This window comes from Meriones unguiculatus (genome assembly GCF_030254825.1).
Source record: "Meriones unguiculatus strain TT.TT164.6M chromosome 13 unlocalized genomic scaffold, Bangor_MerUng_6.1 Chr13_unordered_Scaffold_34, whole genome shotgun sequence".
NCBI lineage: Eukaryota > Metazoa > Chordata > Mammalia > Rodentia > Muridae > Meriones > Meriones unguiculatus.
The window spans coordinates 6269680-6341768 of NW_026843646.1; the positions used below are offsets into that span (position 1 = coordinate 6269680).

At 38.6% G+C, this 72089-nt stretch overlaps 1 pseudogene; it reads right to left on the reverse strand.

The window, feature by feature from the left end:
- Positions 1 to 16220: 16220 nt before the first annotated feature.
- Positions 16221 to 49891, reverse strand: LOC132650909 (zinc finger protein 120-like; annotated as a pseudogene).
- Positions 49892 to 72089: the final 22198 nt, after the last annotated feature.

Sequence of the window (72089 nt, forward strand, 5' to 3'; positions counted from 1 at the left end):
ACAGAGATTATAAATCATTCTTAAAGACTATAACAAGAAGCCAGGTGTGGTGTCGCATGCCTGTGGCTGTCAGTGGGGCAAGCAGAGGCTGGTGTGAGTTCCAGGCCATCTGGGTTTGCAAAATGAGTTCAGGACATGCAAGTCCACAAGAGAAACCCTGTCTCCAAAAGCAAGGGTTTTGCACCCCTGCCAGCTCTTCACACTCACTTGTATAGACATGTCCTAAGTCATAAAGTATGACTTCAAAAAGGCCATAAGAAAGTCCTGCCAAGCACAGTGCACCCACCTTTAACCCCAGCACTCGGGAGGCAGAGGCAGGTAGATGTCTGTGAGTATGTCTGTGAGTTTGAGGCCAGCCTGGTATACAAAAAGGCCTGGACAGCCAGGGATACACAGAGAAACCCTGTCTCAAAAACCCAAATTAATAATAATAATAAGATTGAAATAAAAAAAATCAGAGCCAGGCCTGCTGGCACATTGCCAGATTCCTTTCACAAGGAAGGCACACAGTAGTTTATGGGAAAAATAGCAGATGGAAGAAAGATTTGAAACTTCATTTTATTTCATTTTTAAAATCTCAATTACATGAATTCTTAGTGGATTTGAGAGACCAAAGACTTAAAAATCAGTGGGTATTGTTTTAAAGTTTAAAGCGGAAGCATGAACAAAGGCTAGTTAGTAGGAAACATGTCCAGCCTCCTTTGGGAAGAGCTAGCATTAATGCCCTGAGGGGAAGAATTCGCCTTACTGCATTCTTTCCTGCCCACTAATTATACAGTTACTAGGAAACCAGCCCATAGGACCAGGCCAGAACTGTTTGTAGTCTTGCTGCCCAAAGTGGATCAATCATTTCAAAAGTCAATTTCCCTTCCCCAATCATGTAATGCCAAAGCATGTAAGTCCCTGCTTGCGGTTTTGCTCCATAAAAACCTTGCTTCCCTAGATCTCAGTGCTACATTACTCTTCTGTGTCCAAAGGAAGTTTGTGTCCCATGTCCAAACACGTATACAATTTTAAAAACCTCATGTATTTACAGCAGAGTGTATCCCTGGTCTTTTGGGGTTCCCAAAACTGGCATAACAATTTCACGCAGAATAAAATCATTAGTAATTTATAAACATCTCCGAGTGACAATAAACACTTGTAACCACAGAAAACAACCCAAAACCTACCCAATCCCCCTTAAGAAAAATAGGACATCATTCTCATTGATTTCTTCTAGCTGACATTTTGGACATGCAGAAATCCTTTTGGGGGCCCAAAGAAAATTGGAAAAATGTTTAATTAAGCAAGCAATTTTTGTGGTCCAATCTTTGAATGTTGAGAAAATAATAAAAGTCCTGTTTAGAACAGTCTAAAACGCTGGACCAATTAAGATTTATAGCTTTCTTCAAAGCTCTCTTGGGAACATGTCATGATGAGAAACAGCAATTGAAGCAGTTGAGGCAGGAACAAGCAGAATTCTGGAACATGCAAGATACTGAAACAGGTGTCAATGTCTCAGCATGCTGGAAGGAGGATTCTGTCAGGTTTGGTCCAGCATCTCCAGTATTCATTCCTTTTGTTCTGCAAACATATAATTTCTCACAAGGATTATACAGTTCTAAAGGTATAAATGTAAGAGATGTTCAGAATGAAATTAAACTGCAAAGCAATTTTATCAATGCCAATTAAAAGAATGGCATAATAAATATTGAGGATATTATAGGCAAGGATTTATTGGCCATGTATTGTTGAAGTTCTGGCTAGAGACATTTTTCATGTCTCCGTCAGTTTTAGAGTTTTTCCCATGTGAAGGGATTATCAATTTATATTACCTGTTCTGTTTGATATTCTTGATTTCTCTCTTCTTGTGTGTGGCCAAGGTTTCAGGTGGTCTTCCTCTGTGATATATGATTTTTATTAGTTTTCAAGGAACGCATAATTTCTCTTCTCCTGTATGAACATATGAAAAACCTCTTCCCCAGTGTGTAACACATTCCCTACTGTCCATTGTGAAGTTAGGGTATTTTTGAAATGTATAGGCTGAAATAATTCAGCAGTTTTTTCTATAACCCAGTGTCTTTGTGCAGCTGTTTTTTGTTGTTCATTAACATTGAAGAAATTTAAGGTCAATAAAGCATTATGTAATCTATCTCTGGGAGGGTTTAATACCCCTCTCTGTTGGTTAAGCATTTCCCTTAAAGTATGATTCGATTTTTCAATGACTGCTTGACCGGCAGGATTGTGAGGTAAATCTGTTACATGTTTTATCTTATAATATGTAAAAAAAAATCTTTCCATTTTATTAGAGACATATGCTGTAGCATTATCAGTCTTAATTTGTGTAGGCATAACCATAATTTCCATCATTTCTAATAAATGTGTAATAACAGAATCAGCCTTCTCAGAACTTATGGGTTTTGCTCATTGGAACGCTGAATATGTGTCGATAGTATAGTGCACATATTTCAGTTTACCAAACTCTATAAAATAAAACACGTGTTTGCCAAATTTCATTTCTTTGGTTGCCATTAGGGTTACTTCCTGCAGTTAGTGGAGTTTAGTTATATAATGAACAAGAGGGACATTTTCACACAATTTCTTTGGCTTGTTGCCAAGTGATAGAAAACTCTCTTTTGAAACCTTTGCTGTTAACATGGTGTTTAAATGAAATTCTGAGGCCTCTAACACACTTCCTATCAATAGTTGATCAATTTCATCATTGTCTTGTGCTAGAGGGCCTTGTGGACCCATATCACATCTGATCTATGTTATATACAGTGGATTATTACTATTTCTGATTACTCGTTTTAATTGAAGAAACAGTGAAGTTAAGTCCAAATTATCCTGAATTAGATCAGCAGTTTCCATATGCAAAAAAACTCTTTCTGCATATTGAGAGTCAGTGGCTATATTAAGAGATTCTTGAAAATATGATAACACCAAAAGAATTGTATATAATTTTGATTTTTGAACTGAATCATAAGGATTCAGTTTTTAAGGTTTTATTTTGTTTGTGTGCCAAAAATATCCATTCTAAGACAGTCCTCCCTTTGCATAAGAATTCCTGTGGGAGAATGAGTGGAAAGCAAGGTAACCAAAATACAGGCCCTCTTTGAATCAATATGGTCTATATATGCATTTTGTAATTTCCTTTCTACCAGAGCCAATTCATTTTCATCTTCAGTTGACAACGTTCTTGGACTTTTAAAGTCCTTATTATCCTGTAAGGTTTGAAGTAAGTTGCTTAGCTCTTGAGTAGCTAAACCAAAGGTAGGCTATAGCCAGTTAATATTCCACAGCACTTTTGAAAATCATTAAGAGTTTTTAATTGGGTTCTTCTAATTTGTACTTTTTGTGGTCGAGTTTTCTGTAGACCTATTTTGTATCCTAGGTAATTAATAGAATCTCCTCTTTGTAATCTTTCGGGAGCAATCTCTAAACCCCAACAAGGCAAAGTTCTATTTATATCATCAAAAATATTTTCTAATGTTTTTGTATCTGAATCAGCTAATAAGTTAGCATCTATATAGTTGTAAATTATGGATTGAGGAAACTGCTTATGAATTATCTCCAACAGGTCTTGTACAAAATATTGGCATAAAATAGAACTGTTCAACATCCCCTGTGGTAAGACCCTCAAGTGATATCTCTTTATTGGACAGCTTCTATTCAAATGGATCCTGAGAAAGCAAACCTTTTCCTATCATGCTCATGTAATGGAATTGTGAAAAAGCAATCCTTTAAATCAATCACCATAATAGGCCATTCCTTAGGTAACAAGGATGGCAATGGAATTCTGGATCATTAACGATCTCATTGGCTGAATAATTTTGTTTACATCTCTGAGATATGTTAACATCCTCCATTTGCCAGATTTCTTTTTGATGACAAATACAGGAGAATTCCAAGGGCTGCTGGACTCCTCTATATGTTGAGCCTCCAGCTATTCCAACACTAACTGTTCTAGTGCCAGTAATTTTTCTTTACTCATAGACCATTGTTCAATCCAAATAAGTTGGTTTGCCAACCACCTTAGTGGTAAGGCTGTGGAAATTTTATTAGCAGTGGCTTTCCAACATGAAGTTGAAAAGATGGCCTCTGCTCTATTTTGTTTATGAACAGCCTGGACAGTCTGAAACTGTTTTTGATAACATTTTAAAATATTTTTAGCTTCTTTATCAGGAATATTACCTGTTTTACTGGCTTGTCTCAGAACTTGGGGGGATGTTAATCTGGGGCTTCAATTGTTGTAACAGATCTCTTGTCCATTAGTTTATGGCTATCTCAGCCACATATGGTCTTAGTTTTCTTATTTGACCTTCTGGTCCTGTACATTTAAGCCATCTAACACTTTGTTTCACTTTAGATAAAGTTTCAACTCCTTGGAATTGAATATCCACCTCTTGAAGTGGCCAATTTGGGGGCCAGGATTTAGAACTAATAATTGTGACATCAGTCCCAGTATCTACCATGCCTTCAATTTCAATATTATTTAAAATTATCTTTAACTTTGGCTTTTGATCATTTATAAAGGCTTGCAAATATATATGTTTTTTGTTCTCTTCCTGTTTTTTTAATTTATATATAGAATCTGCTTTGTCCTTGCTGTCCAAGTTTTTAATGTTTATTCCCAGAGCAGTGGCATTTAACTTCCTTGTGGAAGAGTATCCCTGTCCTGTATTGGGGCCTGAGAAAGGCCCCCTCAGGCATTTTTTATAAAGGATTACCCCATTTATCTGTGCTCTACATTCACTAATCCAATGTCAACCCTTGCCACATCTTCTGCATATTCTAGGACATATAGGCTCCCTTTTTGAATTATTTTGTTTTTCCTGGTAACTCCATTTGATGAGCAACCTTGCTCATCAAAATTAAGACATTTCCCAATGTTTTTAGGGGTAGCTTCTCCTATCAAGGTCAAATTGAGGTCTGATGTCAATCCTATTTATAACACATTCGTCTATTTGTGCACACCTTGCTTTTAATGGCCGTATTACCTCTTTACATTCAAAATCTTTGCATTTTCAAAAGCTAAAGGTTCTATTAGTGCTTTTCTAGCTAGTGGATCTGATATACTTGTATCCCCAGCTTTGCAAAACATTAGTGAATGTTTTATTTGGAGCTTGTATGACCTGAGAGACTGGCTCAAGCCTTTTTCCTGATTCCTCAACCTGGTCCCAGGAATTTAAGGCTGCTAGGTGACATAATGCTAAGTTTTCTTCATTATATACAGCTTGTATCTCTGTGTCAGCCTATTGGCCATCCCCAAGCAGCTGTTCCTTAGAAACACCAACAGCCCTGGCTCTATTTTTGTATGCTATCTCTCTAGCCTCTTCTCTTCTCCATAATAGCCATTGTAAATATGGCTCAGGGTCTTCTATTGGCTTTGACATATCCTCCCAGTCCTTTGGGATTACTCTACTGATTGGCCAGGAAGTCAGCATTTCTTTTACAAATGGTGAATGCATTCCAAAATTGGTGACACTTTCTTTAAATTTTCTCAGGTCTAGCACTTCCACAGGGTGCCATTCAGCCTTATGGTAATCCTGTGGGTGATCATCTTCTGCTGGTCTCTGTTGTACATTGACTGGATAAACTAACATATGTTTTCTAACCACCTTTTTTTGGCTTTCTTTATTATTATCTTTTGTGTCTGCCTGATTATTTTATTTACTTAGTATTATAGACTCTTCTTTTAAGGTCTGTACCCATATTTCACACCTATCTCTCTGTTGTTTGTTTTGTTCAATAATCTTTTGAATTTCTTGTTTTATGCCTCCCTTCTAACTTTTAATTTTTCTTTATAGTGTTCTAGTTGTTTGTGTTTTCCAGTATCTTTTCTAAAACCTCTGTCCTATTTTCCTGTTGTTTCTTATGTTCTGTAAGTTTTTGTATCTCTAATTTTATTTCCTGTTTCCAACCTTTGTTATTTCTTTATATTGTTCTACTTGTTCTTTGTGTTGTTCCAGTAACTTTTCTAAAGCCTTTGCCTTTGAGAAGACATAAAAGGGTAAATCAATTATTAAAGTTAAATTGAGGAATATGAATGTAACCATAGTCATAATTTCTAAACTTTCCTTTATTTCTGTCTTAAAACCATAGAAGAGATTATCAGCCAAGCTCCGAGAAGTCTGTTTTAATGTTTCTCTCATCCTGTTACACTGTAGGGGCAACCAATTTTTTTCAGTCTCAGGTCTGCCCACAGTAGGCTGCCTTTTGCTCTGACTCTTGTTTAAGAGTCTCTCTTAAAGAGACAGTAATTTATCTGTGAGTTTTTAGGTTTAAATTTTGGGATGTATCACTGGGAGCTTATTCCTCTCCCCTACCAAATTATATTAAAGTAAGATTTAAAGGGTCTGGATACTTAGATTAGTTGGATGCCATTTCTTGTAGGTTATTAATATTAACTATTGATAAATCTTTTAGTTAAGCAGTGGTTATTCCTAAACAGCTGTATAAGCAAATCACCACACAGAGACTAGGATTTATTTAATTAACCTAGAGCACAATGCTGGCCAACAGTTACTCCATCCTAAACCTCTAAGCCTACAGTGTTTCCTACCATTCAGATTCACACATCATACTTGCTTTTTGTGATATCTTAGTTCCAGCTCATTTCCACATGTGGTGCCAAGACCTCTCCTGCAGATTCTCCTCTTCTCCTCTTCTGCCTCCTTCCTCTTCCTCCCACTCTGGAACAGGATGTATCACCCTATCCTCTCTATTTCTCATTATTGTGGCTGGTTGTTTTAATTGACAATATTGAGAACAAATGGTGGCATGTTTATGCAAACTTGAAACTGGTGATGTTTATAAAAAGTATCACAATGCAGTATCTGGATTGAAACCAGACAATGGAGGAGAGAAATCAGCTTTTGAATGAACAAGGTTAAATTGTTTACATTCCAACAAAAGAATATTATACCAATACAATCTCTTGTATCATATTAAAACAACATGGTCTAAAACTAGACCTTAATAATGACAAAAAAATAGTAAACAGCCTGTATATGCAAGGAAACTGAACTCTACTCAATGACAGCTGGATCATGGAAGAAATAAACTAATTAGACTTTCTAGAATTTAACACAAATGAAGGCACAACTTTCCCAAACTAATGAGACATAATGAAGGTAATTGTAAGAGGAAAGTTCATAGAACTAAGTGCCTTCATAAAGAAATCTGAGGCATCTCAAATCAACATAACAACACATGTGAAAGACCTAGTCAAAAGGAAGCAGACATACACAAGAGGAGTAAATGGCTAGAAATAATCAAACTTTAGCAGAAATCAATAAACTAGAAACAAAGAAAACAATTCAAACAAGAAACAAAAGCAAGAGCTAGTTCTTGGAGAAAATGACAAAGATAGACAAACTTTTAGCCTAACTAACTAAAACACAGGGAGACACTATACAAATCAGCACAATCAGAAAATAAAGGGGGGTATAATTACAGACACTGAGGAAATTTTAAAAAATCATTAGGTTTTACCTTAAAAGTCTATATGTCACAAAATTTGAAAATCTAAATGAAATGGAATATTTTCTTGCTAGATTTCACTTATCAAAGTTGAATCTGGATCAGGTAACTAAATTAATAGACCTATATGCCTTAATGAAACAGAAGCAGTCATCAAAAGTCTCCCTGCCAAACATCCCAGGGACTGATGGTTACAGCACAGAATTCTACCAGACCTTCAAAGAAGAGCTAATTCCAATACTCTTCAAACTATTTCACAAAACAGAAAAAGAAGGAACATTACCAAACTCTTTCTATGAAGCCACATTCACCTTGATACCTAAACCTCACAAAAGCTAACTAAAAGGCAGAGATACACTAAGGAAGATTATTTCAGACCAATCTCTCTTATGAATATTGAAACAAAAATACTCAATAAAATACTTGCAAAATGAATCCAAGAAAACATAAAAAATCTCATTTACCATGACCAAGTGGCTTCATCCTAGGCATGCAGGGGAGATACAATATATAGAAAACCATCAGTGTAATCCACCACATAAACAAACTGAAAAAGAAAAACCACATGCTCATCTCAATAGATGCTGAAAAGCATTTAATAAAATCCAAGCTCCATTAATGTTTAAAGTCTTAGAGATATCAGAGATAAAAGGCACATGCCTAAACACAGTAAAGATACATCAAACTAAATGGAAAGCAATTTAAACCAGTCCCACTGAAATCAGAGACAAGTCAAGTTTGCTCACTCTCTCCTTTCTCGTCAATATAATACTGGAAGTTCTAGCTATAGCAATAAAACAACTAGAGAAAATCCAGGGGATACAAAGCAGAAAGGAAGAAGTCAAAGTATCACTATTCACAGATGATATGATAGTATACATGAGTGACCCTAAAAATTCTACCAGAGAACTATTACAGATGATAAACACCTTCAGCAAAGTGGCTGAAAACAAAGTTGCTAAAAAATATCTGAAGCCCTTTTGTATAGAAAAGAAAAGAGGACTGAGAAAAAAATTAGGAAAAAAACAACCTTGCAATAGCCACAAATAACATAAAGTGCACTGGTGTCACTCTAACCAAGCAAGTGAAAATCTGTATAAAAAACCTTCAAGTGTTTGAAGAAAGAAATTGAAGAAGATATCATAAGATGGAAAGATCTCCCATACTCATGGATCAGTAGGAATAACTGCAAAATGACCACTCTACCAAAAGAAATGTAGAGATTCAATGCAATTCCCATCAAAATACCAACACAATTCTTTACAGACCTTGAAAGAACAATTCTCAACATCACATAAAAACACAAAAAAGCCAGAATAGTTAAAATAATCCAGTGGTCAGGCCACCCTCAAGGCCATTACTGTCAGAACTGCCCTGAAGTGCAGCTGTGGTTCACGATGGCCCTCTACATCAAAATGTCACTGGCACCGCAGAAGAACAAAAGTTTTCGTTTAAATACATATTTCAGTCCAGTTACTGAGGAAAACTGTTAAGTATAGCTGTAAAGGCTTGGGTGGATGGATCTACTTTTTCAGATATGGCTGTTGTGAAATCTCAACACAAAGAGAAATATTTTAAATCCAAATTTGCATCCAAATAAACACAGTCAGTGTCAAATACATAATTTAAAATATCTTCTGAATAATGTCTTTATATATTGACCATACATTGGATTATATTTTGGTAATATCGAGATATTGAGTTAAATAAAATGTACCCGGATCTTCTCTGAAAAAAAAACAAAAAACAAAAAACAACAACAACAAAACAAAAACTTCTGGAGGTATCTCCATCCTGGATCTCAAGCTGTACTACAGAGAAACAGTAAAAAAGGTGTGGTATTGGCATAGAAACATACTGGTGGATCAGTGGAATTGAATCAAAGACCCAGAAATAAACCCACACAACTACAAAACCTGATTTTTGACAATGAAGCCAAAACCATTCAATGGAAAAAAGAACATCTTCAACCAGTGGTGCTTGTCTAACTGGATGTCCACACATAGAAAGATACAAATAGATTCATACTTATCACCCTGCACCAAAGTAAATTCCTTGTGGATCAAATACCTCAACATAAAACTAACATTCTTAATCTGTTATTTAAAAAAAATGAGGAAGAGGCTTGAACACATTTGCACAGGAGACAACTTCCTGAACAGAACACCAGCAGCACAGGCTCTAAGATCAACAATGAATAAATGGGATCTCATAAAACTTAAAAGCTTCTCTAAAGCAAAGGACACTGTCAGGAGAACAAAAGGATGGTTTACAGACTGGGAAAGGATCTTCACCAACTCTGCATCTGATAGAAAGCTAATACCAGAATATATAAAGAACCCAACAAATCAAATAATCCAATTTAATATAGGGTTCAAGGCTAAACAGAAATTCTCAACAGAGGAATATTGAATGGTGTAGAAACACTTAAAAAAGCTCAACATCCTTAAAAATCTGAGAAATAAAAATCAAAACAACTCTCAGACTCCACCTCACACTCATCAGAATGGCTAAGATCAAAAACTCAAGGGACAACACATGCTGGAGAAGATGTGCAGAAAGGAGAACCCTCCTCTATTGCTGGTGAGAATCTAAACTTGTACAGCTGATTTGGAAATCAGTCTGGTGCTTTCTCAGAAAACTTGGAATACTGCTACCCCAAGACTCAGCTAAACAACTCCTAGGAATATATCAGAAAGTTGCTCAACCATACAAGGACATTTGCTCAAATATGACAATAACAGCTTTATTCATAATAGCCAGAATCTGGAATCAAACTAGATGTCCCTCAGTGGGGGAATGGATACAGAAATTGTGGTAGATTTACACAGGGAAATATTACTGAGCTATTAAAAACAAGAAAATCATGAAATTTGCAGACAAATGGATGGAACTAAAAAAAGATCACCCTGAGTGATGTATTCCAGAAGCAGAAATACATGTTTGGTATATATTCACTTATAAGTGGACATTACCCATACAATATAGATTGGACATACTAAAGTCTACAGACTTTTTAAAGCTAAAGTACAAGGAGGAACATAGGGAAGATCCTTAATTCTCATTCAGGAAAGAAAACAGAATAGACGCCAGAACCCATAGAAGAGAGAGAACAAGATGGGAGCCTTCCACGGATGTACACTAAGTGACTCCACTCAACAGGTGATTGAAGCAGATGCAGAGACCCACAGCAAAATTTTGTATAAAGCACAAAAAGCCTTATTGAAGAAGTGGGAGATAGAAGAACCTAAAGGGGACAGAAGTCACACAATGAGACCAACAAATCCAAAAATTCTGGATCCTGGGGCCCTGCAGAGACTGATGCATCAACCAAAGAGCATGAGAGGACTTAGACCCCTTGCTAAGATGTAGCACATAGACAGCTCAGTCTCCATATGGGATCCCTAGTAAGGGGAGAAGAGACAGTCTCTGAACACGGCTGCCTGCTTCTTGATACTTCTCCCTGGTGGGACCACCTAGTCAACCCACAGATGAATAAGTTACACGGAGTCTTAAAGGAACCTGATAGGATATGGTCTGATAGGACCTTCCCTATCAGAGGACTACAGGAGAAGGAGAGGAGAGGAGGAGGGAGGGATGGTGGGACCTAGAGGAGATGAGGGAGGGGGGCTACAATTGGGATACAAAGTGAATAAATTGTAAAAATTAATAATAAACAAGGGTGACAAAATAAAGCATAAATAAGACACAAATGACTGAGAAACACACAAAAAAATACTCACCATCTTTAAACATAGATCTAGGTAGAAAAAAAGAACTTAGGCAACCAATACCTCAAATTTCAAATAATGTAGGTTTAGTGTCCTTCTTGGCACTATAGTAAAAGAGAATGTGATAAGATACACACATTATCATTGGAAATCTTTCTTCATGGACTGAACATGGAATGACTTGTAGGAGTTGAGATGTTGATTTACTTTCTCCCCACAGATCAGCAGGAATGTATCCCTTGCTGAATTCAAGAGTACCCAAACCTTGAGAGAAACCAGTGCCTGGCCATGGCAGTGACCTTCCTGTCCTTTGAGGATCCTCTGAGCTTGATCCTGGCCTGCATGTCTCTGTGCTTATCTGTCAGCACAGCTGTCGTTTTGGGGATCTTTCTCAAGCATCATTACTCACCCATCATTAAGTCCAATAATTGTACTATAATAAAATACATTAGTGTCTTCAAATGAAATTATTTACTTCTACTTTATTAAGTTTATGTAAAATGTATATTTAACCATAAATATAAGAGCCCTTCATTTAAGCAATGTTATATAAATACACTCTATTTTAGAATAGAAACTACTTCTGAAAACATATTTTAGTAAGTTATGCATGTTACTTTTTAATTTGTGGACAATATAAATATTCAAATTTTAATTACATAATAGTAATTGTGATAAATAATACAGGTATTATATATATTTTTCCCTTAGTATTTTATTTTTCTGGAGGAAACAGGAATTAAGTGGACAGTTGACATCTTCTGTTGGACAGGCAAAAATATGGATCTCTGGCAAAGGGTGCTTGCAAAATTCTACATCCACAGCGGAAATCAGTGTGCAGAATTCTCAAAATGATAAAACTAAATCTACCATATAAGCCACTAATAACTTTCCTTGAAATACAAACAATGGACTTACCCTACTCGATCAAAAATATTTTTTCAACCATGCTTGTTGCTATTCTACTCAAAATAAGTACAAATTGGGAACACATAAACATTCTTCAACTGATAGATAACTGAAATGGTATGTACATAAATAAGTAGAAATATAAACGATGATATTGTTTTAGGTAACTCAGATCCAGAAAACAGAAATCACATGCCCTGTCTACTCTAAACCATGTAGCTCTAGATCTTTAGTTGTGAATATTCAACAAACCATGGAAGAAAAGAGAGAGTGTGGTGAAAGACTGGGGACCATCCCCAGAAGTTGATAGTTTCCAGAGAGGAGGGAAAAATAAGGCAAGGCAGAAATGAATCAGGCATGGTTGTCCAAAGAAACTTAGAGTCTTGACTGACTGGCATTCAGAGTACTTCCTTATTTAGACAGATTTCAATAATAAAAGATAGATTCACATTGTTCTAAAGCATAGATGATATCCTTTTTGTTCCCAGACAGGAGTTTTAACTGTCTCTTGGTCATAAATTTAGTCATCATTGATAAACCTTATCTTTCTACTATCATTTTTCTTCATCAATCCCATAACCTGACATTTTTTTTTAGAATCTGGAGGCATATTTGCCACAGCCTTAAAGCCCAATCTCAGGTTGGACACATTCTCAGATTCAATGGCAAAGAAAGAAAATCTTCAAGCCAGCTTTTGCATATTGCTTTGTCCCAAGAAGTATATTATCAAATTTTAATGGACAGCCTTAAGAAAAACCATTTACACCAAAGCAGCAACAGTTATTATTAAATTCCTGGCATAATGCATTGTCTATACCTCATGTCTTTGTAGAATTTACTTATGTGCTAAATCTAAGTATTCTTTCATTATTTTGGTCATACTACACCACAGTGATACTGTGAAAGCTGATATTTGTAGGAAAAGGAGGTCATAATACCTCACTTTAAAAATCATTTTTATAAAACATTCTTTGTCCATCATTATATACCCTAGTGTAATGTGAAGATGTCTCCAGCCATTCATTTACATCTTTATCTAATCACTGAGAACATACGATATGGAACTCCTAATCTTATTTGCCAAGTAATCATCTGAGGATACAGAAGTACAAGGTATCTAATCTCAAATACTATCAACTCTCCTAGCTGTAGAAACTTTGTTTGCCTTTTTAAGAGTATGTTGTTCTGGTTATTTTCTTCTTGAGGAAGCCCAAGGGTAGATTTTGCAAGACTATCTTGGAGCTGAAGTCTCATAAGGAGTTTTCTGCCATTTTTATGTGAGTTAAAACTTCCATGAGGAAGATATTCATGTAGGGCCAGATAATTGATATTCCCCCTAAAAATGAGAGTAGCAGTATGCTCAGGATTTTTCTGGAGAAGCTTAGAATCAGTACTCCAGGGTGAAGGCATAAATGATTCATTAAAAAATTTCCCATTTCTCCAATGGCCCCACGTTGTACATGTATTGAAAGTCCTCTAAGCATGTAGCAAGTGGAGATCAAGACCAAGCCTGAAAGATAGCATGAGCTGCATATTGTAACATGCAGCTCAGCTGTGCTGGATCTTTGTCAAATAGTTGTGCTGACTTCATGGCTTTAACTGTATATGAACTTTGATGAGGTTTTAATCCATTCGGAGGTGACTTTCAGTGAAAATAAGCTCCTATTTCTGTTTCTACATATATACATCTAGTTTGGTCAGCACCATTTATGAAGATTTTATTTATTTTTCTAATGTGTATTTCTTGCTTTCCAGTGTGTATTTCTATTTTTTGTTATAGTACTAGTGCATTTACATAATCAAATATTACTCAGACATTTAAAAAATCAAATCATGAAACGTGAAGGTAAATACAGCTTTGCAGGTAACTGAGAGTGAGAGAACCTAGACCCCAAAAGACAAATAGGGTATGTATTTGCTTTTACATATATATTAGTTGCAAGATGTATGATATGCAAGCAACTGGACATAATACTGCAGGGGATACATACAGATTAAGAACTGGGGTTAGGGGAGGCAGAGATTTCTCCATAGGAAAGGGAAATAAAATACTTGGTACAAATGGAAGATGGGCTAAAAAGATAGAATTCAAGGAGATTGGGAAAGGAAGAGGGCAATGAAAAGGTAACATGAGGAAAGACAGGTAAAATTAAGGGTCATTTGGTTGGTACAGTGGAAACCTAATGCAATAGAAACTTTCTAAAATATATACATATAAGAAGCCAATATAAATGAAATCACCACACGAGAAGAAAGTCCCAACTGGAAATCTCTTGTCACTAAATTAAGCATCCAGTACTGGTAATGGGTTATATTTAACTGAGGTATTGGCCAAAGTAGTGTGATTGTAATGCCAAAAGAATACAGGCTTTTGCCAAGACTATAGGCAGCTTTCCACAAATTGACTGCAATGCCCTATTGCTGAAGACAACACTTACACTTACATTGAACATAAATAAATAGAGCTTGTGCCTACATAGAACCTTCACAGTTACATTCTAGCAACTTTGATATGGGAAGTACTCTGCAACTACAAGAAGAGAAATATAAACACTAACCCAGCTACCAAATTTTTGAACTGTAACAATGTTCTACCTGTAAGACATATTAGTGCAAGAGTTGTAGGCATAAATACTAATCTATAGTTTGACTTAAGGCCCACTTCACATGATGGAATCCACACCTGACACTAGTTTATTGCTCAAGAAAAAGAAATTACACAGCCCATAGTTCGTGGGGGAAAGCAAATACTGCATTCTACTAAAAGTAATAAAATGACCATTGACACCATTCTGCTATACTCATAGACCAGTATCTTGTTCAGCCATCAAAAATGTCATCCTGCATCTGATGGAGACAAATTCAGAGACCCATAGGGACAATAGACAGTCAGTGAGAGACCTCAGAATATGCTCTTCAGGCTCTTCAGTAATTCAGCCAGAAGAGTGTAAGAGCCAGAAAGGATAGAGGATATCAAAGAACAAAGCACTATAAATTAAGAAGACTGAAGAATAGATAAACTGTGAGAGACTGAGGCAGCATGCACAAGGCCTTTAATGTTTTGTCCCTAGCCCTATCTCTAATTGATAAGTGCTTGCAAATGAAAATGTAGTTTTCTCCAAGGGACACTCATTTTATCCAAGGGACTACTCTTAATTGTATTTTTAAGAGTACATTCCAAAAGGTAGATGGCCAAAAATTTCCCTCACTGGCAAGAGAGGAGGAGGAGGAGCAGGAGGAAGAGGAGGAGGACGAGGAGGAGGAGGAGGAGGAGGAGGAGGAGGAGGAGGAGAAGAAGAAGAAGAAGAAGAAGAAGAAGAAGAAGAAGAAGAAGAAGAAGAAGAAGAAGAAGACAACAATTGTGTCAAAAGAAATGTTAAATAGCCATGCACAAAAGATCCAGAAAATCTAAAAGGTGAAAAAAAGTAATTTATGAATAATAGAAATAGAAAAAGAAGAAAAAACTCACATCAAAATCCTAGAAAATATTTTCAGCAAAATAATAGAAGAAGGTATCCTTAACCTAATGAATAAGGGACAGCCTATAAAAGTACAAAATATATATAGAACAACAATTAAAGTGTACCAAAAAGAAATTGTGCTCAGCACATAAAATCAAAACATTAAATGTAAAGAAAAGTATATTAAACAAAGAAGGGCTATGAAAAGTTACAAGCTGAAAATACTAAGTTGCATATAAATTCAGGCTCTTTTGAATAACTCCTGATCTCTCAAGAGAAATTCTAAACCTAGAATGGCTGAGGCAGATTATATATAATCTTTAAGGGACCCTTATTCTTATATCCAGTAAACTTTCAATAATAAATGAGGAATAAAGATATATTGCATAATAAAACCAAATATGAGCAGTATCTCTGTAAAACTTCACTACAGAAGCCAATCAATGAAATACTCCAATGTAAAGTGTTAACTGTACCCAAGACAACACAAAAAATGAATAATCCCAAGCATTAAATCAGAAGGCAAAATCCCCACACCATAACTACAAAATAAAGGGAAATAATAAACATTGCTCATTGAAATCTCTCAACTTGGATGTTCAATTCTCCAATAGAAAGACAGGAACTAACAGAATGGACTAGACAGCAATGTTCATTCTTCTGCTGCATCTACAGAACACTCTTTATCATCCAGGATGGACAGCATCTCTATGTAAAAAGATGAAAGGAGACAGTAGAAGAAAGTGGACCAAAAAAAGAAGTTTAGGGGAACTTTATTTTATACAGTTCACACAAACAAATATTAAAATTCTTGAGTCAATTTAAAAGAGAATATGTACTGTACACACTGAATGAGGAATTCCACCATTATCCATATGAAACAGATGACTAGGGCTGGTCCAGCACACATCTACACTCATGTTTACTGAAGCAAAGCTTACCATGCGTTAAGATAGAATGGACTTGATTGTCCTGAACCACATGAGTCCAAAATATAATATTATTCATTTTTTTATTCATGGAAAACATTTACTTTTGTTTTTTGAGATTTTTAATATAATCACATTATTTCTCGTTTCTCTGTCCTCCCTAAAAAAATCTCTCATATATCCCTCTTTTGGCTCTTTCGATTTCAAGTCTTGGGTTGACAATAACAGCTATTACATGTATCATGCATGTGTGTGTGTGTGTGTGTGTGTGTGTGTGTGTATGCAAGAGTGAGAGAGAACATTTAACATTTCAAGAAAGGCAATCATTTTACTTTGAAATTGTGGATGAACTCAAACTGTATTATCAAAAGTTATGACCTGAGCTAGACACAGAAATGAAACATTGTCTGACTTCAGTCCTAACTGGGCTAAAAGCAGTCAGTGCTCTGAAATAAGAATTGAATAGTCAGTATTAGAGCCTGAACATCAGGGTGTAGTGTAATGACTTGTCAAAGAACACATTTCAGTGACAAGAGGAATAATATAAAGAAATACCTCTGGGTGCATGCATAAGAGCTATTAATAATAGCTTACATTTTTTACTTGAGAAATATTCTGTGTATATTTTTTAAATCTCAATAACCAAAATGTTATAATTACTGTGTAAGAGATATTAATTTATTTATATATTATGTATTCTTCCATCAATTTTTCTTCCATTTTTACCCTCCTGAGTTTTGAGTAATCATTCTTTGCTCTTTTGAAAACTCAAGCCACTTTTTCATAAACTATTTTTACACACTTAACATACCAAAATTTGAATTGTACAATATTTTACGATATTATAATACTAGGAATATATGACAAACCACTGAATTTTATCAAGGGTATTTATTATATATAGTATTACAGGAAAAAGGAAAATGAGTAGAGATGAAATACTATTCTTTCTAGTTGTTTTTAAGAGACAGTTGCCTGAGTCCAGCCATCTCAGGAAAAAAAAACCTCATTTTTTTATTATTACAATTTATTTACTTTGTTTTCTGGCTGTAAGCCCCTCCCTCATCTTCCACCAGTTACAACCTACCTCCTTCTTCTACCCCTATGCCCCTCTTCTAGTCCACTGATAGGGAACATCCTACTTCCCTACTATCTTATCCTAGCCTATCTTATCATGTCTTAACAAGAATGGCTGCACCTCCTTCCTCTGTGACCTGGCAAGGCTGCACAGTCCACGAGTAGGTGATCAAGGAGCCTGCAACTAAGTTCATCTCAGAGACAGCCACTGTTACCCTTAATAGGGAACTCACAGGGAAACTGAGATACTTATGAGCTACATCTGAGCAGGGGTTCTAGGTGTTCTTCATGCATGGTCCTTGGTTGGAATAGGACCCACTGGGCCCATATGTTTTGGCTCAGTTGGCCTCCTCTTACATCCAGATCTTCCTACCTCCTGAATCTTCCATATTAATCCATGCTTTCTGCCCAAAATTTGGCTATGAGTCTAACCATCTGCTTCAATACCCTGCTATGTAGATTCTTTCAGAGGCCCTCTGTGTTAGTTTCCTGCCCTGTTCCCTATTTTCCCCCATTACCGATGTCTATCCCATTTGCCCTTCGGAATGAGGATTAAGCATCTTCCTTAGGGATCTTCCTGTTGTTTAGATCCTTTAGGACTATAGATTTTAGTATTTTTAATCCTATATTATATGGCTAATATCCACCTATAAGTGAGTATATACCATGAGTGTCTTTCTGCTTCTGGATACCTCACTCAGAGTGATATTTTCTAGTTACATCCATTTGCCTGCTGATTTCCTTGTTTTTAATTGCTGAATAGTATTGCATTGTATAAATGTGCCACAATTTCTGTGTTTATTCCTCGGTTTGGGGACATCTAAGTTGTTTCCAGATTCTGGCTATTGTCAATAGACCTGTTATGAGCATAGTTGAGCAAATGTCCTTGTTGTATGGTTGATAATCTTCTTAATATATGCCCAGGGTCGATATAACTGAATATTCTAGTAGCACTATTCATAATTTTCTGAGAAAGCACCAGATTGATTTCCAAAGTGGTTGTATAAGTTTATATTCCCACCAGCAATGGAGGAGGGTTCACTTTTCTCCACATCCAGTCCAGCTTGTGTTGCAGATGATGTGATAGTACACATGAATAACAGTAAAAATTCAACCAGGGAACTCCTACAGCTGATAAACAACTTCAGCAAAATGACTGGATACAAAATTAAATTTTAAAATAAGTGAAGCCCTCCTGTATACAAAAGACAAATGGGCTCAGAAGGAAGTTAGGTAAACAAAACCCCTTCACAAAAGCCACAAATAACATAAAGTACCTTGGTGTGACTCTAATCAAGCAAGTGAATGACTTGTATGAAAAAAAAAGAACTTCAAGGAAGATATCAGAAGATCTCCCATACTCCAGGATTGGTAGGATTAACATAGGAAAAATGGCCACTCTACCAAAAGAAATCTAAAGACTCAATGCAATTCCAATCAAAATACCAGCATAAGTCAATACAGACCTTGAAAGAACAATTCTCAGTTTCATATGGAAAAACAAAAAACCCAGAATTGATTTTAAAAAATGCCTGTACAATAAAAGGTTTTCTGGAGGTATCTTCATCTGAGATCTCAGTTAGTACTATAGCACAACAGTAATAAAAATGGCATGGTACTGGCACCTGTACTTTAAATCTTAAAGGGGTATGCATCTACTCATTAATCATTTTTATTAAATCATATCAAGAAGCTGAGGGGAAAAACAAATATAGGGGAATCAACTGCTGTTTCAGTTTTAGACCCAGTTTGAGGGTGCCCAGACAGCCAATGCTACCTTGGGCTATTGTTTTGGCTCATCAACCTTAAAATATCCATGGCTTTACTATTACTAGTGTACTTTTCTTAACTTTAAATTGTTCTCTAAGATTTTTTACATCAGAGCCATTAGCCAAAACATCTTCCCTGACCTTGTTAAACAATCTATTTTTCCAAATTGTTTCTAAGTATAATGGTCATTACTAACACTCTACATCTATGGCTCCTTTCAAGGGCAGTGGGTAATTCATTAATCTGCTCCAGTAAACATGTGGAAAGAGATCAAGCATTGTTAATTATAAATGTCAGTGATATTGCCCAGTGAAGAGCTAGAAGCCTTCTTAAAGTTTTCATACAACATATGTTATAAGGATTATGGACATCATAAGGGCAACAAGCAGAGATATGCTACATAAGAACACAAAGTCCTTTGGAAAATCAGTTCTTGGGATTATGCTTCTCCAAGACAAACTCATCATAAGTATGCTAACAGGGGAGCAACATTCCATGAGATCTACAGCTGTTTTGCTGTTGCTACTGCATGGCTCTTGACAGTGGCAGGAAGCCAAAATAGTTTGCCTATAGATGGGTAAGGGGGGGAATGAGGTTAGCTCAGACCCTGGGAAGGAGAATTTAGGGTATTGCATGGGCTATACTAGCCTGGAAGACCAGATAACATGGAAGGAGTGAAGGATTGCTGGGAGAAAATGGCAGGTAGTTTTGATTTGATATGTTAACAACAAACCTCTGCTATTAGTTCCAGGTTCAAATCCTACTTATATGGTAACATAAACTTCAGAGAGAGAAGCATGTTCTCCATTGGATAATGATTATCAAGTGAGCCCACAGGGAAGAAAAGTGGCAAAGACAAATATTTTGTTTTTCTTTTCTTTCTATATATCTTCTTTCATTTCTTTGAGGAAGGGTGGTTACTCAAACTGACTCAAATTTTTGCTCTTTTGTTTTGTTTTTTCTTAATATTTATTATTTTATTAATTTTTTCTATTTTTCAGAATATATTCCTTATATATGCTGATAGAAGGTCCCACCCTCCCTCCATCTTCCCTCATCCCCTTTCCCTAGTCCACTCAAAAGGGGAGTTCCTCTCCTCTGCCATCCATCCATACGTTATTGGAACATTACTCAGCTATTAAAAACAGAGAAATAAAATTTCTGCTTTTATTTCTTTTCCATAGGCAAGTGTACTCAGCTCGGAAGATTTTATACCATGAAGCTTGCCTGCAACCTTACCGTGAAATAAACACTAGGTATAACTCATTTTAAAGGGTCCTACTCTAAGACACTGTTTGATTGACCATCTCACATCCAGAAACATGTGAACTTTGAAATGCTATGATGTCTGAAACATTTTATCACAGGCATTTCAGAGAATGTGGTTCTCTTGCTGCCTGGAGGGCTGTTTCCCACCAGCCCAGGAAGGCATGAGGGGTAGAAGATGAGGTTTAAAGCTTGGAAAGCCCACAAGCCTAACAGTGGTCAGCCACTCTGAGAACCATCTCAGAAAGTAAGTTCAACTTTAATTCCAGAAAACAGAAAACAGAGGCTTATATCCCTTGGGGAGTGACTGGGATGCTCCAAGCATAGGTGTAGATAATTGTTTAATACTAGGCAATTCAAGGATGCTTGATTTGCATTAAACAGCACATTCCTAGTATATGAATAAGAACAAGAACACAGAACCAAATTATCCTATATTTGAAGGGAGGGGAGAGTTATCAGGGATCTGTGTCAAAGGCCATCTATCAAATTTGATTGGTGGTGTCGATGTTTAATGACACTCTCCAGATGAAGTCAGGCAGAGAAAACTCACCCTTGACATGGTTACACATCTAGGCCAGAAGCAGGGTCATACAAGGAAGAGAAAGCCTCCTCCCTCATATCTCAAAATTCAGTGTGGGTTGTGATACTTTTCAATAGTACCGCTGGAACAATAGGTATGTGTACACAAAGAAACTTCTACAGGCTACCACTCTTATGATACTCTCAGAGATCTTCCTGGCTGGTGTTAGTTCACCATTCCCTACATATTCATCCACTGGACTAAAAGTTTCTTGTGTAAAGTGAGGCAATTGAAAACAGTAAACGTTGAGAATCAGGATTATCAGTAAGTCTCCCCTAAAAACCTTATTATATAATACTGGTGCATGTAATTGATATTCACCATTCATTGTATTCTTTTTAAAAATAAGTTTATTTACTTTAAATTCCAATCGTAGTTCCCCTCCCTTCTCTCCCCCAGTACTACCCTCCATTCCTATTCCCCCTATTCCCTTTCCCCTCTTGAAAAGGGAGGTCATTTCCATTGAGCTAGTTTTACAGTTCTGTTGGATCTCAGTGGATCAAAGTACACAAAGGCCTTTCCACATTGCTTATACTCACAGAATTCCTCTCCAGTAAAGATACTTTCTGTACATTAGGATTTCTTTCATGAGTGTGGAGATTATTCTGAAGTCCAAAAGTTTTTTTTCACATTGGTTGCAGTTAGACATCTTTCCAGTATGTGTTCCTTTATGTATTAGGAGATGTTATGTGCAAAGGCTTTACCACATAGTTGTATTCATATGGTTTCCCTCCAGAATGTGTTGTTGTCTTAGGAGATGACTGTTACTTGCAAAGGCTTTATCACAGTAATTACCCTCACAAGGTTTCTCTCCACTGTGTGTTTTTTCATGTTTTCGGTGACTACTCTGTTGTGCAAGGGCTTTATCATGTTGAGTATATTTATAAGGTTTCTTTCCAGTATGTGTTGTATTATGCCGTTTGAGATTATTCTTTTCTGCAAAGGCTTTACCACACTGGTCACATTCATAATGTTTCTCCCTAGTGTGTGTTCTTTTATGGCTTAAGAGAGTACTGTTTTGTGAAAAGGCTTTACCACACTGGTTACATTCATGAGGCTTCTCTCCAATATGTGTTCTTCTATGGCTTTTGAGATGACTGTTTTGTGCAAAGGTTTACCACATTGATTACATTTGTAAGACTTCTCTACAGTGTGTGTTCTTTTATGCCATACGAGTTCAGTGGTATAGAGGAAGGCTTTACCACATAGAGTGCATTTAGAAAGTTTCTCTCCAGTATGACTTCTTTCATGCCTGCAAAGATAATTAGCACATGTGAAAGATTTACCACAGTCATTATACTAATAAATATATTTATCTATATGAATAATTTCATAATTTTATCTAATGGTAAAGAAGCATCAAATTTTAAATTTTTATCACTTTATTTATATTCATGTCTTTTCCCTTCATTATGGGTATTTTTGAAGATCCTTGTGATGGTAAGAGCATTTGTTACGTGGTTCACTTTTATAATATTATTTTTCACAAGAGGTTTTTTGTATATACGAAGAGTATTGTAATAATTCAGAGCTTTACCACAGCAATTCCATTCACAATTTTTTGTACTGTATGAATGACACTTCCTTTGCAAAGTGAGCCAGGACACGCAGAAGAAGTTCCAAATTCCTAGTATTCATAGGTATTTTCAGTTGTATGCGTTTGCTGATCAATTCTCAGTGAAGTTGCAAAACCAATTAACAGTAACCATTTATAGCATTCAGAAAATCTACTCAAAGTGGGGACTACTACAAAATTAATTGTTCTTGGAGAAAGGCAGGTCCACTGCTTCTTTCAATATCCCTATGTTCATGTTTCTTAGAAACATTGTGACATATGACAATTTAAATTACAAGAATAAGAAAAGATTCTCCATTGAATTAACACAGTTGGTTTTTTGTTCATCATAGACATGTCATACAGCAATTAAGGTTTCTCCACAACAATATTCTTGACTCTCATAAGCTCCTCCTTTCACTAAACATTACAATGTTCTGCATGAATATGAGTAACACTGGTTATACTATGAAATATTTGTGTATTAGAACGTTTTGGACACATACTAATCACCTATTGTATACCTCTTACAATATCTGAGTAGATAGAATGAGACTAAACAGATTGGCAATTCAACTCAGTAGCTGTAATGTCCATATGATTCAAATGGTATTTTCAGTTACAACATTATTTTATTTTCTTCTATCCTAGGGGAGTGCCTTGCAAACACAAATCAGATACCTGAGATTGAAGTACATGGAATTGTGAGATTTTAATGATTATCATTACACCTAAATCAGTGCTGTTTTTACACTGTTGCTTTTCTTTAAAACTTCCAGGACACAGCCAGGTGTACTGGTCCATGCCTTTAATCCCTGCACTTGTGGAGACAGAAGTAGGCAGATCTGTGTGATTTTGAGGTCAGGCTGGTCTAACAAGCAATTCTATGTCAAGCCATAGCTACATAAAAAAAACTATTTAAGAAACAGAAAATAAAAACCTGCCAACAAACAAACAAAAAAGCAAACAGAAAATAAAAACCAGCCAACAAACAAACAAACAAAAAACAAACTTTCAGGACACAGTAAAATTTATTAAGATTCATATCTGTATCAGCATGCAAATAAATTTACCTTTTATTACTTGTAGAACTTTGAAAATATTCTTCAACAGTGTGCTCTTCCCAATTGTAGCCTAAAATATAGTACCAGGAAATATATATTGTTGGAAATATCATATTATTATTAAGGCAAAACTTAAATCACTATCTTCTGTGACCCTTAGAAACATACCTGATTTATTCACCTCATTCCTCCTCATTTTCAATTGAAATTATAGAAGAGGATCAATAACAAAGTAAGAATTGTCTCCTTATTTTTAAAAGAAAATTTGCTGTCTTACCTATAGCAGTAAGGTTTTTACAAGTCTCCAGCATCACATCTTTGTAGAGTTGCTTCTGGGAAGGTTCCAGAAAAACCCACTCTTCTTGGCTAAATTTCACGTGCACATCATTGAAGGTCACTGAATTCTAAAATATGCCATACATTTGTATGGCAGAAAGAGTGGCAGCAGTATAAATTTATACTTCATTGGCAATATAATCATATAATTCTAGTGCTTCTTCCATTTATTTTCTGACACAGAAGTGCTAGTGTTAGACAGTTGGGTTCTGTGCATCAGGAGAAGGAGGGGAGAAGAAAAAGCCTAAAGGTTAGATTGTAAGGAAAATCAAAGGTGTGCTTTGAAAACCTGTGTTAAAGGAGTTTCATTAGTTTATAAGACATGAATATGAAGTAGCCATTAGTTGGGTTCTTGAGCAACCTATGAATCATCTTCAGTTACTTGGGGGAGTAGGTCACAACCCTGTCATGAGACAGTTGGAAAGAAAAAAACACAGGCATCATATTTTATCTGCAACAAATGAGATGTGGCTATCAGGAGACAGTGAACAGTTGGTGGCATCAGTCAAAAGACAGCATGGCACTGAATATCATGTTTTGACCAGGGATCAGAGATGTGGCTTATCAGCATGTGAAGAAGGAGGCTCATATATATGTGGAAGTGAAAGTGGACTACAGTGAATACATGGATAAAAATAATGTGAGTGGCAAGCAACAATAATCATAGCTGATAACATCATTTTTTGAGTGACCAGACAAAAGAAAAGGCATAGGACACATGATTATTCTTTGATCATTGTTTTGTATATTCTCCTTTCTAAATCATGTATATGGTCTATAGGTTAAAAATAAAAAGTAAAACACTTCTATTAAAAAAGAAGTGTTGGGGGGGCGGAGCAAAGATGGCGACTAGCACACACAGTTTCTGAGTGGTGGGATACCTGATCTTCTGAGTTGGAGAATGGAAGGACCCCCAACCCAGGAAAACCACAGCGAGGCTTTCTGAACACCAGGGAACATCGCAGAAGGTGAAAACTTTGGCCTCCAGTCACGGAGAGACTTGCTTGGGGAAGGAGAGAAACGATCCTCTGTTCTTGCTGCACTCCCTTCCCCCAGACCTCCTTCCTCCTCGGCACAGAGGCACAGCGGACTCATCTTTCTCAGCACAGACCTAACTGCCTGGGGTATACAGCCACTGAGACGGAGCCCCAAGCACTTTAGTGGCAGACAAAAGCCAGCAGTACGTGCCCCGAAGTCCCAGATTCGCGCAGCAGCTGCACCATCCTCCCAGGGCGCGAATCTGCTAGACACCATACTAGCTCCGCAGGATCGCCATCACTGACGGTACAGCCCGCCCAATCCCACAGTGACAGAGAATACGCTATATACTCACCAAAACCAGGCAGAAATGTCATACAACCTGGACACACCAGGCGCTGGGCCTCCCAAGCTTGGAGAGCACAACAAAGAGATCCCAGGACTTCCCAGAAAGCATAGGGACTAGCAACCCAGTCTCCAGTTACAGCAGGAAGTGGCAGCAGAGCAGCACTGAACTGGCGGGGCACCACAGCCCTCCAGTTTAAGACTAACCAGGACCAAACCAGAGAACAGAGAGCCTGGTTACCCCATCCCTGCTGAAGTGACCACCCTGAAATCTCCAGCTGCAGCAAGACCTCAGAACCTGGCAGTGACAGCAGCACAGAACTGGCGGAACACATCAAAGAAGCAGGGCCAAACCAGAGAGCAGAGAGCCCTGGATACCAAGATCTCTGCCAAGAGACCTGCCTGTACAGCTAGTCCTCAGCACAGCTGAGAGTGCTCAGCTTCCTGAAGAACTCTCCAGACACCAGAGAGAGACAGCACCAGTCTGATCTGCAGAATCCAAAAACAAACAGGGAAGGTTTCAGATAAGCCAATGGCCAGAGGTAGGCGAAAGAACACTTCCAACATAAATCAGGACATCATGACTTCACCAGCAAACCCCAAAATTGATGGATACACCAATTCAGCAGAAGCACAGGAAAATGATTTTAAAGCCATGCTTGCCCAATTATTTGAGGCTCATAAGGAGGAAATAAACAAATATTTCAAAGAGATGGCCAGTCAATTGGAGGCAAAGAAAGAAGAAATAGACAATATCCTTAAAGAAACACAGGCAAACATAGCCAAACAAATAGATACACAAGTAGAGGAAAAATTAGTGGCATATAAGAAGGAAATGAAAAAAGAAATAGAGACCATCATAGAGAGACAGGAATCCATATTCAAACACATGAAAGAAATGGTGCAAGGCATGAAAACTAAATTAGAATCAATAAAGAAAACACAAAATGAGAAAACCCTTGAGCTGGAGAACTTGGAGAAAAGATCAGGAACCACAAAAGTAAGCATCACCAACAGAATACAAGCGATGGAAGAGAGAATCTCTGGAGCTGAAGACACACTTGCAGAAATGGATACTTCTCTCAAAGAAAAAGTAAAATCAGAAAAGTTCCAATCACAAAATATCCAAGAAATCAAGGATGCTATGAAAAGACAGAAATCTAAGAATAATAGGAATTCATGAAAAAGAAGACTCCAGACTCCAAGGTCTAGAAAATGTTTTCAAGAAAATCATAGAAGAAAATTTTTCCAACTTAAAGAAAGAGATGTCCATAAATATACAAGAGGCCTACAGAACTCCAAATAGACTAGACCAGAAAAGAAACACATCACGTCACATCATAGTCAAAACACTAAATCTACAGAACAAAGAAAAGATATTAAAAGCAGCAAGGGAAAAAGGCCAAGTAACATATGAAGGTAGACCTATCAGAATCACACCGGACTTCTCATCAGAAACTATGAAAGCCAGAAGGGCCTGGGCAAGTATCATGGAGACTCTAAGAGATCACAAATGTCAACCCAGACTACTATACCCTGCAAAGCTTTCAATCAACATAGATGGAGAAAACAAAATATTCCATGACAAAACTAAATTTACATAATATCTACACAGCAAACCATCCCTACAGAAGATACTAGAAGGAAAACTACAATCCAATGAAAACAAATTCACCCAAGAAAACAGGGCATACAGATAATGTCCCAACAAAAATGAAAAGAAAACAAGCAATGAAACAGGGTTAGATCATTGACTCCATTACAAAAGGAACTAACATGCATTGGTCACTATTATCTATCAATATCAATGGACTCAGCTCACCAATAAAAAGACACAGGCTAACAGAATGGTTAAGGAAACAGGATCCAACATTCTGTTGCATCCAAGAAACACACCTATGCAACAAAGACAAACACTACCTCAGAGTAAAGGGCTAGAAAACTGTTTTTCAAGCAAATGGTTCCAGAAAACAAGCTGGAGTAGCCATCCGAATATCTAATAAAATAGACTTTCAACCCAAGTTAATCAAAAAAGATAAGGAGGGCCACTATATTCTCATCAAAGGAAAAGTCCACCAAGAGGACATCACAATCTTGAATATCTATGCCCCAAACACAAGAGCACCGACATTCGTAAATGAAACATTATTAAAGCTTAAATCATACATTGATCCTAATACCTTAATAGTGGGAGACTTCAACACTCCACTCTCACCAAGGGACAGATCAACTAGACAGACACCAAATAGGGAAATAAAAGCACTTACAGAGTCCCTAAATCAAATGGACCTAATAGACGTCTACAGATCATTTCACCCAAACTCAAAAGAGTACACCTTCTTTTCGGCACCGCATGGAACCTTTTCCAAAATAGACCATATAGTGGGTCACAAAGCAAGCCTCAACAGATATAAAAAGATTGAGATAATCCCTTGTATTCTATCAGACCACCATGGACTAAAGCTGGACATCAACAACAATGGAAACAACAAAAAGCCGACAAGCACATGGAAACTGAACAACTTACTACTCAATGACAGCTGGGTTAAGGAAGAAATAAAGAAAGAAATTAAAGACTTCCTAGAATTCAATGAAAAGGAAGGCACAACATACCCAAATTTATGGGACACATTGAAAGCAGTGCTCAGAGGAAAATTTATAGCACTAAGTGCCTGCAAGAAGAAATTCGTAACATCACATACAAACAACTTAATGGCCCAACTGAAAACCCTAGAAAAAAAAAAGAAGCAGATACACCCAAGAGGAGCAGACGGCTGGAGATAATCAAACTAAGGGCTGAAATCAATCAACTAGAAACAAATAAAACTATCCAAAGAATCAATGAAACAAAAAGCTGGTTCTTTGAGAAAATCAACAAGATAGACAAACCCTTAGCCAAACTAACTAAAAAGCAGAGAGAAACTATCCAGATCAGCAAAATCAGAAATGAAAATGGGGACATAACCACAGACATTGAGGAAATCCAAACAATTATTAGGTCATACTACAAAAGCCTATATGCCACAAAATTTGAGAATCTAAACGAAATGGATAATTTTCTTGAAAGATTCCATCTACCAAAACTAAGTCAATCAGGTAGAAAGACTGAATAGCCCTATATCTCCCAAGGAAATCAAAGTAGTCATTAACAGTCTCCCCTCCAAAAAAAGCCCTGGACCAGATGGCTTCATCGCAGAATTCTACAAGACCTTCAAAGAAGTGCTAACTCCAATTCTCCTCAAGCTATTCCACAAAATAGAAACAGAAGGAACACTACCAAACTCATTCTATGAAGCCACAGTCACCTTAATACCTAAACCACACAAAGACCCAACAAAAAAAGAGAACTTCAGGCCTATCTCTCTTATGAACATTGACGCAAAAATACTTAATAAAATACTTGCAAACCGAATTTAAGAACACATCAAAGATATCATCCACCATGACCAAGTAGGCTTCATCCCAGGCATGCAAGGGTGGTTCAACATATGGAAATCCATCAATGTAATCCACTACATAAACAAACTGAAGGAGAAAAACCACATGATCATCTCCTTAGATGCCGAAAAAGCATTTGACAAAGTCCAACATACATTCATGTTTAAAGTCTTGGAGAGATCAGGGATACAAGGCACATACCTAAACATAGTAAAGGCAATATATAGCAAGCCTATAGCTAACATCAAACTCAATGGAGAGAAACTTAAATCAATCCCACTGAAATCAGGGACAAGACAAGGCTGTCCATTGTCCCCATATCTCTTCAACATAGTACTTGAAGTCCTAGCCAGAGCAATAAGACAACTATAGGAGATCAAGGGGATACAAATCGGAAAGGAAGAGGTCAAAGTGTCACTATTTGCAGATGATATGCTAGTATACATGAGCGACCCCAAAAATTCAACCAGAGAACTCCTTCAGCTGATAAACACCTTCAGCAAAGTGGCAGGATACAAAATCAACTCAAAAAAATCAGAAGCCCTCCTATATACCAAAGACAAAAAGGCTGAGAAAGAAATTAGGGAAACAACACCCTTCACAATAGCCACTAATACCATAAAGTACCTTGGTGTGACTCTAACCAAGCAAGTGAAAGACCTGTTTGAGAAAAACTTCAAGTCTCTGAAGAAAGAAATCGAAGAAGATATCAGAAGATGGAAAGATCTCCCATGCTCATGGATTGGTAGGATTAACATTGTGAAAATGGCCATACTGCCAAAAGCAATCTACAGATTCAATGCAATTCCCATCAAAATACCAACTCAATTCTTTACAGACCTTGAAGAAAAGATTCTCAGCTTCATATGGAGAAACAAAAAACCCAGAATCTCCAAAACGATCCTGTATGACAACAGATCATCTGGAGGTATCTCCATTCCTGATCTCAAGCTGTACTACAGGGCAACAGTAATAAAAACTGCATGGTATTGGCATAGAAACAGAAAGGAGGAACAATGGAACTGCATAGAAGACCCAGAAATAAATCCACACACCCATGAATACTTGATATTCGACAAAGAAGCCAATTCCATTCAATGGAAAAAAGACAGCATCTTCAACAAATGGTACTGGACCAACTGGATGTCTACATGCAGAAAAATGAAAATAGATCCATATTTATGACCCTGCACAAAACTAAAGTCAAAGTGGATCAAGGACCTCAACATAAAACCAGATACCCTAAATCAATTGGAAAAAAAAGTGGGGAACAGCCTAGAACTCATTGGCACAGGAGACAACTTCCTGAACAGAACACCAACAGCACAGGCTCTAAGAGCAACAATCAATAAATGGGACCTCATGAAACTGAAAAGTTTCTGTAAAGCAAAGGATACCATCATCAAAACAAAACGACTGCCTACAGATTGGGAAAGAATCTTCACTAACCCTTTATCTGACAGAGGACTAATATCCAGTATATACAAAGAACTAAAGAAGCTGAAAAGCAGCAAACCAAGTAATCCAATTAAAAAATGGGGAACAGAGCTAAACAGAGAATTCTCGACAGAGGAATATCGAATGGCAGAAAAACACTTAAAGAAATGCTCATCCTCATTAGCCATCAGGGAAATGCAAATCAAAACGACCCTGAGATATCACCTTACACCCATCACAATGGCCAAGGTGAAAAACTCAAGCGATAACACATGCTGGAGAGGTTGTGGAGAAAGGGGAACCCTCCTCCACTGCTGGTGGGAATGTAAACTGGTACAACCACTCTGGAAAGCTATCTGGCGCTTTCTAAGACAAATAGGAATAGTGCTTCCTCCAGACCCAGCTATACCACTGCTAGGTATATACCCAAAGTTTGTTCAAGTACACAAAAAGGACACTTGCTCAACCATGTTTATAGCAGCTCTATTTGTAATAGCCAGAACCTGGAAACAACCCAGATGTCCATCAACGGTGGAATGGGTACAGAAATTGTGGTATTTTTATACAAAGGAATACTACTCAGCAATCAAAAAGGAGGAAATCATGAAATTTGCAGGCAAATGGTGGGATCTAGAAAAGATCATTCTGAGTGAAATATCCCAGAAGGAGAAAGACAAACATGGGATATACTCAGTTATATAGACCTATAAGATATGATAAACATAATGAAATCTATACGCCTAAAAAAGATAATCAATTGAGCGGACATGGGGTAAGATGATCAATCCTCATTTAGAAAGACATAGGGGATGTGCATTGAACGTATGACAGGAGTCTACTGAGCGCATCTGAAAGACTCTAACTAGCAGTGTTTTCAAAGCAAAGACTCATGACCAAACCTTTGGCAGAGTACAGGGAATCATAAGAAAGATTGGGAGTTAGTCTGATGGGGAAAGGATAGGAGCTCCACAAGGACCAAATATATCTGGGCCCAGGGTCTTTTCTGAGACTGACATTCAACCAAGGACCATGTATGGATATAACCTAGAACCTCCACTCAGATGTAGCCTGTGGTAGCTCAGTAACCAATTGGTTTCCCAAAGTGAGGGGAACAGGGACTATTTCTAACAGGAACTCAATGACTGGCTCTTTGGTCTCCCCACCCCCGAAGGGAGGAGCAGTCCTGTTAGGCCACAGAGGAGGGCTTTGCAGCCAGTCCTGAAGATACCTGATAAAACAGGATCAGATGAATGGGGAGGAGGTCCCCCCTATCAGTGGACTTGGAAAGGGGCACGGTGGAGATGAGGGAGGGAGGGAGGGAGGGACTGGGAGGGAATTAGGGATCGGGACACAGCTGGGATACAGAGTTAATAAAATGTAACTGATAAAAAAAATAAAATAAATAAAAAAAGATTTATTTATTTTATGTGAGTGCTCTATTTGCATGTATACTTGCATGCCAGAAGAGGGCATCAGATCCCAGTACAGATGGTCATGAGCCACCATGTGGGTGCTGAGAATTGAACTCAGGACCTCTGGAAGAGCAACCAGTGCTTTAGAGTTAAGACCACTGAGCCATCTCTTTAGCCCCACTCATATACTTTCTATACATGGTCATGGTGCTAGACAGAAATAATGCCCCAAACCACCAGTGGATAAGAAAAGCCTGGTTTGTACATACAGTGGAGGGTTATTCAACAGTAAGGAAGAATGCATTACTGATGATCTGATTTAGAAGAAGGGAGTACTAATGATACAGCAGGGATAAAACTAGGAAACAAGCCAGGGGATGGTGTGGTGGCTCACACCTTTAATACCAGCACTCAGGAGCCTGAGGCAGGCAGATGTCTGTGAGTTCTAGGCCACCCTTGTCTACAAACAGAATTCCAGGACAGCCAAAGCAACATAGGGAAACCCTGTCTCAAAAACCCAAGTAACAAGCCAAACCCAAAAACCTAGGAAACAATATACCAATCATGATTAATTCAAGTTATATTGAAGAGTTTAAGTTAGCCTGAATATAACTCCATTTTGAAATAAAGATCATGACTGGAAATTGAATTCAGGTACCAGGAAATATCAAAGAATGTACACCTGGCAGAAAACAAAGTTAACTCTCCTAGCAACAGCCTCTAGGAAATGTAACAGAATAAATGCTTCATAGAAAATAGAGACAAACTCCCTTGTAATAATCAATGGGAATCATTTGGAAATCGGGTGGGAAAATTCAGATGTTTCAGATATGCTTGAAAAAAATAGCCATTGTGATTATATGTAGCCATTGTGATTGTGTGTCTCAGAAAAGGTCACCCCTCACTGCTAAACTTCACTCAATTCTGTAAGCCAAGACTTGTGCTCCCCTGCTTGTTGCCATGGAAACCCACCCCCTGATCAGACTTTCCCTTTAAAAATCCTATTCACTCAAAGCTCATGGTCACACTTCTCTACTGCTGTGTCAGTGGGACTTGGGTCCTGAGTTTGATCACTCTCAGAATAAAGCTCTCTTGCTATTGCATCACGTCTATTACACCATCTCCTGGTGGTCTCTGAGGGTCCCATGAACCTGGCATTACAATATGAAATAGGCAAACCCATAGAATCAGAAAGCAAGTGTTATTGGCAGGGACTAGGGATGGAAATGGTAGTGTCTGTTTAATGGATTTTAAAGAAGAAGAAGAAGTAGAGGAAAATATTTTGAAACTAGATAGATGTATTCATTGTCCAACAGTGAGATATATTAAATGCCACTGGAGTGTACATATAATTTGATGATATATAAACTTTATCACAGGTATAAAAAGATTTAAAAAATTATGTGTGTGGATTTTGCATGTTCATGTTCCCCATGCATGTCTGTTTCTGGAGGAGACCAGAGGAGGATCCCATGTACCTGGTGTTACAGATGGATGGTTGTGGACTGTCAAGCAAATGCTGGGAGTCAAATCTGGTCTTCTGGAAGAGAAACACAGTGCTCTCAACTGTGTAGTCATCTCTCCAGTCCCTTATCTCAAATTTCAAAAAGAAGGTAAAATTGGTGGGGGAGGGGACCCCACATGAATAATTTTTAAAAAAATCACACACAGTCATGTGGTGTCCCTCCCCTTCTGGTAGCTTCAGAGAACATGTGGGAGATTACAGGGGGCCAACTCTGACTTCATAACTCTGCTGTTAAGCCATGGAACAGGTTGTCTCTCGAGGAATTGAGATTACTCTTTTCTGAAAAGGTAGAGGAAGAGCTCCCAGGGACATGACGGGGAAAATGTCTACAGGAAATGTGGTGGGAGGTTTATTTTTGCTTTAATTATTTTGAAAACCAACCTACTCTTCATCACTTATGCTGACTCCCCCGGCCGACGAGGAACCATTTACAAAGGAGGTCCTGACTTAAAGGACCCCCTCAGTTTCAATTCTTCTATCATGGCCCGGCCCAAATGGGCAGCTCAGACCCCTGCTGAAAAAGTCTGCCCTGTCACTGGGAATATAGCTTAATGGTAGAAGGCTTTCCTAGCATGTATGAGACCATAAGTTCAATTACCAGCACGGAATCGGGAAGGGAAACGCTGGCCCATAAAAGCGAACTAGTCAATCAGAGCGTCTGAGCTCATGACTCTGAGTTCACAGCTCTAGTCACTAGCATTCTGCTAGTCATTGGCAGAGGGTGTATGTGTTGCACTAAGCACATTGGCATCTACTATATACAACATGTAAGGATCAAACTCCTAAGCTACTGATGTCTTTACAAAGATAGTTTTTAAACCACAGGTTTTGAAAACTTCAGTCTTAATTTGGGTTCATATTCAACTACTAAAACTTCATGATCATTAAGAAGTGACAAAGTAAACTCATCCAAGTGTTGTGCCAGCCAAATCTGAAAACATCAGTAGCGGATATTTTGACAACAGTGACTCTCTCTGACATGAACTGATTGGCCTGCTCTTTGATCACCTTCCCCTGAGGGGGAAGCAGCTTTACCAGTCCACAGAGGAAGAAAATGCAGCCAGTCCTTATGAGACCTGATAGACTAGGATCAGAATGAAGGGGAGGAAAACCACCCCTATCAGTGGACTGGCAGAGGGACATGGGTGGAGATGGGGGAGGGTGGGTGGCATTTGGGAGGGGAAGAGGGAGGGAGCTATGGGGGGGATACAAACTGAATAAATTGTAACTAATGGAAATTAAAAAAATAAAAATAAAGAAATAAAATATAAACTCAATTGACTAGGATAATCTCTTGACTGGACAAAGAGCCCGATGAATTTATTCGATTGTGTTTTCACAGCAGAACAACTTGGAAGTTAACACCTGCTTCAGCTACCAGAGCCTTGAAACAAAAAAGCAGTGAAAGTCAGGTGGGCAGGGCCGGGGGGGAGGATACAGGGCCATTTCAGGAGGATCCCTGGGATGCCTTGATGCCCTGTCCCTAGGAGGAACCCAACTCTCTTGGGCACTCAGAGGAAAGCACAAGGTGAACGCCCCCAGCCCAGGAATCCCAGAAACCATAGGCGCTTCTGAGGATTGCACAAGTCTTTTCCTCCCCCCGCCAGCTCGGTGTCTTGTTTCTAAAATCCCCCTCTGCACAACATAAGCAGGAAACGTGCAGCAAAAAGCCTTGGAGGTGCAAATTCCAACCTTCCAGCAGAGGGCGGGAGAATCTCTGCTGTGCGACCAGTGGCAAGTAGGCAGCAGGGAAGTGCAAACTTTCCAGTGACCCCGCGACCCTCCATGCCCTTCTCCCCACACTGCAAAAGAGAGAGAGAAGGCAGAAGGAAAGACCCCTGATACAGGAAAATAAAGAATAGGGGAGGGGGGCATTGAGGCAGAGGCCGGGCATCTAAGAGCTCGGCCTTGGTGGTGAGAATGCGCCCAGCCGCCCACTGTCCAAGCCGAGGGTCCGAGAGGCCTCGGAGGAACCCGAAGGCGGAACCCTCTCGGGTAGGGTGGGGGAGGGGCTGTCACGAGGCTCGGCGCAGGCGCAGTGCGGGCCTCCATTGTCAAGTGTGATGTAAGTGCCATTGCTATAGCTACAGACGCTGAAGGGAAAACTCTGAGCTCCTCCCGGACCTCATGGGCGGCGGCGGCGAGGGCAGCGACGGGAACCCTCTTCCAGGCACTCCGCTAGTGGACTACTTCATCTTGGTAGGCTGAGACCAGGAGAAGCCAGGTAAGGCTGTGGGGTGGGCGCTGCCTGGGCTCCGCCTCCCCTGGCTCTGCCTCCGCCTCCCTCCTCCGCTCTGCCTCCCCACGGGCTCTTCCTCCGCCTCTCCCCGCCCCCGGCTCCGCCTCCAGCCCTGCAGCCTTCCAGTAGGCTGGGCGGGGTGGGGCTTTGAGGCTGGGTGGCGGGGAGGCTAGAAGGTTGATTCCCACGGTGGAGGAACAGCGGGTCAGGTGTCAGAGCCTAGCTGGCTGTGGGCACGTGTGAGGGACCACCCGGCAGGCGGTCGCAGGGTTAAGCCTCAGCATTGCAGCCAGGGGCTGGCGGGCTAGGCGGGTCGGGAGTGCCTGCCCGTGTTCAGACAAGAGCTTCTGTGCTGGCTACTGGTACCTGGGACCGCCCCCTTTGGCCACCAGTGATGGGAGGGCGGGAGCATATTGTGTGGAGTTCCTAGGGATACACTTTGCGCCCTGCATCCTGAGGAAGAGTGATTCAGGCCCAGGCCTCCTGGAAAGCAAGTACAGAGAGTCCAGTTCTGCCTCCTGCCTGCCCTGGGGCTCGTGGGGTGGGGGAGCTGGGACATTCGGGTCGAAAGAAAGCAGGGTACTTGGAAAGTCCACAGAATCCATGCACATTTCTAGGAACATTGTTTGAGGACCTATGTGCAGGCATTCCAGAATGAAGTGACTCTTCTTAAGTAAAGACAGCCACTGCAGGTGCTCTCTTTCTCTCACTTAGCTTCCACGTGATTTGATTGTTCTCTTTATTCCTCAGAGAATTCTTCATAAGGAACAGTTTGGCAGATACATTGTTGTTTATACTTTGATGGACTTGCACAACCAGGAGTATGAAGGGTTCATGCCGGCTTATTTTCCTATTTGTATTTCTTTGTGTTGCTATGTGTAGATAATCAGGATGTAATAACAAGGTTACTGTAGAGCTGGGAAAGCTCTTTTATTTCAGGTTTAATCCAGTTTTACACTTGCAAGGAATTTTAGCTACCAGCCCAGCATCCTCTTGTCTCAGGAGGTGCTTAGGTTGTTTTTGGATGATTGTTAGTCGTTGGTAGCACTAGTGTACTAATGTTCTACTCTTCTCTCTTTTCATTGTTTATTCATCCCTAAGAAATTGTTTAGGAGAAGGAACCCTTCACATTTTTTTTCTCATTATTACCTAATTGAGGTCATTTAAGAGAATCGCTTGCAGGTCGGTAGGATGGCTTAGCAGATAAAGGCTCTTCCTGGGCAAGTCTGGAGACCTGAGTTTGATCCCTGAATTCCTGAAAAGGTGGAAGGGACAGAGTTGTCATCTGACCTTCCCATGTGCTCACTAGTATTCATCCTTTACCTACATCATGAACACTCCTCCCACTCACACATACACAATAAACAAAATAAGACTGTGGGCTGTATTTAGAGAATCTTCTTGCTGCTCCAAAATGTCATGACATTTCATTTTTCAATCTCTTACATAGTCTTATCCAGACAGCCAGTGTAGAGAATCAGCTTTGTTTTTAATCTTGTTCAGTTTTCAGTTACATTGTTCTCCTTACAACAATTTTTATTTAGTTTGTTTTTTTGAAACAAATTCTCTCTACAGAGACCTGGTTGTCCTGGGCTTCCCTATGTAGACTAGGCTGGTGTTGAACCTACAGAGATCTGCCTTCCTCTGCCTCCCAAGTGCTAGAGTTAAAGACCACGTGTAGCTTTCCCACAACAATTTTGAAACAATAACAAACTTGAAGATTGTTCCAACTATGTACAGTTAATTGCTCTTTCACTTTGGACATTTTGAGAGGAAGCTGCTGACCTTTTGCCCTGTCACTCAAAATGGTTTAGTGTTGATTTTATACAAACAAGAACTTTGTCTTACATAATGACAGTGCAGTTATCAAAACTGGTAATTCACGATGACACATTATTGCATTTAATTTGGGCTATGTTGACTATGTTATTATTCACATAATTGTCGAGGAAGTTGGTACATTTAAGTGTTGTATTGTTTTCTTATCTTTTTAGTCTCTTTCAATATGGAATAGTGCCATCATCTTTTTCACGATCCTGTCACTTTTGATGACTATGGGTCAATTGTATTTTGTTTTCATTAATTTATTTATTTGTTGATTTTACATCCCACTCACAACCTCATTCCCTCCTCTCCTCTGAGTCCCGCCCTCATCCCATTCACCCATTTTCCCCAAATAGCCACCAACCAACCCACCCTGTCACATCAAGTTACATCAGTATTAAGTGCCTCCTCTTTGACTGAGGCAAGACAAGGCAGCCCTGCTAGGAAAATGAGATCCAGAGGGAGGAACAGAGATAGGAGCCCAAGTCAGAGACAGCTCCTGATCTAATTGTTAGGGGACCCACTTGAGGACAAACAGCCCATCAATTTCATATGTGGAGGGGTCCTAGGACTAGTCCAGGCATGTTCTTTTATTGGTGGTTCAGTCTCTATGAGGCCCCATGGTCCCAGGTGAGCTGGATATGTAAGTCTTCTGGTGTACTACCCCCCTCCCAGCTCCCTAAATCTTTCCTCTAACTCTTTCACAAGACTCTCCAAATTCTGCCTAATGTTTGTTTGGCTGTGAGTCTCTGTAACTTTCCATTATCTGTTGGATGAAGCCTCTCAGATGATAGTTAAGCTAGTCCCCTATCTACAAACATAACAGAGTATTATTAACAGTGTCAGAAGTTGAGTTTTTCCCATGGGTTAGGTCTCAAGTTGTGCCAGTTATTGGTTGGCCATTTCCTCAATCTCTATTCCATCTTTTATTCCTGCATGTCTTGTAGGTGACAAATTTGGGTGGAGGGTTTTGTGAGTTGATTGGTGTCCCCCTCCCTCCACTGGCTACAAGATGGGTCCACTTCAGTCTCAATATCCCTGCTGCTGGGCATCTCAGATACACAAGAGAACCACATATTTTCCCAGGTACCTCCAGAATTTCAGGTCTTCATCTTATCTCAGAGATGCTGCAACAATAATTTCCCTTCTCTCCTAGCCCTCTCATCCCCATCTGCACTTTTCCCCCACCTGATCCATCCTGTTTCTCTCTTCATTCCCTCTCCCACCCACTTCCTCTCTCCCTCCACTTCCCATGTCTGTCCCCTCCTTAGTGGGATTCAAGTATCCTCTCTTCTACCCTGCATGTTATTTAGTTTATTTAGGTCTGTGGGTTGTAACATGGTTATCTTGTATTATATGGCTAATATCCCAGGTTATTTATTTTTATAGTCTCTCTATAAGCTCTCTGTGTTCTCATGCATCAATACATAAACTGGGACAAGGGTATCACAAAAGTGTAACACATTGTGTCCTATCAGGTGGGACATATTTTCACTTTGCTTACTTGTAATCAGTGTTTTCCAGGCTTTTCTGCTATACAGTTAACACCATGCACCCCCATGAGTACCTTGACATTCTGTGTCTTTGGTGCTCATCAGAATGTTAATGCATTTGCCATACATTTACATCAATATGGATTCATGATTTATGTGTCTTCTGTAGTGGACTTGACTGTTACTGTTTGTTTTAGTCTGCTGGAGCTAAGTGACAAATGATTTATAAACAAAGGCTTTACTTTTCATAGTAGTGAACTCTGGAAAGTCTAAAGTTAAATTATGAGGTCTAGTTGGGTCCATGCTTGTCTACAGTCATGTTCTCACTTTAAACTCAGTGTTTTAAATGGCCACATGATTTTATAGGATCTCTTCAATAAGGTTATGAACCTATTTATAAGGGCTTCACCTCCCAGACCTGAGTACCTCCCAAAGATCTCATGCAGTTATGTTACTTTTGGTCTCAGGACTTCAATACAGGAATTTTGGGAGGATATAGATATGCAGATCATTTTGATGTTTAAATTGTTTTGTCATTTGACCAATGAGAGCTTATATATCTGGCTTCTGTGTCTTTTTTTCTTTCCATTTTTCCCTCCATGTCCCCTCCCTCCTCCTCTCACAATCCCATTCTCCCTCCTCCTTCTCCACACATGTGCCTCCCCAAGTCCACTGATAGGGAAGGTCCTCCTCTCCCTCCTTCTGATCATTGTCTATCAGGGCTGATCAGGAATAGATTCACTGGATTCCTCTGTGGCCTGGTAAGGTTGCTTTCCCCCCAGGGGGAAGTGATCAAAGAACAGGCTAATCAGTTCATGTCAGAGACAGTCCCTCTTCCCATTACAATGGAACCCAGTTGGACAATGAACTGCCATTGGCAACATCTGTGCAGGGTTCTAGTTTATCTCCATCAATGGTCCTTGGTTAGAATATCAGTCTCAGAAAAGACCCCTGTGCCCAGATATTTTGGTTCTCTTGCTCTCCTTGTGGAGCACCTGTCCGCTCCATGTCTTATTTCCTACTTCTTTCATGAAGTGCTCTGCACTCTGCCTAAAATTTGGCTACAAGTCTCAGCATCTTCTCTGATACCCTGCAGGGTAGAGCCTTTCAGATTTCCTCTGTCGTAGGCTCCTATCACATTCCCTGTTTACTCCCTCTTCTGATGTCCATCCTCTTTGCCTTTCTGAATGAGGATTCAGCATCTTAGCTAGAGTCCTCCTCCTTCATAAGTTTCTTTAGTTGTACAGATTTTAGTATGTTTATCCTATATTATATATCTAATATCCACTTATGAGAGAGTATATCCCATGTGTGTCTTTCTGCTTCTGGGATACCTCACTCAGGATGATCTTTCTCAGTCCCCATCATTTGCCTGCAATTTTCATGATTTTCTTATTTTTTTATTGCTGAATAATATTCCATTATGTAGATTTACCAAAATTTTTGTATCCATTCCTCAGTTGAGGGGCATTTGGGTTGTTTCCAACTTCTGACTATTACAAATAAAGCTGTTACAAACATGGTTGGACAAATGTCTTTGTTGTATTCTTGAGCAACTTTTGGATATATGCCTAGGAGTGGTATAGCTGAATCTTGAGAAAGCACTATTCCTAATTGTCTGAGAAAGTGACAGATTGATTTCCAAAGTGATTGTACAAATTTACATTCCTACCAGGAGTGGAGCAGGGTTCCTTTTTCTCAATATCCTCTTCAGCATGTATTGTTATTTGAGCATTAGATCTTAGCTATTCTGATGGCTGTAAGGTGAAATCTCATGACTGTTTTGATTTGCATTTCCCTGATGACTAAGGGCATTGAGCATTTCTTTAAGTGTTTCTCTGTCATTCGTCTATTGAGAATTCTCTGTTTAGCTCTGTGTCCCATTTTTTATTGGATTACTTGAATTGTTGCTGTTTAACTTCTTGAGTTTTCTATATATTCTAGATATTAGCCCTTTTGTCAGATATAGGGTTAGGGAACCCTATATTCTTTCCCAATCTGTAGACAGTGTCCTTTGCTTTACAGAAGCTTTTCAGCTTCATGAGGTCCCATTTATTGATTGTTGCTTAGAGCCTGTGTTGTTGGTGTTTTGTTACACCAGCCAAGACACAAGACCTGAGAAAGATATTTTCCTGGCACAGTCAAGAGGAGCACAAGAGGCCTTTCCAAAGCAATGATTTTCTTCAACAAAGCAAGCACCAGGATTTAACTTAGGGCATGTGGATATGTTCAAATGTGGGTTCCCTACTCAGAGCCATGCTAAATTAAGTCATATTCTGAAAGTGATCATATTGTAAAATCAGAAATAAAAAGGCACTTTTGGCTCGAAGTCATGTGGAAATATGTGTAAAATTTTTAAAATGGACAGAAATCACACTGAGATGTTTAATTGTGATCACAAGTTCTTAACTGAAAATGAAGTAAATGAGGCCATGAAACTAGACTGCACAGGAGGCAATGCCATCTGGTAATCATGACGTCTGATCTATGAGGGGGATGTTTCAATGCTACTTTTCTCACTTACACAAAGGACAGAGAGCACAAATTCAGAAAAGTTCTAGCATCCCTGTGTATACTATCCCTCAGGAAAAAAATCTATAACTTTAAATATAGTTTTCATTTTGAAATCATTTTGATACATGATATTTCTACATAGCCATGGCTGTTTTAGAACTGTCCATGGAGCTGGGCATGGTGGGACACACCTGTAATCCCAGCACTCAAGGAAGAAGAGGCAGACAGATTTATGTGATTTTGAGGATGCCTGGGACTACAAAGTGAGTTCAGAACAGGCAAAGCTACACAACAAAGCTGTGTCTCAAAAACAAACAAACAAAAACAGAGAACACACTCTGTGGAACAATCTGGCCTCAGTCTCAGAGAGATCAGCCTGCCACTGAATCCTAGGTTTAGGATGAGAGGGATGCACGTCTGAGCCAAGCTATGATTTTTAAGTGGTCTATTCTTGAATGAATGAATTAAAGGATAAAATAAGATGTACAAAAGAACCATTTTCCTTTTAATGAACAGCAATAAGTCTTCAAATTCTACCAAAAAAAATTTCTGTCATCTATAAGTGGCTGCATTGCTTTATTAATTTCATAATTTATAACTGGATATTAGACATATAATATAGGATAATCATGCTAAAATCTGTACAGCTAAAGAAGCTAATTAAGAAGGCAGACCCTGGGTAAGATGTTCAATCTTCATTCAGAAAGGCAAACGGGATGGACATCAGAAGACAGAGAAAACAAGGATCTGGACAGGAACCTACCACAGAGTGCCACTGAAAGACTGTATCGAGTAGGGTATCAAAACATATGCTAAGACTTATAACCAACCTTTGGGCAGAGTACAGGTAATCTTATGAAAGAAGGGGAAGATAGAAAGAACTGGAGGGGACAGGAGCTCCACAAGGAGAGAAATAGAAGGAAAAAATCTGGGCACAGGGATCTTTGGAGACTCATACTCCAAACAAGGACCACAAATGGAGATAATATAGTACCACTGACAGATTTAACACATTGCACTTCAGTGTCCAACAGGGTACCCTAGTAATGGGAAAAAAGACTGTCTCTGACCTGAACTGAGGGCCTGGCTCTTTGATCACCTCTGCCTGTGGGGGAACAGCCTTACCAGTCCATAGAGGAAGACAATGAAGACAGTCCAGATGAGACCTGATAGACTAGGTTCAGATGGAAGGAGAGAAGTACCTCCCCATCAGTGGATTGGGGGAGGGGCATAGGAGAAGAGGGAGAGAGGGTAGGATTGGGAGGGGATGAGGAGGGGTCTATAGCAGAGATACAAAGTGAATGAACTGTAATCAATAAAAATAAAAATAAATTTAAAAATGCTGGAGTGTGTTTGTGTATACATACATGTTATTGTGTATACGTGCTAGTGAGAGTACAAATTATTGCTATTTATTATCTACATCCCATATATAAGTTCCTGACATGGAACACATAGAGTCTTTTGGCCAATGACCACACTGGCCCTTATTTAGCCTGAAAATATATTTATGTATCTGCTAGTGTGTGAATCTGCATATACAGCAGCCCAAATATAGAAACATTAGAAAAATCTGTAGCAGTGACATGGACTACTCAGAGATTGAGCTCAAATCATCAGGCTTAGCAATAACTAATAATTTACCCACTGAGACAATTCTCTGACATTCACTTGCAGTTTTGAGAAAGTCTTATGAACAAGTCTTTACTCCTAAGAAAGAACCAAAACGAACCAAAATGAGACAGGAGTGTATAATTTTCATTTGCAAGTAGCATTTATTATTCAAATCATTTTATATTTTTCCATCCTCAGATGACAATATATTCATAATTTGAATAAAATACAATATTATACTGATGTAATGTTTCAACTAAGTTTTATGAATCTCAATGAGCTTAGTGGGAAGACTTTGTGTTGTGCAAAACTGACAACATAAACTTGAAGATCATATAAGTATGACTAAAATAAACCCCACAAAGTGTCACACAGTCTTCATATATCTGTCATAGCCTAAGAATGAATAGTCCACTAAACACACAACATGTTTTGAAATAAATCTCATTGCTGTTACATTAATTAGCATCTCTTAGATAAATCTCTAAGAAGGCTAGATAAATCTCTAAGAAAGCTAGATAAATCTCTAGGAAGATGATGGGCACATAAACACACAAAGACAAAGTATAATCACATAATGGAAATTAAAACAAATTCTTAAACAAATATATGTTTATATATAGTAAATATGGGAACATGTAGAAGCATGGAACTTTAAACAATATATACATATATATACACACACATACTATTAACCATTAATTAAATATTGATATCCAAGCAAGGACTAAAAACAAACATCTTAAATGAATTTGTGAAAACATAAAAAAAAATACCACACATTCTCAGAGACCCTTCTTTTAAAACTATGATCACACACTGCCTGATATAAATAAGCAATGGACCACATAGATGATGGAGATCCCATTCTATACATTGCACAGAAAAATACCTATTACCAGGTTGAAATGCATTAAAACATGAATAATCACCACAGAAGGAATATCAGAACAACCTAATAAACTTCTGTGAATGGATTTGCTACACATCCAGAAAATTCAATCCCTACTCCAATGTTTCAAAATTCAGACCACAATCAGTTAGTGATCTCCTCCATTACATTTAAGGGAACATGGTAAATAATTTACTTCCTGCAAGGTTATGATAAAAACCTTCGAAAAAGTTTATTTTCTTGAAAGTAAATATATTTATTATGTCCCAAATAATCAATTCTTTTGTATAAATAGGGTTCCTTCCTTTTATGAATTCTTTTCTACTTCCTGACATCACAATGATCCATAAAGATTTAACATATTTACAGTACTAGAGACATGGCTTTGCAGTTAAGACAAATTTCATTCCCAGGACCTAGGTTAGGTTTTGAGAACTTTCTATAATTCCTGGTATAAGACAGTCTCGTCTCAAGAAGAGCAGATGAAAAGGTCTGGTCTTCATGGAAACTAGAATGGAGGGACACATAAACACACAAAGACAAAGAGTTATCACATAATGGAATTTAAAACAAATTCTTAAACAAATATATGTTTACTCACGAATGTTTTACTTATATAAGCATTCATTACTGAACTCAGGTGTTGAGGCAACTACAGGCTTACCTACAAATATTTTCTTCATCATGAATTCTTTCATGTAACAGAAATCAAACACATAGGTTTGAAGTCATAGAAATGAATCGTTCTCAGTTGGTGGTATCATTTTTGAAATTTTAAGAAATGTATCTCTGTTGGAGAATGTATGTTATTTGGGGGTGCTTGATAGTTTTCAGCTTTATACTTTCTGTAGTTCCCACTCTCTGCTTCATGCTAAAGGTGGAGGTTGTGAGCTCCAAGTTTCCTACTTTAGCTGCCATGTATGACACTTGTTTTGCCCAATTTAAAGTGATCCCATATCCTCTCTCATATCATAAGGCAAAGTAAACATATTTGGAAGTTGCCTTAGACCTTGTGTTTGGTCACAGAAAATGCACTAATACGCAACATAAATTTTACAACTGGCTGATTTATTTCATGTAATTGAAGTGAATTGTGAAATAAAAATGGATTATCTTATTGTTTCAATTCATATGCCTTCGGTCCATGAATCTTCAATTGGAAACAAAATAAGGATGGATGTCACAAATGCATGCATACATTGTTGACACTTGTTAGAATTTTCCTGCAAAATAATCTAGTGTAATTGAATGCAAGTTGGTGGGTCAAAGAACTTAACAAATCTTTTATTCTAATAGATGTTCTACAGAATGAGTTCTTTTAGGTTCTCAAAGACTACCCTGATATGCAAAGGCTTTAAGATGTAGCCCACACAGTAAGGCTTTTACTCTTATATAATGGTAGCATGAAGCAGAAAACCTTACCATACTGACTACATTCATGGGGTTTCTCTGCAGCATGACATTTTCTCATGATTTCAAAGAAAACCCTATGAAAAGGATTTACCACATTGCTTATTCAGAGGGTTTCACTGCAGTGTATGTTCTTTTATGTATTTGGAGATAACTGTATTAAGAAAAGACATTATCACATTGAAGACATGTGTAAGGTTTCTCTCTACTATCTGCTCATTTGTATACTTGAAGATGATTTTATATGCAAAACATGTAAATGCAAATTGTATGTGGGAAGATGAGAAAGCAATTTGTCCTAAGTATTTCCTTTTAGTTACCAGCATTCATTGATTTATAGGATTTAAGTTCATAGTCCCTAGGAAAGCTGTAGACTTCTCAATAGCTGACCGACTTTAATTACTTAGCTTTTGTTGCCCAAAACATGACTGTTCCATACCATGATTTCTGGACCCCTAACATAATGACTGACCCAAACGACAGATTCTCTTTACTAAAACATAATACCTTTTCCTAACCACAAAAGAACAAATGGATATGAATGTTTTGATTGTTAAACCTATATTTTGCGTCAGGTGACTTCCTCAAAGACATAAACAAATCCCATATGCCTAAACCATGACTGATGGAAATAATTCAGTTGTAAAACGCTAAAGATGTTTATGATTTTCAAGCTCAGAACCTCTGTAACTTTCGGGCTCATTGGATGGGTAGGCATCACAGTTCAACATTATGTGTCCTTCATCAAACTGGATGACAATATTTTCTTTTCATCTGTATTGACCTGTTTGAGTTGTATTGGATTCAGTGAACAGAAGAACACAAAAGCCTTACCATATTGATTATAGTCTCAGATTTTTCTCTCCATTTTGAAACTTTTATGAGGATGTAGAATATAGATATGTGTAACGGTCTCCCATTTTAACACATTCATAAATTTTCTCTCTGTATGAATTCTTTCATGATGACAAAGATTATACAAATGTGGAGTAGCTTCACCATGTAAATACACTCAAAGTCTTTCGTTCCAGTATGAATTCTTTCATGATGTTGAAGATGATTGTGAACAGCACGTTTTCATTAGATGACAGGCTTTACCACATAAGTTACATTAATAAGGTTTCTCTCAAGTGTGAGGTCTTTTATGTATTAGGAGATGACTGTTACATGCAAAGGCTTTCACACATTGATTACATCCATAAGAGTTCTCTCCAATGTTAGTTCTTTTTTGTATTAGGAGACTACTGTTACATGCAATGGCTTCACCACCTTAGTTACATTCATAAGGTTTCTCTCTAGTATGCGTTCTTTATGTCACAGGAGATTACTATTACATCAAAATGCTTTATCACATTGGTTTCATTCAAAAAGTTTCTATCCAGTGTGCTTCTTATATGTACATGGAGATTATTATGGCATGCAAACTTTTTCACACATTGGTCATATTCTTAGCGTTTCACTTCAATAAGTGTTCTTGTTCAAGATAAGTCTTACATGAAAAGACTTCATGACATTAGTTATATTCATAAGGATTTCTGCAACATGGATTTTTATGTCTTCAGAGAACACTGTTATCTACGAAGGTTTTACCACATTGGTTACATTCATAAGGTTTCTCTCCAGTGTTTGTTCTTTTATGTATTAGGAATTGAGTGTTCTGTGAAAAGGTTTTACCACATTGGTTACATTCATGAGGTTTTTCTCCAGTGTGAGTTCTTTTATGTACTGGGAGATTACTGTTCTGTGCAAAGGCTTTACAACATTGGTTACATTCATAGGGTTTCTCTCCGGTGTGAATTCTTTTATGTACTCGTAGATTACTGTTAGATGCAAAGGCTTTACCACATTGGTTACATTCATAAGGTTTCTCTCCTGTGTGAGTTCTTTTATGTCTTTGGAGACTACTGTTATCTGCAAAGGCTTTCCCACATTGATTACATTCATAAGGTTTTTGTCCAGTGTGAGTTCGTTTATGTACTAAAAGTTTACTGTTATATGCAAAGGCTTTACCACATTGGATATATTCATAAAGTTTTTCTCCAGTGTGAGTTAATTTATGTATTAGGAGATGACTGTTACGTACAAAGGCTTTCCCACATTGATTACATTCATAAGGTTTTTCTCCAGTGTGAGTTCCTTTATGTCTTAGGATATCACTGTTAGATGCAGAGGCTTTACCACATCGGTTACATTCATGAAGTTTTTCTCCAGTGTGAGTTATTTTATGTACTAGGAGATTCCTGTTCTGTGCAAAGGCTTTACCACATTGGTTACATTCATAAGGTTTCTCTCCAGTGTGAATTCTTTTATGTACTCGTAGATTACTGTTAGATGCAAAGGCTTTACCACATTGGTTACATTCATAAGGTTTCTCTCCAGTGTGAGTTCTTTTATGTCTTTGGAGACTACTGTTATCTGCAAAGGCTATAGCACATTGGTCACATTCATAAGGTTTCTCTCCACTGTGAGTTCTTTTATGTTTTTGGAGATCACTGTTCCATGCAAAGGCTTTCCCACATTGATTACATTCATAAGGTTTTTCTCCAGTGTGAGTTCGTTTATGTACTAAAAGTTTACTGTTATATGCAAAGGCTTTACCACATTGGATACATTCATAAGGTTTCTCTCCAGTGTGAGTTCTTTTATGTATTAGGAATTGACTGTTACGTACAAAGGCTTTACCACATTAATTACATTCATAAGGTTTTTCTCCAGTGTGAGTTCCTTTATGTCTTAGGAGATCACTGTTAGATGCATAGGCTTTACCACATCGGTTACATTCATGAGGTTTCTCTCCTATATGTATCCTTTTATGTCTTAGGATATGACTTTTATTTGCAAAGGCATTACTATATAGGCTACATTCATAGTGGTCCGCACCAGTATGCATACTTTTACATGTCTGGGGACTACTGTGATGTGCAAAGACTTCATATTGAGTATCTTCAGGGAGTTTATCTGCACATTGATTGTTTTCATACCTGCAAAGATAATTGGCACATATGACAGCTTTTCCACATTCATTACACTAATGGATGTTTTTGCCACATGACTTAATTTTGCAGTTTGAATTAAAAGTAAAGAATAATTACATTTTGAATTTTCATCATTATTTTTACATTCACAGTGTTCTCCTCTACTGGTTGTTTTGCTGAGCCAGCAATCAGCTAAGTACTGATGAAATCATAGTGTTGTTAGTTCTATGGCTGATCACCTGTCATATATTTTGTAAACCTTTGCCCTTCCTTACTTATCTATTGGAAATAATAAAGAGCTAACAAGTGATAGCAGGGTGCAAAATGCAGGACAGAACTTCTGAGTGAGAAAGGGTTGCTGGGAAGAAGAAAGCAAATGACACACCATTCACCAGCATGACATTGAGGTTAACAGATGGACATGACCATGAACAAAGAAGTAGAGCTGGCCATGCATCCGGACACTGTGCTAGGTTTGTGTTAGGGAAAAAAAAGGTTCAGAATCTGCCCAGTAAATTGCCTAAGCTTTAAAATATTAAAAAGCCTCTGCATCATTATTTGTACTGCTGGAAGCTCTAAATAGCCCGTATAAAGCATAATAGGTATCAATTTTTAAACATCTACTCAAAATGGGGACTACTATACCTTTTAGTTTTTCTGGGTGGTACATTGTTTCTTTCAATATACACATATTAAAATGATTTGTACTCATTGTGATATATGATATAATTATTAAAATAATAATAATAAATGACATGGTTCCATGATGCATTCACGCATTTGATTTTTGTTCATCACAGACATGTGATATAGGGATTATGGTTTTTCCACAACAACATTCCTGACTCTAAAAAAACTGCCCTTCTCACAAAACTTAGCAACATTACTACAAGTATATGAGTAACCCCATTTTATTATGGATGAGTTGATTAGTATAATCTTTTGGATATAGTTTCATCACCTATTTACTGTGAATACATTTAGCAATATCTGAGTTGTAGGATACTAAACAAATTGCAGTTTTACCTCAGCGCTAATGAGTAAACAATTTAAACATTGATCTTGTGTGAGTATTATTTCCTTGCATTCTTTCTTAGAGGAGTGCCTTGCAAACACACATCAAATACCTAACGTGGACGTACATAGTTTAGTAACAAGTTAGTCATCATCAATAAATACACTTAAAACAGATCATTTACACTGTCCCTTCTCTTTCAAACTTCCAGAACATATTAAAATTTTTTTCAGAACCATATTCATATCAGCTTACAATGAAAATTACCTTGTATGTCTTCTAGAATTTTGACAATGCTCTTCTATATTATGACTTTCCCAATTGTAGCCTAAAATACAGTAACAGAAAATGTATGCTTTATTATTGGAAATAATACAAAGTTTAAGTCGTGATCTATGGTCAATCAAAGATCGATTCATCTAATTCTTCCTCATCCTCAAGAGAAATTACAGAAGCACATCAATAATGAATAGTGTTTCCCCATATTTTAAGAAGTAAAGAAAATTCATTGCCCTACCTATTGCAGTGAGGTTCCTGTAGGTCTCTAGCATCACATCTTTGTAGAGATTCCTTTGGGAAGGATCCAGCAAAGCCCACTCTTCTTGAGTGAAGTTCACATGCACATCATTGTAGGTCAATGCAGTCTAAAATATCCACACACATGTACAACAGAAAGTATGATACTTAGAATACTGGAAATGTATCCTTCTTTTACAATATTTTCAATGTATTCTGGTGGTTCTTCTACTTAGTTTCTGACACACAAGTTGTAATGTGATCACCAACTCTTTTTCAGAGTAAACTCAACAGTGAGGTTCACCTCTCTAATTTCTGCATCCTTTTAGTAGGATATAGGCTTACAAGAGAAATGTCAATTAACAGATAAAGAGAGAGAGAGTAAAGAGAAAAACAGCACAGAGCCCACATGAGAAGAATAGTATAAATGATTCCTGACTCTTATAGAATGGGCAGGCTGGGTGTATTATCTGATGACTTTAATTCCAAAATCACTCAGGAAACAGAGGCTGGTGTATTTCACAGAGGTGGACGGTAGACGGCTCTTTGCAATAAATTCCAGGACACTCAGGGGTACATAATAAGATCCTGAACAATATGCAAAAATTAATCAAACAAACAAGATAAAAAACCTTAAAGATCTTTCTCAACTTTTTATAAAGAGTTACACATTCACTCCAGTTCTGCATACATGTCTAGAAACCTGAAGCACCTCATTTTAAACTGTAATATTAATATGATCTTTTTAAAAATGAAATGTATGTTTGAACAATTACAAAAGGAGAGATGAAAATATTAGCAATGTAAATGATGATCATAAATAAGCAACATGGGTATGGAGGTATGGCTCAGTAGTTAAGAACACTGTCTGTTCTTCCAGAGGACATGGGTTAAATTCCCAGCACACATATGACAGCTAATAGCTGTCTGTAACACAAATATATTCAATAAAATACTCGTAAAACATATGCAAGAATACATCAAAGATATACACGATGAAAAAATTGGCTTAATCTTGGGAATACAGGGAGAGTGCAGTATATGAAAATCCATCTGTAATTCACCATATAAACTGACTGAAAGACCAAGATCACATGATCATCTCATTAGATGAAAAAAAAGGCTTTGACAAAATTCAACAACCCTTCATGTTAAAAGACTTGGAGAAATCAAGCATACAAGGATTCAGGCACACACTTAACATAATAAAGGTAGTAAAAAGCGAACTGAGGGCCAACATCAAATTATTTGGAGAGAAACTTAAAGAAATTCCACTCATATGAGGTACATATCTCCATATCTCTTCAATATACTCCTTAAGTCCTAGCCAAAACAATAAGAGAACTGAAGGTTATAAAGGAGATACAAATTGGAAAGGAAGAATTCAAAGTATCACTATTCGTAGATGATTTCTTAGTATACCTAGGTGACCCAAGAAATCCTACCAGGGAATTCCTACAGTTGAAATACACTTTCCACAAAGTGGCTGGGAGCACAACTAAAATTTTCATTATTCCTTCTGTATACAAATAAAAAATGGGCTGAGAATAAAATTTGGGAAACAACATCCTGAACAGTAGCCACAAACAAGATGAAGTGAAAGACCTCTCTGACTAGAATTTGAAGTCTTTAAAGAAAGAAACTGAAGAAAATATCAAAAGATGGAAAGATCTCCCAAACTCATGGATATATAGGATTAACATAGAAAAACAGCATTCTTTTTTTAAATATTTTATTAATTACACTTTATTCACTTTGCATCCGTCCTCCTTCTCCCCTCCCAAATGCTCCCTTATTCCCTTTCTCTAAAGCAGCATTCTTAAAAATGGAGTCTACAGATTCAATCCATTTCCCAACAACATTCCAACACAGTTCTTTACAGACCTTGAAAGAGCAAACATTAAATTTAAGTGGAAAAATAAAATACCCTTGATAACAGTACAATCCTATAAAATTGGAATGACACAGAAATAAACCCACACCTCTATTGGAACTTTACTTTCAACAAAGAAGCCAAAATTATACAATGGAAAAAAGACAGCATCTTAAACAAATTGTGGTAGATGTCCGCACATAGAAAAATGAAAATAGACCCTTTGTATGACCCTGCAGAAACTGAAGTCCAACGGAATCAAAGACCGTCACATAAACCCAGAGACTCTAAATCATATAGAAGACAAGGTGGAGAAAATTCTGGAACTAATTAACACAGGAGAACAACATCAGCACAGGCTCTGAGATCAACAATAAATGGCATCTCAAACTGAAAAGCTTCTGTACATCAAAGGACACTATCAATAGAACAAAACAGCAGTCAACAGATTGGGAAAATATCTACACCAACCCTACATCAGACAGAAAAGTAATATCCAAAGAACTTAAGAAATTAAACCCCAACAAATCAAATAAACCAATTTAAAAATGGGGTTCAGAGCTAAACTGAGAAGTCATAAGAGAGAAAAGTCAAATAGCTGAGAAACACTTAAAGAAAAGATCAAAGTCCTTAGCCATTAGACAAATGGAAATCAAAATGACTCTAAGATTCCATCGTACACCAATGAAGTTGCTAAGATAAAAAAACTCAAGTGACAACACATTCTGGTGAGGATGTAGAGAAAAGGGAACTTTCCTCCAGGTCTGATGGGAGTGCAAACTTGTACTACTTCTCTGGTAATCAAACTGGTGCATTCTCAGAAAATTGGGCATATTTCTACCTCAATACCCATCTATACCACTCCAGGGAATACATCCCAAAGATGTTCCATTATGGAACAAGGACATTTGTTCTACTATGTTCATAGCTGTTTTATTCATAACATCCAGAAAGTGAAGAATGGATAAAGAACTACTAATACATTTACACAATGGAATACACCTCAGTTATTAAAAATAAATCATGGAAATTGCAGGCAAATGGATCAAACTAGAAAAGATCATCCTGAGAGAGGTAACCCAGACACAGAAAGAAACGCATTGCTTATAAGCAGATATTAGACCTATAGTACAGCATACGCATTCTAAAATCCACACCCAATGAAGCTAAGTAAGAAGGGTCCATGGGAGGTTGGCAGAATATCACTCAGAATAAAAAAAGAGAACAGACAGCAGAAGTAGATGAATAGAGGGAACTGTGCAGAAGTTAGAATGGGGAGGGAAACAAATGTGGGTAGCAGATGTGGGGAGAATTGTAGTAGGACATGAGAGGCCTGAGAACAAGAAGGGTAACTGAGGGGGCTTCTCCTTGGAGTCATTTGACAGGGAAGTTTCATGAGAGGACCTGGGTGTGACTAGGTATGACTCTAGCTGAGAATCCTAATGGAGGGGCAGGAGAAGAGAGACATGGAAAATTAAGTATGAAGTGACCACCTCTTAGCCAGTCAGGACTAGGGGAGAGAGGGAACAACAACTGGACAACAAAACCCACTATCCAAAAATTACCCTGACTGCAATAAGTTTAGGGATAATGATGGAACAAAGATTGAGGGAATGTCCAACCAATAATTGGGCCAACCTGAGACCCACACTACACTAGAGAGCCAGCCAATGAAACTGTAAATGTTGCATTGCTGAGCTTGTAGAAAAGAGCCTAATTATGCCTGTTACCTCAGAGGCTCCACCCAATAGCCAATGAAGACAGATGCTGGAACTTGCAACTAAGCATGGGGAGGATCTCTGGGCATCTTATGGAAGTACTGGGGGAAACATGGAAGAACCCGAAGGGGATAGAAAGCCACAAGAAGACCAACAGAGAAAAGTAACCCAGACCTGGGGGGGGGGTTAAGAAAATGAGACATCAACTAAGGAGCATGCATGTTCTAGACCTAGGCTTCTTGAACTTATCTGTACTAAGGGTGGTTGGGTCCATGTGGGTTGAGTGGTAAGTTGAGGGGACTGTTTCTAAAAGGAACTCTACTGCCCGCTTTTAGAAAATCTCCCCCTGTCAAGTGTGCCTTGAATGGCCTTAGTGGATGAGGATATGCTCAGTCCTGATGTGACTTGATGTGCTGCAATGGGGTGATACAGGAAGACTAAGGCTCTATTTTTGTGAGAGGGGAGGAAGAAGGGTGAGGGTGGACTGAGAGCAGAGGAAGGAAGGATCACACTTTGGATGTAAAGTCAAAAAACAAACTAATCTCTCTAAAAAAATTAATACACTCAGAGAAAGAGACAATGGAATTGAAAGGTGATAACGGAGGGGGCTGTAGGTGGGACATGAAATAAGCATAATAAATAAAAATGAAAAAGAATAATATTAATACATTCTCTGAAATATCCAGAGGGAAAACTGGCAACATGACCTTGCCCATCAAATTAGAATTCGTCCAAATAAACCTCCAAAACTGTCATCAAATCTTCATATATCTGTCATAGTCTAAGAACACAGTCATATTATACATCTATAACATGCTTTTTTGAAATTAATCTAATTATTGTGTCATTATATAGAATCTGTAGGAAATTCTCTTACAAGGCAGAACTTCAGCACGATGTGACATAAAGAAGTATGTAACTTCAAACAATACATATATACATACATACATTTTATTAAACATTTTAATGTTAATGTCCAGGAGCAAAGTCACTTTTAGCATACTTTTTTTTCTTCTAACCTGCTACTGTGCTGCTGTGATTGAATCCCCTAACCACCAACATCTCAGGTCATGAATGGGTTTACTTTTTTGGCCCATCATTTTGAAAACTAGGATAAAAACTCAAATTTCAAGAAAACTAAGGCAAAAATCAGGGCAGATATTGTTTCCTGTCTTGCTCTCGTTTCTTCATTTTCTCAGGCTCAGCTAGCTTTTTTATGCAGCCCAGGGCCACTTAATTAGGGATACTGCCATCCTCAATTGAAGAACCTTCTATAGAAATCATCAGTCAATGCAATCTCTCGTTTACATAGAAACCAGCCATTTTCTCATTAGTTTAATTTTCACCTTATAGCCTGCTCAAAGCTCTGTACCTCCTCTCCTGCTGTTATCATCCCCACCATCATCCTTCACTCCTCCTCCCCTTCTTCTCAGGAAAGGGGAGACTCCCCATAACAAATCTCAGCACATCAAGTTGCATACAGACTAAGTGCATCTTCTTCCACTGAGGCCAGAGAAGGCTTCCAAGCTAGGGCAAAATGATTCATAAGCAGTCAACTGTGTCCATGTCACAGACAGCCCCCATTTCAGATTCTAGGTGACCAACATGAAGACAAAGCTGACCATCAACTAGACATGTGTAAGTGCCTAGGTCCATTCCATGCATGTTCTTTGAATGGTGGCAACCAACAATTTTAGGCTGGCATGCTGTGAACTGAATTTATCATGTAAAAAACCCACAGTATTATGAAACGCAGGGTTATGAAGATATATTACGGACACAAAAATATGACTTCTGTACTTACTGTTCAGCAAAAGTAATGAAGATTGTATACAATATGTGTGAAGGAATATAGCAAAAATTCCAAAACATAAGCCCAACAATATACTCAAGTTTTCATCAAGACACCTAAGGAAACTCAACCAAGTAAAAAAGGTAGACCAATGTTTCCTATGATTATATACATATAGAAATTAAATAAACACAAACATCACAACTCCCACAAAAATAACTCAAAGTAACTCCTACAGTGTTCAAATTATGCTCTAGGTACTACTGACCTTATTTTCAAACAGAGTCCCCATGACCTGTCTCTCTAAATGGAGGTTACCAAAATGACAGACTATGGTACTGTAGCCCTGCATGGCCCCCTAGTGACTGCAGGCAAATCCAGTCCCACTGATGCCCCTAAACAAAACAATGTTAAATAATAATTTTATAACTGTTTCCTGCCACATCTATTATGTCACAAGCTGTGAAATCTGCCCTAGTTAACTATATAACACAATGTGCATCTGTGACACCACTGCAGCTCAGAAACTCCTTTTAACCCTGGAATTGAGTTCCTTAAGTCCCAGAAATTTGACCTTCATTTTTTCAAGTTGTCTTCCCACTTCGCACACATAAATAGGCAGCTCATTACATGACTCAAATGAGTAATTTTTAGAACTCAGCTGTGGTACAGGCTTTACCTTAAAATTTTGGGAATTTTAACCAAGAGGAAAGCAAAGTCATGCTGCTGGGAAGCAATAGACTGGGATCTAAGAGACCTGTACCAATAAAGCTTGCCTTAGAAATATTTTTCCAAAAGGCTGAAGATGCAGCTGTTCTAGAATTAATATCCACCCCCACAGTGAAAGTACACCATACATAATTAAATGGTTAACTAAAAAATAATCTCTTTAATAGTAGCACGTATCTAGCTCTACTTAATGCTATAAGTGAAGTCAGCCTAAAACTGATTTTGTATTCCATACACACAGTCTTTCTTAAGTCTCTTAATTTTACGCTTCAGTTTATACATTAAACAATTTTAATATGGACCAGAGATTTCAAGTCTAGCCACTGAAACAAATGGGAGATTTACACAGCAAAGATATTCCTTGAATGATTTAAGTACTCCACTTCCATAATACAGCAGGTCATTATTCAGTGTCAAGGTAGAAGAGAGAGGACTCAGTGGTTTCAAATGTTAAGAAAAGTAGAAGGTAGAAAAAGTGCCAAAACCATACAATGAAAAAAAAAGACATCTTAACAAATGGTGTTGGACTAACTGGATGTGTACATGTACAAAAATGCAAACAGACAAATACTTATCACCCTGCACAAAACTAAAATACATATGGATCAAAGACCTCAATATAAAAACGGACATACTAAACCTGTTAGAAGAAAAAGTGGGGAAGAGCCTAGAACACATTGGCACAGGAGACAACTTCCTGAACAGAACACCAACAGCACAGGCTCTAAAATCAACAATCAATAAATGGGACCTCATGAAACTGAAAGGCTTCTGTAAAACAAAGGACACTGTCATCAGAACAAAACAGTTTACAGACGATCTACAGGTTGGGAAAGGATCTTCACCAACTCTATATCTGACAGAGGGCTGATATCTAGAATATATAAAGAAATTAAGAAGCAACAAATCAAGTAATCCAATTTAAAAAAATGGGATACAGAGCTAAACAGAATTCTCAATAAAGGAACATCAAATCACAAAGAAACACGTAAAGAAAGGCCCAACATCTTTAGTCTCATGGAAATGCAAACCAACACGACCCTGAGATTTCACCTTACACCCATAAGAATGGCTAACATCAAAAACTCAAGTGACAACACATGCTGGAGATTATGTGAAGCGGAACCCTCCTCCATTGCTGGTGGAAAAGTAAACTTGTACAACCACCTTGGAAATCAATCTGGTCTTTTCTCAGACACTTAGGAATAGTGCTAACTCAAGATCCAGCTATACCACTCCTAGGCATATATCCAAAAGTTACTCAAGTATACAACAAGGACATTTGCTCAACCATGTTCATAGAAGCTTTATTTGTAATAGTCAGAAGCTGGAAACAACCCAGATGTCCCTCAACAGAGAAATGGATACAGAAATTATGGTACATTTACACAATGGAATACTACTCAGCAAAGAAAGCATGAAATCAGCAAGCAAAAGGTGGGATCTAGAAATGATCATCCTGAGTGAGGTATCCCAGAAGCAGAAAGAGGCACATGGTATATACTCATTTATAAGTGGATATTAGACATATAATATAGGATAATCATACTAAAATCTGTACACCTAAGGAAGCTGATCAAGAGGGAGGACCCTGGTACAATACCCAATCTTCATTGAGAAAGGCAAACAAGACAGACATCGGAAGAGGGAGAAAACAGAAAACAGGACAGGAGCCTATCACAGAGGGCTTCTGAAAGACTTTACTCAGCAGGATATCAAAAAATATACTGAGATTCATAGCCCACCTTTTTGCAGAGTGCAGGGAATTTGGGGGAGGAAGGGGGAGATAGAGGGACCTGGAAGGAAAAAAAGCCCCACAAGAGCAACAGAACCAAGAACTCTGGGCACAGGGGTCATTTCTGAGACTGATACTCCAAGGAAGGATCATGCATGGAGATAACTTGGAACTCCTGCATAGAAGTGCCCCATGGCAGTTCAGTGTCCAAGGGGGTTCCCTGGTAGAGGGAACAGGGACTGTCTCTGACATGAACTCAATGACTGGCTCTTTGATCACCTCCACCTGAGGGAGGAACAGCCTTGTCAGTCCACAGAGGAAGACAGAGAAGCTGGTCCTGATGAAACCTGATGGACTAGGGTTAGATGGAAGTGGGAAGGACCTACCCTGTTATTGGAATGGGGGAGGGGCATGGGAGAGAAGGAGAAAAGGAATGTGGGATTAGGAGAGGAAACGGGAAGGGGATGCAGCTGGGATGGAAAGTAAATAAACTAATAAAATAAAATTAATAAAAATAAAATTAAAAAAATACAACAACAACAAAAAGCTAGGGTGGGAAGGTCTTGCACAAGCTACATCTTATCCTAACTAAGCTTCTTGAGAAGAATAGCATCTTGTACACTACTTCCTTGAAAGAAATGGAAGGAAACAGGAAACGTCTATGAATTGATCAGAAATTCTCATACAATGGGATAAAATCATGAGGAGTCTAAAAAAACAATACTGCATGAGGGAAACACAAGATCTCAATAACATTATTTACCAACACCACAGTGACTTTGGAACTGATGAGGGTATCTCCATGTGTTTGAAAGAGGTGGGTTCTCAAAATGAGAAGCAAGCACTCCTCAAATGTCCTTACCCTGCTGCTCACCCTATTTCTGGTTTTAGAAAAGGAACAGTGCTTTATTTTAAATAACTCAGAATCTTGGGGAAATCTCCCAAGGCCTAGGCCACAGGATGTACTGGCTCTGCAAAGCATATTTGAGGAGTGTGAGAAGTTAGATTATTCTCCATCATGAGGACCTCAAGGAAGGTTTTGTTTGGTCAGGGCAGCCCTCAACACAACAGTGTTTTCTCTGTTCAACTGTTTTCATCAGATGTCTTGCCCGTGTGGCTGAACTATGCTTTTCTTAAGAAGAAAACTGCAACTTTATAGCACATCAGACTTTAATGTTGGCTCTGATTCTGTAATGGCCCACTAAGCAGCTTGTTAGATGTCTCTTTTTGGACATGGAGATGGGCCAATGGTTGGTATGAATCAGGGTCTTTCTCCTTGGTTATGGCTGGAGACAAATTTGTTGACTATCCTCTTGAGAAAATGGGTTTCCTAGCATCCAATCTCTAACAGGCTGGGTTGGCATGCTACTTATCTGTTTTAAAACAGCCCTTAGCTATTCTACTTGGTGTGATGTCCTGTCACCTAAGCACTGAAAATTTCTGTACATCAACTGTTCTATGAATTTACATCACAGCTTTACACTGAAGTGCTACTCAATACATATGTTACCTACAACTTCCACTAAACATGCATACACATAGTGTGTAAGAGGTGGCCTCCGGAGCCCAACCTTCCTCAAACAGCTCTTCCATTTTACTAGCAAGATAAATCTAACTTTAAAGTCCCAATGTTGCAGCGCCATTTTCCACTGAACACATTGAAACATTTTCCTAATTATCAGTTAACTGGTTAAACTTGCTGTTACTTTAACCAGGTGCCTTAAATTGTATAAGTAAGCCCTCACTTACTAACAGTCAGAGGACACACTTCTCTGTTGCCTTATCACCTTGAGCTCTGGAACAAATGTCAAGTGATAAAAATTAGAGGCCTTAGGTTCCAGGCCGAATGTCTTAGAAAATATTTAAAAGTGTTGAGCCCAGGTGTACTGGATCAGCATAGCCTCCAACATAAACTCCCTTGCTTAACCCACATTTGATTGGATGACCCCAACTCTCTCCAAGGGGCCCTCACCTTGTGAATTTAAACCTTTAAATATACAATAAAGCATACCCTGGGACACCATTCAGATCTGAACTGGCCACTTTCCTGAGCTCAGAAAATAAAGCATTCATTCTAACCTCCTGTTCCAGAAGTGAGTTCTCTCTGTTCGGAACCAAAAGTCAATATACTCAAGATATTCAGATGCCCGGCTATGTTCACGGCTAGGAAAGGGGGGCCTCTCTGGTGGCTGTTTCTGGTTGCCAGCTCCCACCCAGCCTCAGGAAGGACCCTAAACAGCTTCTACTGCTGTTCAGCCTCCTGCTCCATCAGGCTGGGGGAAGTGGAAACACACCATGTTGCAACTTCGGAACTTGGCTGAAATCCCCTCACAGTACACAGCAGCAGCGCTTATACCAGAGCAGACCAACCATTCAACCCTGCTCAGCTAAAGAGCGAACTTGCAGCAAGGCGCCAGGAAGAACCCGCTTCTCCCTCTGACTGCAGGAATGAAAGCATCTGATTGGCCAATGAGTCTTAAGTGGCATGAGCACCTCCCTTAGGATTACAGTGTACTGAAGGGACAAGGCTTAGTGATTCCTGGTCCAGGCTTCTCTTTTAGGACCAAACTTTCTTCAGATCTGGACATGTTTGCATTTCATCATCATTTGTGCCTGTTCTCCCATAGCCTACCCTGTGTCTTTCAGCACTCAGGATACAATTACCCTCTTCCTCCTCGAATCAGCTTGCATAGCTGCACAAACATTACTCAACCTGTAGCAGAGTGAACACTCTGTCCAACAGGTGGAAGAAGGCCAAGAATTTTAAGAATTAAAGAGAGATTTAAGAAAATGCAAAGAGTTTTTTGTTCTGTGACTTCAGGTAAACTGGAGCCACTTTTCTCCTGGAAGAGACCCAGGAGAAAAAAAAAGCAGGGAAAACATGACACTTTGGAGTACTATCATCAGGTAAAACTTCTTCCTCAATAGGAAGATGAAGAACACAGAAACCTGCACTAGTGAAGGCTCTCTGCATGAAATGACCTGACAGAATAAATTTTTCTGTGTATGTATACAGCTAATACATATATATTTATGTATACACACACACACACACACACACACACACACACACACACACACACACGATTTGGTATTTTGAGACAGGGCCTCTTCTTTTAGCCCTGGTTGTCTTGGACTAGATCTGTAGACCAGGCTGACCTTGGACTCGCTGAGACTGGCCTACTTCTTCCTGCCAGAAGGCTGGGATTCAAGCCCTGTGCCACTAAATCCATCTTAGATTTTCTGTTTTATTTTATTTTCTTTAAAGACCGGGTTTCATCATGTAGGCCCGTTTGTGCTGGACTCTTTGTCAACGAGGCCAACACTGAACTCACAGAGCACAGCCTGTGTCTGCATTTCAGGTGCCTGGATTAAAGGCTTGTGCGAGCATGGCTTAGAGCTTAGACTTTTAAGGATATGTTTAAAGGAGGGTTTCTTATCTAACTAATTTTTTTAAGATTTTTGAGTAGGTGGATGAGGAGACCTCTGACTATTATTATCTGTATGTGTCTGTGTGTGCATTAAATCAGACATTGTTGCCATGCTCACAGACCTTCTTAGATCAGAGATTTTACTCTTACGCCTAAGAAATTTTTATTTTATTTTATTTTATTTTATTTTATTTTATTTTATTTTATTTTATTTTATTAGAAAAACATCTCCCCAGGCAGTGAGTTCTGTGCTGAGCATCACTTGCACTGTGGGTCTGATCCTCTGAGGGCAAGGAATCATATGAAAGAAGAGAGACTTAGTATCATCTGGAGAGGACAGGAGCTCTACAAGGACCAAATATATCTGGGCACAGGGGTCTTTTATGAGACTGTATCTCCAATCAAGGACCATGTATGGATATAACCTAGAACCCCTGCTCGGATGGAACCCACGGTAGCTTAGTAGCCAAGTGTGTTCTATAGTAATGGGAACAGGGACTGTTTATGACATGAATTCAATGGCTGGCTCTTTGATCTACCCCCCACCTCCAGGGAGGAGCAGCCTTCCTAGAACACAAAGGTGGATATTGCAGTCAGTCCTGAAGATACCTGATAAGCTAAGGTGAGGTGGACCTCTCTTATCAGTGGCCTTGGAAAGGGGCATGGAGGAAATGAGGGAGAGAGGGTGGGATTGGAAGGGAGTGAGGGAGTGGGCTACAGTGGGAATAAAAAGTTAATAAATATTAATATTAAAAAAATAAAATAAATAAAATAAAAAACAGAGAACAGATCTCAATGTAGAATTCTCAACAGGAGAATCTCAGATGGCTGAGAAACACTGTTCAGGTTCAGCATCCTTAGCCTTTAAGGTAATGCAAATGGAAACTACTTTGAGCTTTAATTTTACACATGTTAGATGGTAAAGTTTAACAGGACAAGTGACAGCTCACTCACACTGACAAAGGTGTTGGGGAAGGGGAACACTCCTCCATTGCTGGTTGGAGGTCAAACAAATACAGCCAACATTGTATTTTCTCACACAACTGAGTTGTTGTCCCAGGAGGTTGTATGAGGATGCCCAAAAGCCCAGGCTGATGTTACGAGAGAGCATTGCTCTCTGAAAAACAACAGCAGGGCCACACTCTGGAGTAAAGCTTATACACAGTGCACTGAAAGTGGAGAGGTGGACGAAGTGCAGGTTAAAAGATTTCACCCCTATGTTCTAGTCTCTTTGGGGTAAGACAGTACTGTACAGGCTATCAAAAGAGAAACCCGGACATAAACCCAGAATAAAAACCACTCCACCTAAAATCTGTACTGCTTACAAGATGAAGGGGGCATGATTATACCAACCTTGCTTGAGTGGTGAGCTAATGTTTGGTTTAACTTGCAGCACAATCCATTAGATGGAACCCACTCCCTTGATGGCCAGGAATGTCTCCAAGACATAAACAGCAAGGACTGTGTTTGTATGTGTCCGCTCCAGGTCCACTGCAGAGATGTCATGGCTGTTAGTTCTATATTTTTGTTAGACTCCTAACATTAAGAACAGGTATAATTTTGACTCTCTCACCTGCTCTTGAGACTCTTTTTCCCCTATTTAGGGTTCCTTGTCCATCCTCAGTGTGAGGTCTGTTGGCCTTATCTTTTTTGTATTTTGTTTGGCAGTCCTATCTTAGAGGCCTGTTCTTTTCTGAAATGGATACAGAGGAAGGAAGTAGATATGGGGAAAGAAGGGAGGTATGCTGGATGTGAGAGAAGTGGAGGGAGGGAAAACAGTGGTCAGAATATATTGTATGAGGGAAGAATCCTTTTCAATTAAAAAGCATTAATTTAATTTTCCTACATAAAAATGCAAAGAAGAGAAGCAATCAAAGAGAAGTGAAATAGTGAAGACAAGGAAAAAAATCATGATGTACAGTTATTATTCGGTGTGCAAAGAGGGGAAACATCACTCAGGAGTTTAACAAGCTTATTCTTTAGTCTTATCTAGATCTATGAAATCAGATGTTTTGCTCTCACCAATATGAAATATATATCACACAGGTAAAATGAGGTAATTTTCTGCTGTTGTGTGGAATTACAGGGGTCCCTGCTCACTTAATTCCAAAACAGTACTCTTTCTTCTCTATAATAAAAAGTAAAGTTTGGAGCTAGAGAGGTGGCTCAGCAGATAAGAACACCCTCTGTTCCTTCAGATGTCCTGAGTTCAATTCTCAGAAACCACATGGTGGCTCACAATCATCTATACTGAGATATGTTGCCCTCTTCTGGCATGCAGGTACAAATGCTGATAGAACATTAATTAAATATATAGTCTTTAAAAAACAAAAACATAATTTGAATAATATTCACAATAATGGAAATAAGCATGTAATGTTATACACTATTTATGCATTAACTATATAATACATTAAGTATATACAAACTGATATTTTAAAATGCTAAGTGTTTAAACATGTTTTCCCAGTAAAAATAAACAAGTAATCATCTAAGGTGGGTTAGCTGATCAAAACAAAACTAAGTGTTACTTGTCTAAGACTATTACATATTTATTCAACTGTAATTTGTCATTATTTCAATACAAACAAAACAAGTCATTCTGTTTCTTAACTCATTTTCACTTCATGCAGCATGACTCATTGGCAGAAAACTCTTACGCCATCAAAATAAACCAACATTCTGCATTTTTATAGTATATTATATTGTAAAAGTACATTTGCTTTTTATTTCTATAACAACATTTGCTCTAAAAAGCCTGACATTTGATTTTCCTTCTCCACATACCAAATAAAAATATATTTAAAAAAATTCTTTGAAAGTGATTGCTTCTGCTAGGTTGTGTTGTTTCTGCCCTTCATTTTCTATTGTGAACTATAAGGTAGACAAGTTGACTAAAGCTCTCCTACCCAATGGACAAATGGGAATGTAGCAAGATTGGAATCAGAGAGAGAGAGAGAAGTTTGTTGATTTGACACTGCTTATGCTGTAATTATACACTGTTTCATGACCAATAAAGCAATGACTGTGAAAGTCTTTTATAAGTGTGTAATCCCTTTACCATTGCTATTGTTGTCATTCATTTATCATACTGTCCTTCTGAGTCACAAACCATGACCTTAACAAATAAGGAATTAGGTTACTTTAAAAGTTATCCACCACAAACATAAACACAATAAACATGAGAATTCAGATACATTTTATAACTAATCAAAAGTACATGAAACTTTACTGAGAAGACTGCTGGGATCAATAGCCATTTTGTCATTTTATGAGAGCTACATGCAATGTAGGCACACGTAAACATGGATACAATGAGAATGTGTGAAAAACATGGTTTATTGTAGATTTTTGTTTGTTTGTTTGTTTGGGTAATGAGGAGGTGTGGGTGTAGGTAACACCAACAAATGCATCAGATTACAAATAATAAATCCTTGCAGTTTTACATGAACTATAAGAACACAACCTGATGTTCCTTAATTTTAGTACGAATCTGTGGGAATTCCTAAATTCTGCTATCAAGAGATTATTTTGTATGCTAATACATGATCCCATACCACATTCAAATTTATTGTTCAATTGAGAACCATGTTTTATTTTCACTTTTTTTCTTCTCAAATTATACATGGGGGATAGCTTTTGTGACCATAGCAGTGTATTTTGTGTCAGTAAACTCTATACTGAAGTCTTCTTTCTATGGCTGTGTAAATTATTTCATTACTTTCAATTTTATATACTAACTATAGTTTGTTAAACAAATGATTATGTAGGATATCATTTACACTTTTATACTAGAGTAAACAAAACCAATGGCATGATGTATTTTAAAAAAAGATGTTGGCTATTTTCTATTTCAATATGAATTCACCAGAATCCAAAGAAAATTTCTATGAATTTCTAAGAGGAAAGCTGATTCCAAAGCTATGTCCCATGAAAAACGACACAGAATTCCAAATAGGATAATGAAGTAAGAGTACACACATATGCAGCTGTGACCTCAGAACGTGTCTCAGAGCTACAACTATCAAGAATGTGTACAACAGTTGCGACCAAATTAGGAGACAAAGAGAAAAAGCCAAAATCATAAGCCTAAAAATATATTCAAGTTTTCCTCAAAAGGCCCAAGGAAACTCTGCCAGGAAAAATGTGACTTGTCCAAGGTTACTTATGTTTATATGTGTATAGAAATTAAATAAGCACAGACTGCAAAACTCTTACAAAAGCAACTCAAGCTGACCCCTAAAGTATATTTCTGACAAACCAGCTACTGTAGATTGCTCTTCTGGAGCTCACTGTGGAAAAAAATTGATCAAAAAAGAGGGCTACGATTCTAAAGCCCCTCATGCCTTCTTGTGGTTTCAGGCAAATCCAGCACCACTAAAAGCAATACACAAACCAATGTGGTGAGTGTTTTCATGTTTGCTTACTCCCACATAGATTGTGCCATAAGATATGGAATCTGCCTTATCCACCTCCCCAACACTAGCACATCTTAACAACCTCTGCATCTCAGAAATTCCTATTGTGTCGTGAAATTAAATTTTCCTGAATCACACCACTATGGCTGAAAGAAAGAAAAAGTTAAAAAAGATTCCAAACAAAAATTGATAGAGGATTCACATCACCCACTTTTTCCAGCTTCAAAACTATTTATAAAATTTGCCACACAAACCTGAATGTGGAATGCAAGGTTAAGAACTTCTAGAGAGCAGACCATCAGTTTTCCAATTTCTCTTCTTACCACACACCAAAAACAACGTGTGTGTGTGTGCACACTGGACAGTGATATTTTAACTATCACAGCTTTAAGCTGCCAGGGATGCAGAGGAATTCTCCCAGCCCCCACCCACTGCCCCCAAGGAATCTACACTCAAGGAAGAGTCAGAGACCAAGGACCAATCCCCAAGTCACCACATAGATCAACAGAATGACAGTTAACCCACAGTCTCAGCATCACAATATCAGACTCTGAGAGCTTAGCAGACCTTTTCCTCCTGGTTTTGGTACAGTGGCCCACACACTCACCATTGCATAGTTTGAAGTCCCCCTCACAGTTCTCTTCAGCTGCAGCAGAAAAGAATCCTGGAAAGAAAATATGAGCTACCTCCCATTGGTGCTGCTGACTGATAGGTCTGCCTAGAGTCCCTCATTTCCTTTGACCACCCAGCTGGGCTTAAGGACACTAACAGCTACTCTACTGGGGGATGAGATCAAATAGCTGAGAGAGCTGAGACCTTCCCAACTGGGTCCACACCTTAGGCACACACAGAGCCCTACTCTAAGAAATTTGTATTTTAGTATGACTTTCCCATCTCCAAGACACAAGGAGATAGTTCCTCTTCTACTTCACAGGGTCCTTTGTGTGCACATTCCAACACACAATAATTGTTCAGTGTCACTATCTCTACATTATAGCTGAGAAATCCTGAAGCCAAACAAGTCAAAGTCAAACAGTAACAATTAAAACAAAAATTGATGAAGAATATGAAAGGAGTGGTAAATGGGAAATGAATGAAAAAAAAGAAATAAAAAGGAAAGGTCATAAATGATTCTAGGTATGGTGGGGTAGAAAGTTTATTATAGAGAAAAGGGACAGAATAGCCAGATGCAGGGACATCTGGGAGAGTCCAGAGGAAACATGACTGAGCATTATGAGGAAAAGTAGGAGGGGAGAGGGGAAAGCTAGACCAAGAGGCCTGGATAGTAAATGATAGATGAAAAAGCCCAGGTAACCAAAATGGTTGGATTATATGAGGAAGACCACCCAGGGGAAGGGGAACTCAGACCCTGGGCTAGAAGGCTGGGGATGCCAACCATTACCCTATCACAGGTAGAAACAGAGGGATGCTAGGAGAACCAGAAGCTGGGCCTCCTTTGATTTGTTAAATAGGTACCTCAGATATTTGTCCCAGCATTTGAGACTTAACAGTAGGGAAGAATGAGGGGGTTGAAATTATTTAACTATAATCTCAAAAATTGTAAAAAGTTAAAACACGCTTCATGCTCCAATAGTTTTTGGGACTAGACATGCGTAGCAGAGCACACCAAGAATTATAAACTCCTTTTCTCTAGGGGTGCACCATTGTTAGAATAATAACATTCCATTTATGCTTGGCCACACCAGATTATCCAGTTCTTCTCTGTTTGTTGAACCAGTGTAACTACAGATATTTGGTTTCTAGAAATAAGTTTAGTTGCTTTTCCAGAATCTTGATTGCCTTGGTCTGTGACCTCCAAGTATTGCCAGTTTGGACATTTCCTAATCATCTAAAATTGAATAACTGACACTTTTGTCCAAGCAGGAAAGCTCTCACCATCCTTCTTCTCCATCCCTTTCTGTGCTATGATGACACCAGCTTCAAATTTAGTCACTGAACTCAATTCATACACTGGTGCTTCTTTATTTGTAATTACCCACCCTATGAAAGCCAGAGATGTTTGAGGAACCTCATTTACTGGTCCCTTTTCCATTTCACTGAGCAGGTTAAGGTCCAGCCTGAAATGAGTTGCAAGACACTGGGCCACAAAGGCAGGATTAGGTGGTTCAAAGCAAGTCTTAACTATATAGCATGAAGGCTGAGTTTTGGAAGACATTGCTCTAAACAGAAACTAATGAAAAATCCATTTTTAAATAGGAATGAAATTCTTTTTAAAAGATATTTAATTTTATTTTCTGTGCATTAGTGTGTAGGTGTCAGATTGTTTGGAATTGGCATTACAGACAGTTGTGAGCTGTTACATGGGTGCTAGGAATTGAATCTGGGTCCTTTAGAAGAGGAGGCAGTGCTGTTAACCACTGAGCCATCTCTCCAGTCCCAGGAATGAAATCCTTAATGACTGATAAATGTTGGAGAAGAGAAAGAAATAAGAGATTAGAGCAGTGATGCATAAAGAAAATAAAACTTACTAATTAATACCAACAATTGACTTTTTTAGAAAGATAAATATAATTGAAAAACTACATAGGTATATTTACTGAGTTTGAACAAAAGCAGCCCCTTCTCTGGTAGAGCTAATAGCATTAATCAGATACTGATTGACCTTGATTCTACCTGCAGTGTTAGCTGCTGAGATTGGTAACCTGACATACAAAGCTACCGCAAATAGCTGAGTCTCAAATTTCTGAGCAGACTTAGCCCTATCTATGAAGACGGCACATAAATGCATAGGATAGACCTACTTGCAAATTCAATATTCACTGGTTCAACCTAACCTGCCCAAATTGAATACCCACCAATCTGGTCTGTTTTCACTCACATGCAAGAGTTAATGTGTGCTAGATATTGAAAAATCACTAACTCTGTGGGGATCATATCCTTCTTCGTAGCCTGATCCCTGCAGCTGACTGCCTTAAAGTTTAGTTTTTGATCTAGCTATTGCCTACCCTGTTTCACCCAGCAATTGTACATAAAGAATTGTTCTTACTGTTCTGAACAGAAGGCAGAAACCATGCTCCACATGCAAATCCTTTCACTGTAACTACAATGGACAGTATTACACTCCTAAACATGTTCCTGGCTTTTGAGAGGGAACTCCATTTTATTCTCAATGCACGGAGAACTTAGTGAAAGCTCTCAAGGCCTAGGCCCCAGTCTGTTACTGGCTATGATAAGAATGATAATGGGTTTGAGAAACAACTATGCCATTTCCCTCATATGAAGGCCTCACGGAATGCCTTCATTGATCAGGTCAGCCAAGAACACAAACAAGTTTTGTTTTGTTTTGTTTGTTTGTTTTTTCCCCTTTTCAAAGAGATATCAACCAGTATAGACTTGCCCCTGTGGAAAAATTATTCTTTTCTCAAAAAGAAAACTGGACCTTTAGGTAAATGAATTTTAATTCAGAACATGGCTGTTCTGGCAAGAGATCACATCCAAAGGCTATAGGATCTAGTTGGAATTCAGACACACCTTTAATACCAGGAGAAAGAGATAAGCAGATCTTTGTGGTCAAGGCCAGTCAGGTATAGAGCAAGCTTCAGGTATGGAAAAGCTTAGGTCGGGGTATGGTGGTACAAACCTTTAATCATAGCCCTAAGGAAACAGAGAGATGCAGATGTTTGAGTTCTAGCCATTTCTGCTCAGGCTGTTCAGCTGAGTCAGTGAGTTGAGAGGCAATGCAGTCAACTTGAGTTTGCAGAATTCAGAAAAAGTTTTACTGGGGGGCTTTTACAGACACAGGTTGAAGAGAGAAACTAGGCACAGGTTGAAGACAGACAGAGCCAGAGAATGAGAACCATCCAGAAGATTATAACATATTGCCAAAGTTAGTATGAGGCCAAGCAGAACAATTCAGTCATAAACTAAGAAAAGCCAAATTGATTCAGTCACCTTGGAGGGGAGTCTGAGCCAGAACAGCTGAGTTGAACAGGCCAGCAAGATTCAGGAAAAACTAGAAAGGATGAGCTTATTCAGCACTAATTCTCAAAGGATGAAATCATTCTCGATTACATTGTATGGAGGCTAGAGGCTTGCAGGACTAGGCCTAGGTTAGCAGATGAAGGCACTAAGCGCCTGGAGGACAATTATTTCAGGGGAATAAAAGTTACTTTAACACCTTTGTGTCTCCACAGGCTGTAATGTTGGTAGTGACCCTGCAGGGTCGCCTTGAGCAGCTTGGTAGAGGCCTGTTGTTTGATATGAGGATCGGCCTGGTAGCTGGTTGTAAATCAGAGTTTTCTCTCTCCTTTGCTAGGGTTGGGGCCAAATTCCTGGACAAGCTTAGTCAACATGTGTATGCTAGCATGCTAATCTCTAACAGGCCTGGTTAGCATACTATTTACCTGTGGGGTGATTTGGAGGCAGTCCTCCCCCTGGCTAAATTCTATTTAGTGACACCTATTATTTCCCAAGTATTGGCTATCCTTTACATCATCAATTCTACTCTTCCTCATCACAACTTAATATTGGAGTACTACCCAACACACGAGATGCCATTTACAACTCCCCAAAACTACCACGAATGGATAGCACACCTAAGTTTAAATGCTAAGAGCAGAACTTGTAGAAGAGACAAGAGAAACTGTAACACCGAAGAGAAACTGAAGTTCCCCGAGTTTGGCATCCCGCCATGAAGATGATTCTGCACATAAAGCCCTGCTGCAAATGCTCTGCGTGGATACAGCCTCCGCAGTGAAGTGACTTAGATGCCACCGCTGGGTCCAGCGAGCGCCCAGGACCACAAGGCACCACTGCGTATGTACCTTAGAGAAAAATATGTATGCTTCATGTGATGGCCACAGGATCCTAGTGGCTGCCGCTGAGCAGCCAGTCCCAGAAGAGAACCCGCACACCAGCTCCCGCCGCTCATCCGCCTTCTCCCCGCACTCACCATGTTGCAACTTTGGAGCTTGCCTCAGTTTCCCTCGCAGCACCCAAGGTGGCAGCCGTGCGCAGAGCACTTCACCCAGAACCACACGACCCTGCTCAGCAGCGGGAGCTGAACCCGCAGCTAGGCGCCCGGAAGGACACGCCCCCTCTCTTGACTGGCAGGTCCGGTCGAGGCCCTGATTGGCCGGAGAGTTTTGAGTGACAGGAGAGCCTTCCTTAGGTTTAGGGTGACTCCCTTAGGGTTAGAGTGTGCGGAAGGGACTCAGCCCGTTAGTTCCTGACCCTGGCTTCCTGTTCAGTACCGCGCCTTCTCCAGATCTGCGGAGATTCGCATTTCAGCAGCGCTCTTGCCTGTCCTCCCAAGGCCTACACGTCTGCCTGCACACCCAGCCTCGGGACCGCCCAGCCCTCCCACCCTGGCCGCTCAGCCACTTGCTGCTCCCCTCTGTGGGAGGGGACCCTAGGCTCCCAACTCAATATCTCAGGGCATGCCTAAGCTCCCCCACAGCATTCAAGAGGCAGTACTGCTTCTTCCTCCTGGTGGATCAGGCTTCCATAGCCCATTGCTCAAATGCAGTGGAGTTACCCATCTGTCCCACAAATGGAAGGGATCCTAGAATATCAACAAGACAATTTTTTTAATTATTTATACATTTTATAATTAAAGAGCAAAATACAAATTTAGGTGACTTCTGTATGAAATTACCATGGTGTTTAAATGCTTTAGCAGTAATATACACATATATAATGTAAATATAAAATGTTTGAATCACATACTCCAAGAAGCCCATTCCTAGATGATTAGCATGTCTAGAAAACATATTCAATACAATTAAACAATGCTGACAAAATGATTGCAAGATTCTTAAGTTATGCTAAATTATATATATCTTTGGTGGATTGTCAGGTTTATAGTGATTTAGAAGTACTACAGAGGAGTTTATTAGATTTTATAAATGACTCTCACAGGAGTTACACAGTCTTCTTAGAGAACAATATGGATTGTGTTTTGTAATAAATGCAAAATGCACTCTTGGCAAAAAGTATAAAAGCTGCTAACAGAATTTTGGTTGTGACTGTGAATTCCTTATACATTTCATTTCTGAATATTATGAATTTTTAAATTTTTATTTTTTATAATAATCAAAGTTTATTCACTCTGAATCTCAGCTATAGCCCCCTTCCTCAGTCTCTCCCAATCTCACCCTCCCTCCATCATTTCCATCCATGCCCCACTTCGTCTTTTCATGGTCCTTGATTCTCCAACCAAGGACCATGCATGGAGATAACTTAGACCTCCTGCTCAGATGTAGCCCATGGCAGCTCAGTATTCATGTTGGAACCCTAGTAAGGGGAACAAGGACAGTCTCTGACATGAACTCAGTGGCTGGCTCTTTGATCACCTCCTCCTGAGGTGTGAGCAGCCTGACCAAGCCACAGAGGAAGACAATGGAGCCAGTCCTGATGAGACCTGATAGGCTAGGGTCAGATGAAAGGGGAGGAGGAAGTCTCCTATCAGAGAAGTTTCAAGAAATAAGATTTTTGTTTTATGGCTTCATGCTGGGCTCAGATAACTGCACCTAAGTTTTAACTTGTATCTGTGAAAGACCGTGCACCCACAAGGACCAATGAGAACGGTTGTGTGTTTGTGTGTGCAGGAGGCTTTCCCTGCAGGTAAAAATTATGCACAGAAAAAGTCGGACACTT